The 65,131-nt window shown below is 33.6% G+C and overlaps 5 protein-coding genes across 7 annotated transcripts; 4 read left to right on the top strand and 1 right to left on the bottom strand.

Moving 5' to 3' along the window:
• Nucleotides 1-28,384: 28,384 nt before the first annotated feature.
• LOC109789366 (protein trichome birefringence-like 34) lies at nucleotides 28,385-36,676 on the top strand. Of its 2 annotated transcripts, none has more exons than XM_029269429.2 (5): nucleotides 28,385-28,783; nucleotides 29,648-29,873; nucleotides 30,386-30,582; nucleotides 30,949-31,107; nucleotides 36,123-36,676. In XM_029269429.2, the coding sequence occupies exons 1-5, from the start codon at nucleotides 28,449-28,451 to the stop codon at nucleotides 36,469-36,471; spliced, it is 1,266 nt and encodes a 421-aa protein (XP_029125262.1). In that variant the 5' UTR covers nucleotides 28,385-28,448; the 3' UTR covers nucleotides 36,472-36,676. The 2 variants fall into 2 exon arrangements, with proteins under 2 accessions (XP_029125262.1, XP_020203884.1); XM_020348295.3 differs by having other exon boundaries at nucleotides 28,387-28,783; nucleotides 29,696-29,873.
• Nucleotides 36,677-37,009: 333 nt separating this feature from the next.
• LOC109789365 (proteasome subunit alpha type-4) lies at nucleotides 37,010-40,967 on the bottom strand. Of its 2 annotated transcripts, none has more exons than XM_020348293.3 (2): nucleotides 40,809-40,967; nucleotides 37,010-37,983 (listed from the first exon to the last, which is right to left on the bottom strand). In XM_020348293.3, exon 2 carries the CDS (start codon nucleotides 37,966-37,968, stop codon nucleotides 37,216-37,218), a length of 753 nt encoding a protein of 250 aa, XP_020203882.1. In that variant the 5' UTR covers nucleotides 37,969-37,983; nucleotides 40,809-40,967; the 3' UTR covers nucleotides 37,010-37,215. The 2 variants fall into 2 exon arrangements, with proteins under 2 accessions (XP_020203882.1, XP_020203883.1); XM_020348294.3 differs by having other exon boundaries at nucleotides 37,010-37,988; nucleotides 40,809-40,940.
• Nucleotides 40,968-42,401: 1,434 nt separating this feature from the next.
• Nucleotides 42,402-52,756, top strand: TBL35 (TRICHOME BIREFRINGENCE-LIKE 35). Its single transcript, XM_020348292.3, has 7 exons — nucleotides 42,402-42,560; nucleotides 42,660-42,939; nucleotides 43,088-43,367; nucleotides 44,197-44,368; nucleotides 44,583-44,779; nucleotides 44,871-45,023; nucleotides 52,164-52,756. The coding sequence occupies exons 2-7, from the start codon at nucleotides 42,729-42,731 to the stop codon at nucleotides 52,492-52,494; spliced, it is 1,344 nt and encodes a 447-aa protein (XP_020203881.1). The 5' UTR covers nucleotides 42,402-42,560; nucleotides 42,660-42,728; the 3' UTR covers nucleotides 52,495-52,756.
• Nucleotides 52,757-54,944: 2,188 nt separating this feature from the next.
• LOC145956026 (uncharacterized) lies at nucleotides 54,945-55,679 on the top strand. The gene has a single exon (XM_083071581.1). The coding sequence runs from the start codon at nucleotides 54,945-54,947 to the stop codon at nucleotides 55,677-55,679; it is 735 nt and encodes a 244-aa protein (XP_082927707.1).
• Nucleotides 55,680-57,851: 2,172 nt separating this feature from the next.
• LOC145956025 (uncharacterized) lies at nucleotides 57,852-58,499 on the top strand. Its single transcript, XM_083071579.1, has one exon. The coding sequence runs from the start codon at nucleotides 57,852-57,854 to the stop codon at nucleotides 58,497-58,499; it is 648 nt and encodes a 215-aa protein (XP_082927705.1).
• The last annotated feature ends 6,632 nt before the right edge of the window (nucleotides 58,500-65,131 follow it).

Raw genomic sequence — 65,131 nt, 5'->3', positions numbered from 1 at the left:
TTTGTAGTGTAACAACCTATGATTAACAATCTATGATTACTTATGATTACTAACAACCTATGATTACTCTTTATAGTTTTGGATCACTACACACATGTATAGTTTCATAGTATTTTGTTGATGATGCAACCTTTATTGCATGTATGTACATATTTATTGTGATTCCAAGATTTACTTATGTGTTAATCTTAGATATTAGTTATTGATTCCATTAAATATAGAAACCATAGTGGATTGTTACATGGTGGATACCTTATTTTATCATTTTTGTTCTCATGTTGATGGCCTCTCACGTCTCTCAGCCTCTTTTACTTTCAATGTCATGTCTTTGCCATTGCAAGTTACATAATTGATACTCCTTCTCATCTTCTAGAGGAATTCAGATGTTGCACTTGCCCCACCAAGTTCTTCAAATTTAATTGTGTTATTCGTTTATGTTTTTTTTAGATATGTTTGTTTTGTTTTCTTTATTTGTTTTTTAGATCCATTAAGTGTAAAAGCTAGTAGATCTGTAGGATGGTGGTTATGGTGTTTGAGAGAGGGAGAGGTGCAATGAGTTTAGGGTGGGATAAGGTTCTTAGGGGAGGGAGGGGCGTGCAAGGTTGGGTGAGAGGTGGCATAATAGTGGTGCAAGGAAACAAAAACGGGGAGGAAACGAAGCAACATCAGGGAAGGAAACAAGGCAATGGTGGGTGGGGGAGGAGAAAAGCAAGCACGTGATTTTATATATATATATATATATATATATATATATATATATATATATATATATATATATATATATATATATATATATATATATATGTATGTATGTATATAGGTTGAAATTTAACCAACATAAAAAATCAAATCTTTTTTTACATTGTTTTCATTTACGTCGGCTCAATAATAGACGACTTAATATTCTATTTTTTTACTAGTAAAATCTTTGTGAAAGAACCTAATTGGTCACTTTTAATTTGTAGATTATCTCTCTCGATTATTACATTTTATCTATCTACAAAACTCAAATTTAATGCCTTATTTAAAGAGGTCAAATCTAGTTTTAACTCATACTAATGACTTAATTGCTTAATAATAATAGTTGAACATTAAATATTTGGACAAGAATAGTATTATTCAAGGAGTGTTATATTTTTTAAAACATTTTTTTGAAAACTACTTTTCTTTTATTAATTAAAATTTATTAAAAATTATAAAATTATGAATGAAATTCAATCAATAATGAATGAATCGTCCAATTTTTTAATAATTAATAAATTATAACCAATAATAAAGTGTATTAGAAAATGAAATTTTAAAACATGTTATGAACATTATTTTTTTTTATACTTTACTAATAAAAAGACAAATAAAGAATGCATAATAAATTAAATAGGTAAATGATAGAAAAATAATAAAACATAAATTATGAAAATTAAGAGGAAATAACGTTTTTTCGTCAACATAAGGGATCACATATTATTTTTTTAATTAAAATATTTAAAGTTTAAATTTTGATTTTAAATATGAAATAAATTATGTAAAAAATACTTTTTAAAATTTATTTTAAAAATATTAAAAAAATAACACTCCAAAATAAAATAAAGTTATAACTTTTAAGATCGATCACTAAAGAACTGATCTTAAAAGTGACGTAGTGACATTTTTGTAAATAAGATTACAACTTTTAAAATCGGTTGCATTTTAGCCGATCATAAATGTATTTTTAAGATCGGTTAAAATGTAACCAATCTTAAAAATTGTAATCTTATTTACAAAAATACCACCGCGTCACTTTTAAAATCGACTCTTTAATAACCGATTTTAAAAATTGTAAATTTATTTACAAAAATATAATTGCTTCACTTTTAAGATCGACTCATTAATAACCAAACTTAAAATCTCGATCTTAAAATTAATTTTTGTACAACGGGCTCTCTTCAAGTTTTTATTTCTTTCTCACTTCCTCTCCCTCTTTCAATGTTCGGTTTTTAAGCCTCATGACATGATTGATTACTTAGCTAAGTGTTATTCTCAATTTGATCATACATCACACATTCACAGTATATAACTGACCGTTTTGGATCACTGGCTGTCACTGTATGATTATACAAGCACAATTACAAAATCCAAGTATTAACACCGGTTAAGGCTCATCCATATATATTTCTCCCCAACCCATTTTATGTTAATTAAATTTTATTCATTGATAAATAATATAATTATGAAAAGAATGATTAAATTGTCATAAATGAGTGGTTGGATGGGACTGGTAGTTAACTTTTATCACATAAATTAAACAAAATTGATAAGTATTTCACATAAAACAACATAGTTATAAATAAAAATAAAAATTGACATAAATGAAATTTTAAGTCTCCAAATAAAAAACATATTCAACAATGGTCAAATGCGAGAAACAAATTTGAAATAAATTAAAATAAATAGCCTAAACAGCTTTTTTTAAAAAAAAATCAAACAACATATCTATATTATATAAACTTATTAATAATTAGTGTAATAATTAACTTTTTTACAGTTAAGATTATAATCTTCAATTTTTTATACTATTTTATGTTTTAATTTAATATTTATTTTATATAAATACATGTCAATAGTTATGCATATAAATATCTTTAAAGGAAATATTAATGTGTATTCAAATATATATCAATTAATTAAATGTATGTTTAAAAAGTATTATCTTTATATATATATATATATATATATATATATATATAATGATATGGGGTACTTTGGTGTACACGTAGTGCACCTCACTACTACAAAATGACCTTTGAGCGCAATGATAATAATGTAATTGTTGATATTTTAATTTTAAATCACATAATTTTATGGCTAATCACATAATTTTTAATGGTCAGTAAAAAAAATTAATCTTTAATTGTGATATTTACATCGACTTATTTGATAATTTAATTCTTTTAATGTTATAATTTGATAATTTTTTTAAGAGGAGAAAGTAAAAAAAATTTCACACTCGTTCACGCTTTTTTGTTGTGTTCATCATCAATCTCGAGCTCTCAAGCTCTCTCATTCTCTCTTCAACCTTAAGTTGTTTCTCCTGCCTGTGTTCATCTCTCTTGAGCTCTCTCTTTTTTTCACTCACTGTACTTCTTTAATCATTCTAGTGTTTTTGTCATGATTCTACATTTTCGTGAACAATTATGGTTGAATTTGTGTGTGTCTATATATATATATATGTTTGTTCTTGTTTAGGTTGTGACAATTGATTCCTAGTCTTCTTTGTCTCTTTTTGTTGAGTTTTGATGATTTTGAGTGATTGAATATTGTGTGATTGAATGGTTTCTTGTTAGGTTTTGAATTTTGGTTTAAGTGCATATCGTTAGAGTTTATAAGCTATAATTTAGAATTTTTACTATTATGAATGTAACAAGTTTTGGAGTTATAGGGTTGTTACATGAGAACTTAGGAGTCACTTTTATATGCATGTGTGAATTTCAGATGTTGAATGCAGGAAAAAATAAGCTTAAAACTATTGAACCAATCATGTCACTTGCTAGCCTCCGAGCACTTATTTTGAATGGTGAGACTTCTCATGATCACCTGCTAATTTCATCTATTTTGAAGGTTGAAATTAGAACAATGTGAAAAGAATGGAAACTGATTCTATTAAATATTTTTATTTATTCATATCTTTCTTTTTTCTGCAATCTTACTTTTCTTTTTGGTTTTGATAGAAAATGTGATTTCCTCTACTTACAAACTTGATCATCTGAAAGACTTGAACACACTTGGTATGACTAATTATACTTTGTAATTTTCTTATGAAGTTAAAAGTTTTGTTGCTTTATGTCCCTACCTAGTATAGGATAAAACTTTGTTGTTGTCTATCATTTTTAGTGACTAATGACTTGGATGTTGTGCTTCCATCATAGATGCAAAATAGGCTATGCTTTATTTTTTATTAGTTTCATAATTATTATCTACTTTCTTAAAGTAAAATTTACGTGAAAGCAAATGTATAGCCTACAAGCAATCAGGATGAAACAATTTACGAATCGGAAACTATTTTCTTGATAGATACTAATACCTTGGTTTTTGAGGGGTTTAGTAGCACAAGTTTCAGGTTGAAAAATGGTTCACAACTGCAATTGTGGCTATATCAGTCACAATTTTCTACAATTTCAACAATAACTATAACTTAAATCTATATATCTATATCTATTGCTTGATCAAAATTAGTTCATTTGTCACAATTTCTGTCATGTATATATTATTCTACTTCCTGTTGTGCTGTATGTTCTTTGTATGTTAGAAATTCATAATTATTTTTTCAAATAATATCTCATGATATATGTTTGAACTTGAATATGTATGGAATAAGTGTACCGAAAGCCTTGAGTAATCTTCAAATATCTCTAAATTTTGTTGTTCATCAAAAAATCCTATCAGTAAAATTGGTGAGTCTCTCATGAAGGTGAAATCTGTCACAAAGGTAAAAGGTGCCCCAATATGTCATGCTCCTTTGGTGCTTATTTAATTACTTTATTCCTATTGCTCATGATATCTCTCTTAGTTCTAACTTTTTGTCAGATTAAAAAAAAAGTCTATAGAATTAAAAGACGATCTTGAATCCTTTAAATAATTATAAGTTTTTATGATAAAAAATAAATTTTTTCAAGAGATTATCTCTGATGAAGTAAATGTCATATTTCGTCTCTAAGCCAAAGTGTACTAGACAAAGTACATTATCTGGATTAATATCACATTTATTTCTCGTTAAAATAACAAAATAATCTTTAAGGAACATTAATTTTTTATTCCTTAATAGATCAAATAATAAGAGCTTCCTTGAAGATAACAAAAGCTTTTCAAAAAGAAATATCAAATCATTGTGTCAAGAAAGAAAGAGAAAAACTTGAATTTCATGGAAAAAGACATTACAAAGACTGTTCTATACCAGCCTCAACTGTTTTGCCCTAACACTACTCTACTACACTCAAAATAGAAGAAAATGATGATAAGTAACTGTCTGGATCAGATAAGAGATACACGTTTCATTCGTAAGCATTTAATGCTCCCATTAAATGTATCAACGGTATGAAGCAACTTGTGAAGAAATTTGAACGTTTAAATCTAACGTTGTTGTAACGACTATCTTCTTAAAAAGCTATTATATAAGAGTCAAGCCTTCAAACATAAAAATAAAAAAATAAAAAAATAAAAGAGAAGAGGAGTAGAGAGAAAGGCATTACAAAGAAAAAAAAAGCATTGTAAATAGAAAAATTATCACTGAGAAACATACAAAATTTACAAAGTTAAAATATTACAAAGAAGCTCTTCATTGAAATTCTTGTGAATATTTCTTTGTAGACTATCTGTGCTTAAACTTAATAACATCACATCTAGAAGAGATGAAGCTATCATTGTAACTCTTGTCAAATTTATTTGTAAGGATTTGAGCCTGAAGAGGCTTATGCAAAAGAATACTTAGTGTTGAGGTTGAAGATGTTTGTTGAAGAAATACTTAAGTTTGAGCTTGAAGAGGCTTGTTACAAGAATACTTGAATTTGAGCCTAGAGAGACTTGTTGAAAAAATACTTGGGTTCAAGTCTAGAGAGACTTTTTGAAAGAATACTTGGTATTTGAGTCGAAAGTGGCTTGTGAAAGAATACTTGTATCTTTTACAAGATAGTGAAACTCAATATTATTGGATTGAGAACTAAACATAATCTCTGTGTTTGAGACAAACTATTATAAAACATTTGTACCACTTTGTCTATTGATTTCAAGTACATCGTCTATCAAAATTTTTACTACTTCACTGCAAAAGCGCAAGTTGTTTTTATATACACTATTTAACTGCCTTCTAGTATGTATCTTTTTCTCCAACACTTTCCCTCATACTGCCAACTTCAAGGTATTGGCATTCTTATTTCACTCAAGTCATGTGTTGAGTTGAGTGAGCTCTGCCTCGCTCACAATGAGATTAAGGTGTGCTTTAATATGTCACTACAAGGAAAATGATCAATTGCGACGGAAAAACTGCAACAATTATCCTGAAATTGATGTCGCTTTGATATTGTGACCTTTCATACGATGGTTTCTTCCAAACGTCGCAAAATTTTCCAACATTGCGACGGAGTCAAATAACTGTCGCAAAATTTATCTATATTGAGGCAATTTGTAGTAAACCGTCGCAATCTACAAGACAAAAATTGAATTAAAAATTCACACAAAGTCATGCACACTCCAAAATTATATAATTTTACTTTCAATAAAAAATAGAAGAATAAATGACATGTAATTACATTTAGAAATGTTAAAAAGGAAAAAATACTTTAATATACTATATTAATTTTATTTATCTATCTTTTAAGTTATTTTAGAATAAAAAAGTTTTATGTTAATCCTAGGAAGCTAAAAATTTAAAAAAAAAAATAAGTTACATTTTTTTATGTGTTAGTGAAATTAATAATACATCTTAATTATGGATTAAATCGAGAATATTGAACAACTAATAAATAATTTATGAAATTTATTATTTTAATGATTAATTAAATATGAGATATTTGATAAATTAAATTATCTTTTCACAAATATTAACTTAAAAATCACTTCTAGGTTTGAATATAATACACATATATATAACCCCTATTTAATTAGAATTTAAAAGTTATTTTTAGTACAAACTAAATATTATTTTGTTCAAAAATTACGGTGAAATTTGATAAAGTTTAGGATTAAAAACACATTTAATAGTAGACTAGACCAAAAGTAATATTTTTCTTTTGGAAGTATTATATTATGTTAATAAAATTATATTTTATTAACAATTTTATATATATTTTGTTTAATATGAGATACACAATTATCATCAAAAAAAATTATATATATATATATATATATATATATATATAGAGAGAGAGAGAGAGAGGAAGAATCAAATGACTCACAAAGTAACTCTTAATAAAGTTACTCCGCTCAATAACTCATGGTATAAGTTGAATTTTATCGATCTAATTATTAAATTAAAAGTTATTAAATTTTACTAATAATTAATATAGAAAAAATTGATTATAAAATAAAACAAGGATAAATACATTTTTTTGAATTTTATATCTTAGATTTAAGATGAATAAATAAATTAAGTTAATTAATAATTTATTTAAAATGTTAAAATTTATTATAAAAATAATATTTTAAAAGAGAAAGGTTATAATAACACCAGTGTAACTTTTACTAAGTATTACACCACTCAATAACTTTATATTAAATGTGAATTTTATAAATTCAACCATTAGATTGAAAGTTTTTTACTCTTAATTACGTCATATATACAAAATTTTATATTAATTCAAGATGATTTGATACTTCATTCTTGTAAAACAAAATTGACGTGATATATATATTTCAAAATATACTAAAATATGAACACTTTGATTACCTTCAAATTGTTCAATTTTAACAAAATTTGATATAAACATATAAAGTGATATGAACTTTCAATCCAACAGTTGAATTTACAAAATTCACATATAATATAAAATTATTAAGCAGTGTAATACTTAGTAAAAGTTACATCGGTGTTATTATAAGCTTTCTCATTTTAAAATATATAAATTATTATTTAAATTTTTAAATTTATAATAAATAATTTAAAATGTATCATAATATTAATTTTAAATAGAAATAAGTAGATTGTTAATTATAAAAGTAAGTATATATATAAATAAAGATTAACTAAATATAATATTATTATTAGTAATATAATTATTATATATTTATAACAGTTCGGACACACCGAAATAAGAGAGATCCAAAGTAGTATAAGTATGAGATTATATAATTGAGAATGACTTAAATGAATTAATTTTTATTACTTATACTAACAACATGTATCTATTTTTCTGTAGCTTATCTCATCAGAACTTCACAGTTAAGTGTGTTTGACTTGGGGTAATATAGGGATAGGTGACCTTCTTGGAAATTTCCCAGAAACTATGTAAGTAAGGACAAAACATGCTAATAGGTGAAGTATTGTGAAATAGAATCCTTAAGAAGAATAGCGACAGAATTTGAGATGTCTATAAAATTTAATAAAATAAAAAATAAATATTTAGCGACTAATTTAGAGGTAGTTAGTGCGACGGGTGTTGTCAGGGTCGCAATTCTAATTTTGAGACGGTTCCAGTACACTACTAGAAAAATTAAAATTAGAGAGGGAACAAATCCGTCACTAATTTTGATAAAATCCGTCACAAATCAATTAGTGACGGAATTTGTGACAATAGCTAACAGGGGATTTTCTGCACCTGGTCATTCCCTTCCCCTTGATCGGATTGATTGTCCTTGGGATATCTTCCTATTATCCTTACTTTTCCTTTTCTCATGTCCGTTGGTGAAACGTGAGAAATGTCATTTAGTAGAAATTTAGGTGTCCTCCCTTCGGTGTATTATTAATATAGGTAATGTATATAATTAAAAGTTAAGAAGTTAACATTAAATACTACCTTTTCTCTCATTCTTTATACAATAGCTAACATTGCATTTTCTGCACCAGCTCATTCCCTTCCCCTTGATCGAATTAACTATTTGTGGGATATCTTCCTATTATCCTTCCTTTGCCTTTTCTCATGTGCGCTTGTGAAACGTAAGAAACGTCATTTGGTAGATATTTAGGTGTCCTTCCTTTGGTGTATTATTAATAAAGGTAACGTATATAATTAAAAGTAAAAAGTTAACATTAAATACTACCTATTGTATCCTTCCTTCAACAATAGCTATCAGGGCATTTTCTGCACCAACTCATTCGTTTCCCCTTGATTGGATTAATTGTCCGTGGGATATCTTCCTATTATCCTTCCTTTGACTTTTCTCATGTGCGCTTGTGAAATGTAAGAAATGTCATTTGGTAAAGATTTCGGTGTCATTCCTTAGGTGTATTATTACTAAAGATAATGTATATAATTAAAATTAAAAAAGTTAACATTAAATACTACATTTTGTTTCCTTCCATATACAATAGTTAACAGGGCGTTTTCAGCACCAGCTCATTCCCTTCCCCTTGATTGGATTAACTGTCCGTGGGATATCCTCCTATAATCCTTTCTTTGTCTTTTCTCATGTTCGCTGGTAAAACGAAAGAAATGTCATTTGGTAGATACTTAGGTGTCCTTCCATAGGTGTATTATTAATAAAAGTGACATATATAATTAAAAGTAAAAAGTTAACATTAAATATTACCTGTTGTATCCTTCATTATATAATAACAGAGCATTTTCTGCACTAGCTCATTCCCTTCCCCTTGATTGGATTAACTGTCTGTGGGATATCTTCCTATTATATTTCCTTTGCCTTTTCTCATGTCAGCTGGTGAAACGTAAGAAATGTCATTTGGTAGATATTTAGGTGTCTTTCCTTAGTTGTAGTATTAATAAAGGCATTGTATATAATTATAAGTAAAAAGTTAACATTAAATACTACCTATTGTCTCCTTCCTTATATACTAACAGGGCATTTTCTGCACCAGCTCATACCCTTTCCCTTGATCGGATTAACTGTCCGTGGGATATCTTCCTATTATCCTTCCTTTGCCTTTTCTCATGTGCGCTGGTGAAACGTAAGAAATGTATATTGGTAGAGATTTAGGTATCCTTCGTTAAGTGTATTATTAATAAAGGTAATGTATATAATTAAAAGAAAAAAGTTAACATTAAATACTTCCTTTTGTGTCCTTCCTTATACAATAACAGGGCATTTTCTGCACCAGCTCATTCCCTTCCCCTTGATCGGATTAACTGTCCGTAGGATATCTTCCAATTATTCTTCCTTTTCCTTTTCTCATGTCCGCTGGTGAAACGTAAGAAATGTCATTTGATAGATATTTAGGTGTCCTTCCTTAGGTGTAGTATTAATAAAGATAATGTATATAATTAAAATTAAAAAATTAACATTAAATACTACCTTTTGTGTCCTTCTTTATACAATAACAAGGCATTTTCTGCGCCAGCTCATACACTTCCCTTTAATTGGATTAACTGTCCGTGGGATATCTTCCTATTAGCCTTCCTTTACTTTTTCTCATGTGCACTGGTGAAACGTAAGAAATATCATTTATTAGAGATTTAGGTGTCCTTCCTTAGGTGTATTATTAATAAAGGTAATGTATATAATTAAAAGTAAAAAGTTAACATTAAATACTACCTTTTGTGTCCTTCCTTATACAATAGCTAAAAGGGCATTTTCTTCTGCAGATCATTCCCTTCTCCTTGATCGGATTAACTGTCCGTGGGATATCTTTCTATTATCCTTACTTTGCCTTTTTTCATGTCCGCTGGTGAAACGTGAGAAATGTCATTTAGTAGAGATTTAGGTGTCCTCCCTTAGGGTGTATTATTAATAAAGGTAATGTATATAAAAGTTAACATTAAATACTACCTTTTGTGTCCTTCCTTATACAATAGCTAACAAGGCATTTTCTGCAGCGTCTCATTCCCTTCCCCTTGATCGCATTAACTGTCTGTGGGATATCTTCCTATTATCCTTCATTTGCTATTTCTCATGTGCGGTGGTGAAACTTAAGAAATGCCATTTGGTTGAGATTTAGGTGTCCTTCCTTAGGTTTATTATTAATAAAGGTTATGTGTATAATTAAAAGTAAAAAGTTAACATTAAATACTACCTTTTGTGTCCTTCCTTATATAATAGCTAACAGGGCATTTTTTGCTCCAGATCATTCCCTTCCACTTAATCAGATTAACTATCCGTGGGATATCTTCCTATTATCCTTCCTTTGCCTTTTCTCATGTACGCTTGTGAAATGTAAGAAATGTCATTTGGTAGAGGTGTCCTTCCTTAGGTGTATTATTAATAACGGTAATGTATATAATTAAAAGTAAAAAGTTAACATTAAATACTACCTTTTGTGTTCTTCTTTATACAATAGCTCACAAGGCATTTTCTACACTAGCTCATTCCCTTCCCTTTGATCGGATTAACTGTCCGTGGGATATCTTCATATTATCCTTCCTTTGCCTTTTCTCATGTACGCTGGTGAAACGTAAGAAATGCCATTTGGTAGAGATTTAGGTGTCCTTCCTTAAGTGTATTATTAATAAAGGTAATGTATATAATTAAAAGTAAAAAGTTAGCATTAAATACTACTTTTTGTGTCCTTCCTTATACAATAACAGGACATTTTCTGCACCAGCTCATTCCCTTCCCCTTGATCGGATTAACTGTCTGTGGGATATCTTCCAATTATCCTTCCTTTGTCGTTTCTCATATGCGCTGGTGAAACGTAAGAAATGCCAGTTGGTAGAAATTTTTCCTTAGGTGTATTATTAATAAAGGTAATGTATATAATTAAAAGTAAAAAGTTAACATTAAATACTACCTTTTGTGTCCTTCCTTATACAATAGCTAACAGGGCATTTTCTGCTCCAGATCATTCCCTTCTCCTTGATCAGATTAACTGTCCGTGGGATATCTTCTTATTATCCTTCCTTTGTCTTTTCTCATGGGCGCTGGTGAAACGTAAGAAATGTCATTTAGTAGAGATTTAGGTGTCCTTCCTTAGGTGTATTATTAATAAAGGTAATGTATATAATTAAAAGTAAAAGAGTTAACATTAAATACTACCTTTTGTGTCCTTCCTTATGCAATTAGCTAACAGGGCATTTTCTGTACCAGCTCATTCCCTTCCCCTTGATCTAATTAATTGTCCGTGGGATATCTTCCTATTATCCTTCCTTTGCCTTTTCTCTTGTGCGTTAGTAAAATGTAAGAAATGTCATTTGGTAGAGATTTAGGTGTCCTTCCTTAGGTGTATTATTAATAAAGGTAATGTATATAATTAAAAGAAAAGTAAACATTAAATACTACCTTTTGTGTCCTTCCTTATGCAATAGCTAACAGGGCATTTTCTGCATCAGCTCATTCCCTTCCCCTTGATCGGATTAACTGTCCGTGGGATATCTTCCTATTATCCTTCCTTTGCCTTTTCTCATGTCCGCTGGTGAAACGTATGACATGCTAGATGAGCTTCATGGAGCCATCATATTTTCTAAGGTTGATCTTAAAAGTGGTTATAATCAAATAAGAATTAAAGAATGAGATGAATGGAAAACCGCTTTCAAGACCAAATTTGGGCTATATGAATGGCTAGTGATGCCCTTTGGGCTCACAATGCTCCTAGTACATTCATGCATCTCATGAATCATGTCTTTAGGGATTATATAGGTAAATTTGTTGTAGTTTATTTTGATGACATTCTTATATATAGTAGGTGCCTAAGTGATCATATAGGACAGTTAAGGCAAGTCTTTAATATTCTTAGGAAAAATCATATTTTTGGTAATCTAGAGAAATGTACCTTTTGTGTAGATAGTGTTCTCTTCTTAGGTTTTATTATTAGTAAAGAGGAGTTCATGTAGACCCCGAGAAAATCAAGGCCATCCAAGAATGGCCCACTCCTAAAAGTGTTGGAGATATTAGGAGCTTCCATGGTTTGGCAAGCTTCTATAGGAGGTTTGTTCCTAATTTCTCCACACTTGCCTCCCCATTAAATGAATTAGTAAAGAAAAATTTGGAGTTTATATGGAGAGAAAAACAAGATAAAGCCTTCCTAGCCTTAAAGGATAAGCTCACCCATGCACATTTTCTAGCTCTTCCCGATTTTTCAAGAACTTTTGAGCTAGAATGTGATGCATCTGGTGTTGGCATAGGAGCGATTTTGTTACAGGGTGGCCACCCAATTGCTTATTTTAGTGAAAAACTTAAAGGTGTCTCCCTTAACTACCCTACCTATGACAAAGAGCTCTATGCTTTGGTTAGGGCCTGATGGGGTTATTTTATGATATTTGTCTGAGAGGATATTTTATGAAATATTTTTATAAGATTATTACACAAACATACTCCACAATGATGAGATATTGTCCGCTTTGGGCCTTAGCCCTCACAGTTTTGCTTTTGGTCATCACCCAAAAAGCCTCTCAATCATTGAAGTATGTTTGTATTATATAAGTTGTTAATTTTTATGATATTTTATCGATGTGGGACTTGTTTGTATCCCAACAATCCTCCTCTCAAACAAGGGACCTAACCTTTCATGCAGCGGAATCTGTCTTTATATAGCACATTATATTTTATGAGTTATGAGGGGTTATGGGGTTATTGGTTGTCACTGAATCCAACCTGCGGCTCTGATACCACTGATGGGGGTTATTTATGGTATTTGTCTTAGAGGATATTTTATGAATTATTTTTATAAGGTTATTTCACAAACATACTCAACAATGATGAGATATTGTCCGCTTTGGGCCTTAGCCCTCACGGTTTTGCTTTTGGTCATCACCCAAAAGGCCTCTCAATCATTGAAGTATGTTTGTATTATATAAGTTGTTATTTGTTGTATTATTTTATCGATGTGGGACTTGTTTGAATCCCAACAATCCTCCTCTCAAACAAGGGACCTAACCTTTCATGCAGCGGAACCTGTTTTACATAGCACATTATATTTTATGAGTTATGAGGGGTTATAGGGTTATTGGTTGTCACCGAATCCAACATGCGGCTCTGATACCACTGATGGGGTTATTTTATGATATTTGTCTGAGAGGATATTTTATGAAATATTTTTATAAGGTTATTACACATCTCAATCATTGAAGTATGTTTGTATTATATAAGTTGTTATTTGTTGTATTATTTTATCGATGTGGGACTTGTTTGAATCCCAACAGGGCCCTTCAAACTTGGGAACATTACCTCATTCCCAAGGAATTTGTCATTCATAGTGACCATGAGTCACTTAAGTACTTGAGGGGCCAAGGAAAATTAAATAAAAGGCACGCTAAATGGGTAGAGTTCTTGGAACAATTCCCATATGTGATCAAATACAAGAAAGGGAAAAATAATGTTATGGCTGATGCCCTTTCTAGGAGACACATTTTGCTAGTCTCCCTTGGATATCAAATCTTGGGATTTGATCACATTAAGGAATTGTATTCCAATGATCTTGAGTTTAATGAATATTATACCCAATGTTTGGCAAAGCCTCAAGGAGGTTTCTATATTTCTGAGGGGTACTTGTATAAAGAAAGTAGAATATGTATACCCCAAGGATCTATTAGAAAACTCCTTGTTAAGGAAAGTCATGAGGGTGGTCTTATGGGGCACTTTGGAGTTGAAAATACTCTAAGTTTTTTAAAGGAAAAATTCTTTTGGCCCCATATGAGAAGGGATGTTGAGAGGTTTTGCTCTGAATGTATAGCTTGTTTACAAGCAAAGTCTAAAGTAATGCCTCATGACTCCTATACACCCTTGCTAGTTGCTAACTCTCCTCGGGTTGATATAAGTATGGATTTTATTTTGGGCTTGCCCAAGACCCAGAGAGGCATGGATTCTATTTTTGTGATAGTGGACAGATTTAGCAAAATGGCTCATTTTATACCCTGTCACAAAATAGATGATGCAAGCAACATAGTAAGACTCTTCTTCAAGGAAGTGGTTAAACTTCATGGTCTACCCAAGACAATTGTTTCAGATAGGGAAACCAAGTTCCTTAGCCATTTTTGGAAAACTCTTTGGAGTAGGCTAGGAACTAAACTACTTTTCTCAACTACTTGTCATCCCCAAACTGATGGGAAAACAGAAGTAGTTAATAGATCCCTATCTACAATGTTAAGGGCAGTCCTTAAAGGTAATCATAGGTCTTGGGATGAGTACTTGCCCCATATTGAATTTGCTTATAATAGGGTAGTCCATAAGACTACCAAAATCTCACCTTTTGAGGTTGTTTATGGTTTTAACCCTCTCACTCCTTTGGACCTAATACCCCTACCAGATTCTTCTCATTATTTTCATAAAGAATGGGTATCTAGGGCTGATTTTGTAAAGAAATTACATGAGAAGGTTAAAACACATATACAACAACAAAATGAGAGAACTGCTATAGAAAGAAGCAAAGGTAAGAAAAACCTCATATTTGAGGAAGGAGATTGGGTTTAGCTTCACTTGAGAAAGGAAAGATTTCCTTTCTCAAAGGAAGTCTAAACTCAATCCAAGAGGAGATGGTCCCCTTCAGGTCCTCCAAAGAATCAATGATAATGCTTATAGGTTAGATCTTCCCAGTGATTATGGAGTAAGTAACACTTTTAATGTTAGTGATCTTATTCCCTTTGCAAGTTATGATGAGGAAGATGACCCTACAGATTTGAGGACAAATCCTTCTCAAGAGGGAGGGGATGATAGATCATGGGCCAAGGGCCCAATCACTAGAGCTATGGCTAGAAGAATACAAGAAGAGTTGGACCTCTTGAAGACTAGTGGGCTTCTCAAGCCCAAGGTATTCTTCACTTGGACTACTCTATCATGAAGAGAAGGCCTAAGCTTTACTTGTGAATAGTTTGTACATAGTCTCTTGTATAAGTCTATTTTTGCCTTTGTATTTGTGAGGTACTTTACTTGCTTTTATTAGTTAGTGAATAATTATTTTACGGTGGGTTACTTGGAGAGTTTAACTTCATTTAACCTCCTTTGTTGATACATTCATTTTATATTTTTCAGTAGAGAAAAAGGAGTGACATTTAACAATGCTTGAGGGTGTAACTAGTAATTAGGCCAGAATTGGGCCTAGGTAAAATTTTACATATTAGACTCATTTTTCTCCTCATTTTTCATAGATTTGATTTAGCTAGGTTTCATCATCATAGGATGAACCTAACTAAACCAAATCAACATTTTTGAAATAAATTAAGTGAGAAAAATGGAGTCATGGCCGCCTAGCTCCTTCATTCATTCTTGGCCGAATTTGTGAGTCATTCTCTTCAATCTTAGAAGCTTTCTCTCCAAGTTTCTAAACCTTGGATGGTTAGGCCGACCTTAACATGGTTCCTAGTGAACCATGGTTAAGGTTAGCTTGCTCTCCAAGTTTTAGAAACCATGGACGGTTAAGCTAAACCTTACCATGGTTCCTAGTGAACCATGGTTAAGGTTAGCTTGCTCCTTAAGCTACCTACCTCTATATATTTGTATCTCCTTCATTGTAAATCACTTTTTACATTTATGAGATTAAGAATTTAGAATTCTCTCTCATTTTCAAGAGTCCAAAACCATGAGAACATTTCTCTTAGTTCTCTCTCAAGGTTCTTCACTTTGAAGCTTGGTTCCTCAAGGTTCTTCACTTTGAAGCTTGGTTCCTCAAGCTTCTTCACCTTCTCCAAGAGGTGACCGAACCACCTTGGTGTTCTCCTCCATTGAAGGTTGCTTCAAGGAGCTTCAAACAACGTGTTCAAGAACTCCTCAAGAGTAGAACGGTCTTGGAAGTGGAGCAACTTGAAGATTCACCAACAATATTCAAGCTAGTTCCATCAGTAATGATATATATGAATGTTTAAATATGATATGACATGAGTATATGTTCATATGAGTATGATTATTGATCATGATGGTGGGTAGACCATGTATGATGTATAATGCATTATTGCATGTGATGTCTTATGGCATGAGTATGATTATTGATCATGATGGTGGGTAGACCATGTATGATGTGTTATGCATTGTTGCATGTGATGCCTTGTGGCATGAGTCTAGCCTAGGACTTGAGGAGAGGGAAAATATTTTCGAACTGGAAGAGCTCACATAAGGTCTCTTGAGAGAGGTGCTTGGATAGGCCACTGATATATGAGAGTGGTGCTCAGGTAGGCCACTGGATTTGGGTGAGAGTGGTGCTCAGGTAGGCCACTAGGATGGGTGAGTCTCCTCTAAGTCCTTAGCTACTGTTGGAGCAGAGTATGAGGTCGAGGGTTATTCCCTTAACCAAGTACTGGAGAAGGTGTGTGGATCCTTGCATATAGTTAGTGGGCGAACTCTATAAGTGAATTGGTAATTGCATGCCAAGTTCGTGGTAAGCCTAATACCTAGCTGTGCTATACTTGACGGTGGATCCAGAATTCCAATTGTTTAAGTGATATGATCCGAGTAAACTCGAGGGAGGATTTATATCTTGTTTAGCTGTGACCGAGCAGGTGCATTTGGCGTGAAAACGGTTGGGGTGGTTTCGGTAGGATTGGGATATGACTTACACTGCTCTATTGTTAGGGAGATCTCCTAGGTGTATGTATGACGATGCATTAGATGAATGATATGTATTGATATCTGTCATGAGTTGCATGTACTACAAGATTGTTAAGATGATGAAGTGTTTGGTGTTTGACTTCATGATTGTTGTGTTGCATTTTATGCATGAGTAGTATTGGATAGAGTGTATGGTGTGGCTCTATGAACATGATTGATAGTTGGATGATTGTGTAGTATAGATTATTGTTCTATACTTGTATGACTGATTTCTTTTGAACTCTAGCTTACCCTTTTGTTTCCATGTGGTTGAACTGTGATGATTATACTTGGTATGAGAGCAGGTCAAGGCTAGCTTGAAGTTAAGGTGATCCGCTGCGAGTTGGGGAGTTTTGTCCTAGTGTCAGAGCTACCTTTTTAGGTAGCTGTTGGTTGTGCTTGACCAGCACTAGGGTGATATTATTTTGGATGACTGTACATATATGATGTTATATTTTTTTGGCACATAGAATTTAGTTATTTTATTCTTACATATATATGTCGGTATGTATAAGTCGTCCAATGTTAATATTTCTCTTAGTTCATTAGTAGTAGTTCGATTCCATTAAGTGTAGAGACCATGGCAGGTCGTTACACTTTTATGGTATCAAAGCCGATTGAGTCTTTTGGATACCCTGTGGGAAGTGATCCTTTTAGGTTTCTGTTGTGTCATATATTTGATATGTGTTAATTTTGGTGGTTTGTAGTGGTGAAGTGTTATTAAAACGATGTTTTGGATTCTTTCAGTATGGTGAGGCCTCAGTATGATCAGATCGCTAGGGATATGGAGATGATGGCCATGGCAATGCAGCAGCAGAGTGCTCACTTTTCTCAGATGGAGGCGGTAGAGCTGCGGCTAAGGCAGCTAGACCGGTGGTCTCTTAGGATGGGAGAGATTTAGCAAAGTTCAAGAGATGTCAAACTCCTTAATTCAAGGGGGATTCAGATCCTGATGTGGCAGATAAGTGGTTGAGTGAGATGGAGAAGATCTTCAGTGTCTTGGGGTCTTCTAAGGAGAGTAAGTTGGCCCATGCAGTATACATGCTGGCAGGCGAGGCTGAGTACTAGTGGAGAGGCACCAGGAAGATGATGGAGAGCAGGGGTGTACCTGTTGATTGGGATTGCTTTAAATGGGTATTTTTGGAGAAGTATTTCCCAGATAGCGTTAGATACGCTAAGGAGGCATAGTTCATGAGACTGCAGCAGGGGAGCGTGTCTGTTTCTAAGTATGCTATGAGGTTTGAGCATCTAGCTCGTTTCTACTCTCAGGCCATATTTGAGGCTTGGAGATGTAGGAAGTTTGTAGAGGGGTTGAGGCATGAGTTGAAGAGGGCCATAGTCCCTATGTCTATAGTGGAGTTTCCTGCCTTGGTTGAGAAGGCAAAGACTAATGAGAGACTGGGGGGTGGTGGTAGCAACGGCAAGGCTGCTAGAGTTCAAGAAGGATCATTCAGGTCTAGGAGGGGAGGCCAACAAAGGGGACCCTATGACATGCTTGTTTAGTCTCAGAGGGGTGCTATTAGTAGGGGACCTCGTCCTGCTACTCCTCAAGGTGGAGCACAGCTAGTGAAGTGTTATAGATGTGGAGGAGCCCACATGGTTAGAGATCGTTCCCATCCAGGGAATGTTTGCTTCAGATGTGGCAGGTCAGGCCACCTTTCTAGGGATTGCCAGGTGCCACCGACACCATCTACAAGTGCCCTGAGGCCACCTAGGCCTACAGTTGCGGGGAGAGTGTTTGCATTGTCAGGTGCAGAGGCTTCCACTTTATCAGACTTGGTGAAGGGGAAAGGGAAGGTAGCAGGTGAGGATGTTTTGTTCTTGTTTGATTCTGGTGCCACACATTCTTTTATATCTGGTGATTGCATGAGGAGATTGGGTTTGTCGGTATCTACATTGCATGTTGATTTGTCTGTGTCTACTCCGACTTTAGTTTCTATGATGACGTCGAAGATGTGTGTGAGATGCCCGATAGAGGTGTTTGGTAGGAGGTTTTGAGTAAACCTGATTGTGTTGCCCATTGTGGATATCGACATAATCTTAGGGATGGATTGGTTATCTGCCCATCACATCCTTATAGATTGTGCTCGGAGAGAGTTGATATTTCCTCAGTTGAAGGATGAGGTGTTGGTGTCAGCGGGTTAGGCTGAGCAGTTGATGAGGGATGAAGTTGAGTGCTTCATGTTGTTTGCTGCTTTGATATTGGGACATAGAAGGCTATTACTAAGATTGAGATTATTAGTAAGTTTCCTGAGGTGTTCCCAGATGATGTGTCAGGATTCCCACCTATGCGTGATGTTGAGTTTAGCATTAATCTGGTACCATGTGTAGGACCGGTATCAATGACTCCTTATAGGATAGCTCCAGCTGAGTTGGTAGAGCTGAAGAAATAGATTGAGGAATTGTTGGAGAAATAGATGGTGAGACCCAGTGTTTCTCCTTGGGGTGCTCCGGTACTGTTAGTAAAGAAGAAGGATGGTGGGGCCGTTTGTGTGTTGATTATCGGCAACTGAATAAGTTGACGATAAAGAATAAGTATCGCTTCCAAGGATCAGTTGAGGGGAGCTTCTGTGTTTTCGAAGATTGATTTGAGATCCGAATACCATCAAATTAGGGTGAAGGAGAGTGACATACCAAAGACTGCTTTCAGGACTAGGCATGGTCACTATTAGTATGTAGTGATGCTTTTCGGTGTCACTAATGTTCTGGAAGTGTTCATGGATTACATGAACAGGATTTTCAGGTCATTCTTGGACAAGTTTGTGGTGGTCTTCATTGATGATATATTGGTGTATTCTAGATCTTTGGAAGATCACTGTGAGGATTTGAGGTTGGTTTTGGAGGTGTTGAGGGAGAGGCAGTTGTATGCCAAGTTGTCCAAGTGTGAGTTTTGGTTGTCCGAGGTGAGGTTTTTGGGGCATGTGATATCGACAGAGGGGATTGTAGTGGATCCAACCAAGGTGGAGGCTGTGATTCAGTGGGAGTGTCCGAGGACTGCTACGGAGATTAGGAGTTTTGTTGGGTTAGAAGGTTAATATCATAGATTCATAGAGGGTTTCTCTCGAATAGTAATGCCTTTGACTCAATTGACTCAGAAGGATCAACCTTTCATTTGGACGGACGCTTGTGAGCTGAGTTTTCAGGAGTTGAAGAGACGGTTGACTACTTCTCCAGTTTTGGTGTTACTTGACACTGGTAAGCATTTTGATGTGTTCTATGATGCCTCTCACCCGGGGTTGGGTTATGTGTTGATGCAGGGAGGGAGAGTAGTGGCATATGCTTCGAGGCAACTTAAGACCCATGAGAACAACTATCCCACTCATGATTTGGAGCTTGCAGTTGTGGTGTTTGCCTCGAAGTCATGGAGGCACTATCATAAAAGTTTGAAATATCTGTTTGATTAGAAGGAGTTGAATATGAGGCAAAGGAGGTGGATGGAATTCCTAAAGGACTTCGATTTCCAGTTGATGTATAATCCTGGGAAGGCGAATGTGGTAGCAAATGCATTGAGTAGGAAATTCATTCACATGTTGGCTATGATGATTAGGGAGTTAGAGTTGATTGAGCAGTTTCGAGATTTGAGACTAGAGGTGGAGGTTGTTTAAGATCACATTAGTTGTGGTATGATCACTATAACTAATGAGTTCTTGAAACAGGTGGGAACTAAACAGTTACAAGACCCATAGTTGTTGAAGATTTTGGGATTGTTTGGTACTGAGAGGGCAGCTGGTTTCGAGCTTGGTACTGATGGGATTCTGAGGTTTAGAGGTCAGATTTGTCTACCTCATGATTCATAGTTGAGGAGAGCTGTTATGGAGTAGGGGCACATGAGTCACCTTAGCATACATCCCGGTATGACTAAGATGTATCAGGACATCAAGAAAAGTTTTTGGTGGCCTGGTATGAAGAGGGGGATAGCAAAGTTTGTGGTAGCTTGTCTAACTTGTCAAAAAGCGAAGATTGAGCATCAAAGGCCCGGAGGGGTTTTGCAGTTGATGGAGATTCTCAAGTGGAAGTGGGATAGTGTCATTATGGACTTTGTGGTTGGGTTGCCTAGATCAGCTAGGAATAGTGACGTTATCTGGGTGATTGTTGAAAGGTTGACGAAGTGTGTGCACTTTCTTCCTGTCAACAAGAGGTGGTCCTTGGAGAGGCTTGCACAGTTGTATATCAGAGAGATAGTATGGTTGCATGGAGTGCCTTCTAGTATTATGTCTGACAAAGATCCAAGGTTTACTTCTAGGTTTTGGCAAACTCTCCATCAGGCGTTGGGGATGAGGTTGAGGTTAAGCTCTGCTTATCATCCACAGACAGATGGTCAATCAGAGAAGACAATTCAGTCACTTGAGGATCTCTTGAGAGCTTGTGTGTTGGATCATCTAGGTAGCTGGGAAGAGGTGTTACCACTAGTGAAGTTTACCTACAATAACATTTATCATTCTAGTATTGGCATGGCGCCTTTTGAGGCTTTGTATGGCAGGAGATGTAGGACTCCATTATGTTGGTTTCAGAAGGGTGAGTCAGTAGTGGTTGGTGCAGAGTTAGTTCTTCATACTACTGAGATGGTGAGACAGATACAAGAGAGGTTGAGAGTTACCCAGAGCCGACAGAAGTCCTATGCTGATAAGAGGAGGAGACCTCTAGAGTTTGAGGAAGGAGAACACGTGTTTCTCAAGGTGACACCCACTATTAGAGTGGGAAGGGAAGTAAGGGCCAGGAAGCTCACACCAAGATTCATTGGTCCTTACCAGATCCTTCGTCGTGTAGGTCATGTGACTTATCAATTGGCGTTACCTCCGGTTCTTTCCAACCTACATGACGTGTTTCACGTTTTACAGTTGAAGAAGTACATCAGAGACCCGAGTCACGTTGTGGAGATGGATGAGGTGCAAGTTAGAGAGAACTTGATCTATGCGAAGAGACTAGTAGTTGTGGTTGATCGCAAGTTGAAGGAGCTTAGGGGCAAATCCATCAGCTTGGTGAAAGTCCTTTGGGATACAGCTACTGGTGAGTCGACTTGGGAGGTGGAGAGTCAGTTCAAGGAACGATATCCATCTCTGTTTTTAGGTAAGCCTATTTTCGGGGACAAAAATTCTTGTTTGTTGAGGGGTATTGTAACGTAGACAGTAGATTGAAACGGGCCGTTCCAAACTACTAAAACAAGGGTGATTTAGTAGCCTAGAATGGGCCATTCCAAACTACTAAATAGGCTTATAAACCCTAGTTGAGAACGGGTCGTTCCAAACATAACCATTATGGGTTAAAATGCAACCCCAGAACGGGTTATTCTAGTTTGAGAATGGGTCATTCTAGATGTAAATTTTACACATGACGTTTGAGTTCAGAATGGGTCGTTCCGGATTTGAAACGGGCTGTTCTGGCCTTTCTTGAACTTCTATAAATAGGCCATAAGGTGTAGATGGGGAGAAGAGAAATAAGGAAACTTAGAGAGAGGTTTTAGAGAGAAGGACTCTGGGTTTGTGAGCTCTTTTCTCTCCCAAATTTCTCTGTATGATTCTTCTTCTCCTCTAGATCACTAATGTCTTCTGTCTTTTTTTGAAATTCAGACTAGAAAGCTTGCTTTGGGTGGATTGAAGTTTCCGGGTTGAGCTTCGAGAGGGAATTTTTCTTTTTCTCAGTTCTTGGCTATTCTAAGCCAATTTTCAAGTAAGGGAAGCTAGGATGTTTGTTGTTTTGTTGCATGTGAGTTTAGAAACTCAACTGGTTCATGAATGTTGGGAATCCATAGTTGGATTGGAGAAATTGTTCATTTTGGGGTTTTGGAGAAAATTGAAGTTTTGATGATTTTGATGCATCGAATGAGTGCATGTTGATTTTGAACTAGTTTTTATGGAGCCTGTGCATTATGTTTTTGTGTTTGCATGTGGCTGGATTTGTTGTTTGGATGAGTTTTTGAACTCTCCAACTAGGATTAGGCCGGGCGTAGGTTGAGCGTGTCGAGCATGGAAGAGCTTAGGGCTCTCAGGTTGGATGTTAGGCCAAGCGTGATTTGGTTGCGCTGGGCGTGAGTGGGTTTGATGTTTTTGGATTAAAATTGATGCTTAAGCATGTTTAAAGTTGAAGTTTTAGATCATGTATGTATGATATGATGTATGGTGAGGTGTGATTCATAGGTATGCTTGGTAATGATATATATGAATGTTTAAATATGATATGGCATGAGTATATGTTCATATGAGTATGATTATTGATCATGATGGTGGGTAGACCATGTATGATGTATGATGCATTATTGCATGTGATGTCTTATGGCATGAGTATGATTATTGATCATGATGGTGGGTAAACCATGTATGATGTGTGATGCATTGTTGCATGTGATGCCTTATGGCATGAGTCTAGCCTAGGACTTGAGGAGAGAGAAAATATTTTCGAACTAGAAGAGCTCACATAGAGTTTCTTGAGAGTGGTGATTGGATAGGTCACTGATATATGAGAGTGGTGCTCAGGTAGGCCACTAGGTTGGGTGAGTCTCCTCTAAGTCCTTAGCTAATGTTGGAGCGGAGTGTGAGGTCGAGGGTTATTCCCTTAACCAAGTACTGGGGAAGGTGCGTGGATCCTTGCGGATAATCAGTGGGCGAACTCCACAGGTGAATTGGTAATTGCATGCCAAGGTCGTGGTAAGCCTAATACTCAGCTGTGCTATACCTGACGGTGGATCCGGACTTCCAATTGTGTAAGTGATATCATCCGAGTAAACCCGAGGGAGGATTTATATCCTGTTTAACTGTGACTGAGCAGGCGCATTTGGCGTGAAAACGGTTGGGGTGATTTCAGTAGGATTGGAATATCACTTACACTGCTCTACTGTTAGGGAGATCTCCTAGGTGTATGCGTGACGACGCATTAGATGATTGATTTGCATTGATATCTATCATGAGTTGCATGTATTGCATGATTGTTAATATGATGAAGTGTTTGGTGTTTGACTACATGATTGTTGTGTTGCATTTTATGCATAAGTAGTATTAGATAGAGTGTATGGTGTGACTCTATGAACATGATTGATAGTTGGATGATTGTGTAGTATAGATTATTGTTTTATACTTGTATGATTGATTTCTTTTTGAACTCTAGCTTACCCTTCTGTTTTCATGTGATGGAATTGCGATGATCATACTTGGTATGGGAGCAAGTCAAGGCTAGCTTGAAGTTGAGGTGATTCGCTGCGAGTTGGGGAGTTTTGTCCTAGTGTCAGAGCTACCTTTTTAGGTAGCTGTTGGTTGTGCTTGACCGGCACTAAGGTGATATTATTTTGGATGACTGTACATATATGATGTTATATTTTTTTGGCACATAGAACTTAGTTATTTTATTCTTACATATATATGTTGGTATGTATGAGTTGTCCAATGTTAATATTTCTCTTAGTTCATTAGTAGTAGTTCGATTCCACTAAGTGTAGAGACCATGGCGGGTCGTTACAAGTATGAGATTATATAGTTGAGAATGACTTAAAATTCCATAACACATGTCAGAACTACCATTTAACTATTATGTTTTATATTAAGGTTCTTAGTTTCATTATTTTCATAATTCTTTGACATAGTAATATTGCAAATATTAAGAATTTATCTTAGTAATGGTTTAAGAAACTTATTTAGAGACTTTTTACTATATATTTAATTAAGTAGTGACTTAAGCTTTGTTGGATCAAAAAAAAAAAAAAAAAAGTTTACACCTATAATTGGATTGAATTGCTAATTTTAGTTATTGCTTTATAAATTCTATGTCATGGGGTTAAATATTGGAAACATCTTTGTATTCAAATTAATTAATTAAGGCAACATATAGTTATCATCTTATGTGCATTGGACTTTTTTTTTGTTTTTTTTTTTCTTTTTTCCCCCTTTGTAATTTGAGTTATCATCTATTTGGAGTTGCTAACTCTATTTTTGCAATGTGCATTAATCTAGTTGCATGATTCTCCTAAATATTATACTGCATGTGAACATGTATGTGACACCTATAAATCATTATCAGTATAATTAATGAATATGGTGATATTTTTTGTGTAGATTACCATGATTATATGGATAAAAAAGGAGCTTAATAATGAATAAATAAGGTGAAGGCATTTAAGTCCACATGAGAAATGTAAAAAGTAGACTTTAAATGACCACTCTTTCTGTCTTTTATTCCTATAAAATCAAAGAATAATCATTGGCATGAGAGAGCTAGATTGGAGAATTTTGAATTTTATTCTTTTTAGTTTTGATGCAGGATCCGATAATGTTTATACATCAGAAAAATTAATGGTTTCTTTTTGTGTTTGCATGTATACACTACCCTATGTTAAATATAGGCTATGACTTGAGAAAAACTTTAGTTTGCGCAAAAAGATGTAGAGAAGCCAATGACAGAAAGTTGACAAAGGCTATTGTGTGACAATGTAAATGTTATTAGATCAATGCAATAATTCCTAAGAGGTGAGAAAAGACTTTTAGCTGTTCTCCCTCTTAATATTTGTATTTTCTTCCCTTTCCTCCTATGATGGAAATTTTCAAGATCAATAAGAATGATAAATCCAATTATTCAGTCAAACGTTTAAAGAAGCGTGTTTGCTAATAAAAAAATCGTGTTCTCTTTATTCCTTGTTAATTCGGAGTGTAGTGTATTTTTTTTTTTGATGAGTAGGAAAAATAAAATTAAAGAGAAACAAAAAAAAAATTATTGCCTTATATGGATGATCTCTTAAACATCAGATAAATAAATATTGAACAAAGCTACAAGGCAAGAGTTATCAATCTGGTAGTATATATAATAAATAAAAAAAGGACAATGAATCTTTTTTTAATTTGTCTACATGTTTAGAGGTCATTGAAATTGCTATTAGTACTGCTTTTAAAAGGACTTAATTTTTCCTAGCCCTTAAAAGGGATTTTACTAGCATTCATTATAATGGTTGCTAAAACTTTTACCAACTCTTAAAATACTGATCTTAATTTAATTGCTGGTAAACATTATAGTGACTATTTATATTGTCACTAAAAGGTAAAATAATTGTTATTAAATATGACTTTTGGTGTAGCACCTAAAGCAACATAAGTTCAAAGTACACGAATGTCTAATCCTTTAATTTAGAGATTTTTCTCTAAGACATATATCGTTACCATGAACCACATTGTTTTGCTTCAACAAGGGCAGTTAGAAGCCTGTGCTTGGTTCACCTTCCAAAGTTTTTGCGATAGTTAATAATTTGGTTAAAATGCATGTAGTAGTTTGAGGGTTCCTATCGTCGCTATCAAGCTCAATGACCAAATTAACAATTGGTAGACTTTTGTCTCCAAAGGCCTAGTCTCAAGGAATTAGCAACCAAATTTGTATTTGTCGCTAGGCAAATATTATTAATTGTTATAGCATTGATTACTTCCTCTCATGTCTTCATGAGTCTAATTTTGTCACGACAAAAAATTGGTCACAACTTTGATTGCCATAAAATTTTATTTTAAAAATATTCTTTATTTCAATTGGATGCCTCATTTAGTCAACATTTTCGTTCCTAAATAGAAAAATAATTTTAATTCTTTTCCGTAGTCGTATCAGTAGTCACTAATTCAGTTGAAAAATAGACTATTGGAATATTGCGACTAAGTATTTGGATCGCTATTTTTATTTCAACATTCTACTTTTGTCTTTTTTCTTTTTTAGTCATTTTAATCTTTTTTCTATAGAGGAATAACGGGGAAAGAAACTGGAAAGGACAATATAGACCTCGTCCTTTCTTCAAGCAACATTCTTGGTTGTGAAAACGTCAACAACACAACCTAATTTCGTATATCGTTTAATTGGTCTACATATTATGTCAAACTAAAATTTGAAACAAACAATATCGAATGTGAACTGTGAAGTAGTGCTGGTAAAGTGCAAATGCAGCGAAAAGCATTCTCTAACTAACGTTTCAAATTAATTTGTGACATAAATTACATACATAAATGTAGATGTACTACCACTAAATGCAATACCTCAAGTTGGGAAACTGAAGGAAGTAATAGCAAAGTTCACATTTAATTTTCAGCTTGATACATGTTAATTTCATTAAAAAGTGAAATCCATCATATTGATATATTTTCTTAATATAATTTCTCTTTAAACTAATTATACTTTTTATTAATAAAAGTTATACGAAATCGGTATCATAAAAACGTATACAACGTACAACGAGTCACTAATATGGTCTTCGTTCTATTCTAATGTGTATGAAGAGTACATGTTAAAAAGAAAGAAAAAAAAAAAGAATAAATAAAACATGTTCATTATAAAAATATCATTCAATATTTTTTAAAGTAAGTTGAAACATCTCATATTCCTTCAAAAATAAATATTAGAAACATTTCATATAATACATTTGATTAATGCTTCTTAACATGTGTGTTTCTGAATACACATCAAAAAACCTGTCACTAATATAATACAAAGATAAATTTGACAAACCTAATCTTTACATTGGCTGTTCTAAGTTATGAGTGTTTAATTTTGTTTATATATATAGAAAAAATAACAGTTTTCAAACTATGGATGACAAAATTAATAATGAAATTAGTTGTAATCACTGTATAATTTATTAAACATGTATATTTAGTAATCAAAAATTTTCAAAAACTATGGATATGAATACAAAAAAAAAAAAAAATCTACTATGGATATGAATACAAAAATAATCTATTATGGATAGATATCTTTTTTTTTTCAAATTTTTTTTCTCCATATAGAATCCAAAGAAATCATTAATTGAAAATAATAGTCTAAAATATAATCTAAGTTTGTATTTGTCATGATCTGAATTTGACACTCTTATGATCATTAAAATCTTACTTTAATAGACATATTTATTTAGAAAAATTTCTTTACATCAAAAGTAAAATTCTTCTTATGAATTTTTACTAGTCCTTAATTTAATAAGTAAAATTCTAAGTTAAATTGTATATTATTGAAATTTAACTAATCACTAATTAAGTAAATAATAATATGTCTGATCTTAAGATCTCAAACATGTCATTAATTCCATAGTTAATAGTCATGGAGTTATTATCTCTTATCTACCATTCTTGAAAAATAAAATCAAAGATTTTAATTTCTAAGATTGGAATAAGTTTAATTTTCATTTAAACTTTTTATTTAAAAAAAACATATTAATCAACTCAAATTCAAAAGTGGGTGATAAATTTGAGTCTTATCTTTGGAAAATATATTTCAACATCATGAGCTTCTAAATGCATCATGCTCTACCTACTACTTACAACTTAGCTAGAGATGAAAAGTATCTTCAATCTCACCAACCGGTTTCAAGAAGCTTCATAAGGGAGGAAGTGTGGCAGTGAGAAACAAAGAAAGTGAATTAAATGGCAAAGGCACATCAAATAGTGGAAGGGAGCACTTGGGGAATCAGAAACATTTTTCAATCTCTTGTGGCGATCTTAACCACTACTCTAGTTGTCACTGCCATTTATCTAACACAGGAAGGAGAAGAATGGTCTCATGAAGGGAACAAGTTACGTTCACTATCAAAATGTGATTTGTTTTCTGGTAAGTGGATTTATGATAATGAATCATATCCACTCTATAAGGAGAAGCAGTGCACGTACATGTCTGATCAATTGGCTTGTGAGAAGTTTGGAAGGAAGGACCTGAGCTACCAGAACTGGAGGTGGAAGCCCCACCAATGTGACTTGCCCAGGTTTCTCTCTCTACCTTGTCACATTTTTTAAGGATGTGTTTGGAAGTGGGATCTTGAGGAGAAGGAAAGGGATGACACTTTATTTTAAATTATGAGAATTATATAATGTTTAGAAGAAAAATTAAAATATTAAGTCTATTTGATTAAACTTAAAAAGAAAAAGTGTTTGTAAATAAGCATTTTAAAAACAAAAACAATTCTTTAAGAAGTAGTAGAAGTTTTTTTTTTTTTAAATTGCTTATTTAAAAAAATTGATAAGCACATCAAAAAATAAAAAGAACTTATTTTATTTTTTAAAAAAATACTTTTATAAGAAAATTTTTTAAAACAAACAGACCCATTAAGTTTATGCTAATCTATCAATTTATTTCTTTGATTTTTTAAAAAATTAAAAAACATTTATTTAAATGAACAGTTTGTCCATTCTTTATTTTTCCTTTCAAAACCTAACTTCCAAATGCTCCCTTAACAATTTTTGCTAACAATTATCATAAGGGTACCTGGTTAGAAAATTAATAAAGAAAAATTATATTAGAAATCACAGTAGAAATATATTAATAATATTTTTATAAAAAATTTAAATTTTTGATGTTTTAACCAATATGTGATTTTGTTAGCAATTTTTCTTTTTGTTAATACTACTAATAACACACTCTAAAACATAATCTCTTACCGACTAAAATTTGTTGAAAAAAAAATTGAGTCTTTGTTACTATATATAATACTGAATCTCTTATTCATAATTTTGTAACCAAAATGGGTTACAAATAATGGGTTGAAGAGTGTGTTGTGTAGCACCTCTCTTTATTTTTAATACCTCATTCTTTGTGCTATATGTATGATATGCTTCAATATTAAGTTTAGGTATGTGTTTGAGCTTTTGTGGAATGTGGCTCCTTCTTTGTTAATAAGGTTCAATGCCACAGCGTTGCTTGAAAGGCTAAGGAACAAGAGGATGGTGTTTGTGGGGGATTCACTCAACAGAGGCCAATGGGTTTCAATGGTTTGCCTTGTCGAATCTTCTGTGCCCCCAACTCTCAAATCCATGCGCACTATTGCAAATGGCTCACTCAACATTTTCAAGGCCGAAGTAAGTCTATTTATAGGAGTAGAAAAAGTAACCTTATTAAGTTCAAAACTATTCCATGTTCCTCTATTTCAAAACTATTTTTATTTAGTTATATCAAGTTATTACTATACATTATGACACAAAAAATAAAAAGGTTTATTTTGAGTCCTGAAGTCCGCCCTGATTCTATAAGTACCTTTGTATAAGTGTTTTTTGAGCTTTAAAACTTGTTGGAGTATGTGGAGTCATGCATGCCCTAATCTTGTTAGTAATTGTAAGAGTTTTTTAAGTCTTAGGTCTGCAAAACATTTTTAATACTTTGAAGCTTATTTTAATTTTATAAGTACTTTTGTAAGTGTTTTTTGAGTCTTAAAGTTTGTCACTAACTTTGTAAGTATCTCTGTAAACGTACTTTGGACTTTAAGGCCTTTGAAGCATTTTTTGAGCCTTGAAACCTAGCTGATGATGTAAGTAGCTAATAATATATACATGCATGAAGCTAACTGGTTGCTGAATTGACACGTTAAATGAAGGAATACAATGCAACCATCGAGTTCTATTGGGCCCCATTGTTGGTAGAATCGAACTCGGATGATCCTGTGAACCATAGAGTAGCAGAACGGACTGTGAGAGTCCAAGCCATTGAGAAGCATGCTAGGTACTGGACTGATGCAGACATTTTGGTGTTCAACACTTTCCTTTGGTGGAGAAGGCGCGCAATGAATGTTTTGTAAGTACAACATCACTTTATTTCATCAACTTGCCTTTCAACAACTCCTATTACAACCACCATGTACATGTGATTGTGTTGTCAGATGTTTTCACCATAAATGATTCTCTCCTACCACCACTTTGGTTTGTAGAACAATTCTATTTAAAAATAACAAACTTAGTATAAGAGCTAGCTAGGCCTAGGTATATATGTTTCATTTTCTTGTCACCTTTTTTGTTTTAAAAACTGATTTTAAACCAATTCTCTCCAATACTCAACAATCAATTTTTCATCCAAAATTAGCAAGATATATATATCTTAAGTAAGAAGATATAACAGATTAGTCTTGATATTCTTGTGTTTTGGTGAATGTTTTGTGAGCAGGTGGGGTTCATTTGGAGACCCAAATGGGGTATTGAAAAAGGTAGGAATGGTGAGAGTGTATGAAATGGCCTTGAGGACATGGTCAGATTGGTTGGAAGTTCATATTAATCGTAACAACACCAACTTGTTCTTCGTTTCTATGTCACCAACCCACCAAAAGTAAGTGCCACAATTCCACGTTTCACATCATTATAATTAGACTTACCACCAATTAACCTTCAAAATATTAATTAATTATTATACTGCCATTTGTGTTTATTATTTATATTATTTTAAGATATAGAATTACATAGAGCGAGTGTAAATAAATTTATGTACAAAAAATAAGTTCTTTAAAAAAAAAATACGTACAGAACTAATTTGTAACTTGTAAGTGGTGTTTCCGAACCGTATGTGGGATAATTCTACACGATTCGCTGAATTAGGCCAAAAATTTTTTATTATTAGCTGAATATACAACTAAAAAAATTAAACAGGCTAAAGACTAAGCCTCAAAAATTATTTCAAAGCCCAAAAAAAATCACAATTGGCCCAATTGAACTTGAGGGAGATGTTCAAGAATAAAAATATCACACCAATTACAAAAACAAATAAAGAAAATATCTCTTTTTAATTTCTATTTATGCTCAGACATTTTTATCCTTCGAAATCTCCTTTTGAGGTTATGGGTTAAAGGATAAAATGAAAAAAAAAATTGTATACTCTAAGAATGTTATGAATGCAACTACGCACTTTCTTTCGATTCAAAATAATGTTTTAGGTAACTATAAACAAAACATGTCACATTTTTCTCCTTTTTTCTTCTTTTTTAAGGTTTTCAAATCTCAATTATATTTTAATTAAAATTTATAATAAATAAATATTTTTATCTTATAATTTATAATTAAAATTTATAATAAATAATTTATATTGTGATCTAAACTTATTTTTAACTATGGACATTTTTAAGAAAAAAATTTGATCTAATTTATAAATAAAAATGATATATTAAAATAAAATAAAAGGTTAAAAATATATCTAAAAACACTCTTGTTAAAAAATATTCGTTGAAAAATAATTCTTAAAATGAGTCTCATTCAAAAAGAATTATTACAATATATATATATAGAGAGAGGGAGAGAGATTATAAGTTAGATATACATTTGAATTGTTTTTATTTTGATAGATATAAACTTTTGTTCGATGTCTTTATTACACTTCCCTTGAGTTACTTATTTTCTTAGGTTTGACCATTTTTTTCAAGTCTCGGAGGGCTCACATCTATTTCATTTTATTTATTTACTTTTCAGTTGTTCGGACTTGTATTATTTTTTTTCTTTTAAAAAAATCACATATCGTGGTTATTTTATATTTTACCATATTAGCATTTAAGAGTGGCTCCAATAGAGAGAGTGTACTAATTTGTATATTAAGTTAGAGTTTTCATATTATCCAAAATGCCTAGACTATTTGGACTCAAGCACTCTAACTTGTATACATTTGAGTTGTTTTCATTTTGCACTTGGACTTTTATCCTCCAAAAACTCATACATAGATGGAGCTGAATTTTATGACTAAAATGAATTAATATGCTAGTCAGATAGCATTATAAAAATTATTTTTTGAATTAACTTGTTTTGCACTTTAAATAATTTATAAATTTGGTGAAAAATAAGCGATTTTTTTTTCTTTGTGTGTTCTAATCATGTGACTGAAACTCGTGGAATTTATAACATTGTCACTCGTTTCCTATGTCATTGTTCTTTTAAGTTAAATTAATCATACAATTTGTATTAGGTGTCTGTTTCTTTTTGGTGCTTATGCCTAAATACTTTAGATTTTAGTTTTTAAACGGATAATTTTCTTTTTAGGCTCTGTTAATTTTCTAATAATTTAAAACCGTTAGTCCGCTAGAAAAAAAAAAAGAATATATATATATATATATATATATATATATATATATATATATATATATATATATATATTAAATGGAAAAAAAAATGCAGGTTCAAAAGTAAAACAGCATCATTAATTACTTTTTTTAATCTTTCGTCTAATTTAATGTCCTCACTCCACTCCTTTTGGACTGGATTATAAATAAAATTAATTAATGTGTATACTAATTTAAAAAATTAGTTAATATTATTTAATCTTATTAGTCTCAATTATAAATGATTTTTTATCCTATTACTACTCATTGAATTTGGATGTGGATATTAAGAATGAAAAGGTTATTGAAAATAGAATTTTAATTAAATGAAAATGTAATTTAAAAATGACACCATTAAATGAGATAAAATAAGTTAAGATTCTTTTTATATTTTGGTCCACTATTTATGAGGTTAATTTTTCTTATATTTAAGTCCACCTTTTGTTTTATATATATATATATATATATATATATATATATATATATATATATAGTTTTTATTGTCAACTTTTGAACATGTTAAATTAATTTGATTTTCGATTATCAACTATAAAATATTGTGTGAATTATATTTATATTAAAAAAATTACTATATCATATATTGAAAAGGTGATATTAGAAGGACTTATAAATTTTTAATTAGAGGTTTTGCACATTAACATTGTGTTTGTTGCAATGGATGAGGAGGAGAGAGGAGGGAAATGGAAAAATTAGATGATAAGCGTACTCTTCATATCTATTTAGTAAAGAAGAATAGGATAAAAATGTGTGAATTATTTTGGTGGGTCCCATTTGAAAAATCAACCTCAAAATTAAGAAGATTTGTGCATAAGTGAGGATGAATATTTATTTTCCTCCTTTTAACCCTTGATTAAAAAAATCTGTTACCAAGATACTAAAGTGTAATCAACTATTCTTTGAACATAATTAATTATATCAGTGTATGTGTTCTATTACAATATTTGATATTATACATTCTCTTGATCTAAAAAGGCATATAATCAATTGTGTCATATATAATCGACTATATGCATCATGTTGCTTCTTTCATAAGAAATATCAATTATATGTAAAATATAATTCATTATATACCCTTTAAATTAAAATAAAAATGAATGAAATTAATAATAAGATGAGAGGTACAAATGTAATTGTAAAAAAAAAAAATTAAACCTTTTTTTTTATTTGAAAGAAATGGAAATAAAAATTTATGACTCTTGTGAGTCAGTTAAAAATCTAATTTAACCTTTTTTTAAAACTCTATTTAAATAAATTAAAAGATTATTTTTAAATAAATCATCAAATTTTTTTAATATTTTTTTATTTACCAAAATTACAATAATAATATTAAAATTTGAATTTATGATCACATTCAAAGTATCTTAACCTCTACCACTAGATCAATATCAACATGTGCAACATTTGAGTTAAGCTTTTAAAGCAACTAATTATTTAATGTTAAAATATTATGGTAAATTTAATAACAATAATAATAATAATTTAATTATTATATTATTTATATTTACACACGTATGTAGCTCGTTAAGCTTAAAAAGACTAGGGAGTAGTTTACTTAAACTAAATATATTTTCTTAAAAACCATTCCAACTTATTTTAGTAAATAAATTTAATTTATCCAATGTTATGAGTTAAATCTTTAATTTCTGAAAATACAGACCTAATTATTTTCATCCCTTTTTTATAAATGACCATTTCAATAACGTAATGACGAGCACATAATGTGAAAGAAAAAATGTAAGTATATAAAACGACATAAATATCTTTGAGGTTTAAATAATTTTTTAAATTTTACTTTTTAATTTCTATAATTTAAAATAGTTTATTTACATCTCTATATATATATATAAATAAATTTTATTTTTTTATTCCTTATTTTCGATTAAAAGGAAAAACTTATAAAATTATAAAAATTTAAAAGAAACAAAAATGATATGTACAAAAAAAATAAAAAATGAAATATTTTTAATTATAAGAACTAAAATGTAAAATTTATAAAATTATAGATATTTAAAAAATATTTAAACATATCTCTAATATAAATATACATATATATATATATATATACACACAAAAATAAGAGACAGATTAGCCATTTTATCTCAAAAAAAAAAAAAAATCCCTCTGGCTCCTGTCCAATTTGGATGGATTGAAAAGTCTCTAAAACGACATACTTTTGCATCATTCCTTCTCTCATGAGACCAGACCAAATAATAGAAGGAGCAAATTTTAAGTATTTTTTTCGTGATCCCTTCTTTTTTCTCGCTTTCGGTTTTTCCAAACAGAGCCTTAAGAGCAGTGATTTAAAATCCGGACCGAACCGGCCGGTTGGACCGGTTGAACCGGGAACCGGTGGTCTAGCCGGTCCGAATCTTAAGTTAGACCGGTTATGCAGTCGACCCGTTTTAAACCAGATTGAACCGGTCAATTTTTCGGTTCAACCGGTGAACCGGTGGGTCAAACCGGTTCAACCACTTTTTTTTTTTTATATAAATTTTTTAAGGGACCATAAACCACAAAAATAATAATGAAAATTGAATCTCTTAATAAAAAGCAAGGAGTCTTATTAAATATAACAATGACTACTTGTTCTAATATATTTGTTTGCAATATATACAACTTAAATAACTTTTATAGTATATTATTAATTTTAAATTATATATTTAATAATATAATATCTATGTAAATATTACATATATTATTTTGTGATATTAATTGCAAGCATATTATATATGTAAATATTATTTATATTTTTAATTTGTATTAATATACAGTTTAACATGTAATTTTTATGTATTTTTTTTACAAAATAAAAATAAAAATAATTTTAAATAAGATAGAAAAATTGAAATTTAAAATAAGATATGAATTTATTAAAATTTATAAGTATTAAATATATTTAATATGAATTTTTTTAATAAAAATAAATAAAATTTGAGTCATACGGTTCAACTAGTGACTCACTGGTTCAACCTTTGACCCACTGACCCAGTACCTTAACCGGTTCGATGACCGGTCCGGTTTTTAAAACTATGCTTAAGAGTCATTAGAATGTTATAATTACTTCTGCTTATAAAATATTTTGGCAATAGTTACACGAAGATCAAAATTATTTTCATTCAAAAATATGCTTCATATCATTTTTCAATGAAAGATATGTTGCATGTCTTTTCAGTAATTTCTCTTAGTTACACTATGATCTAATCAACGGACTAATTAGATTTGTGATATTAAAAAAAAAATGCAGGGCTCATGAATGGGGAGGAGCTAGGGGTGACAATTGTTACAAAGAAACAGATCAAATCACAGAAGAAGGGTATTGGGGGAATGGTTCAGTTCCTAGTATGATGAGAGTGGTGGAAAATGTGCTTCATGATTTGAAAGGAAGAGGTTTGAACGTTGAATTGCTTAACATCACACAGCTTTCAGAGTATAGGAAAGAAGGGCACCCATCAATCTATAGAAAGCAATGGGAGCCTCTAACTGAAGAACAGTTATCAAATCCAAAAACTTATGCTGATTGCATACATTGGTGCCTCCCTGGAGTGCCTGATGCGTGGAATGAGCTCCTTTATGCCTATATTTTCCACCGATGACTAACTTTAGACACAAGTTTAATTGGAATGTAGTACTTTGCATGCAAGCCAAGTTGTTTTTCTTTCTGCTTTGTTATCTTATTTTTTCTCTTTTTAGTGTGGTGACTGGTGAGGAGAGTTGAAGTGTAAAGAATGTTGCCTCTCCTAATCTTTGAAAAGTCATACACTCTTTTCCTTTTATTTTATTTTATTTGATTGATGTCCACATTTATCTTGGAAGGATACTTTGAAAAAAGGAGGAGAAAATATTGATGATGTTCAATTCAAATAATAAAAAAAGTAAATGTCACACTTTCTAAATTACATATTCTAATTAATAATATAATATATTTTTAAAAAGTTTGAACTCCAATTTTCTTTCCAAAATGTCTGGATCAACGGGTCTGAGGTTTAACTAGCTATTCTCGTGTCTGACATTTGACGTTCGAACTCATTTATATACGAGTATGTGCGGACTAAACCAAACAGGTACTTAGAAAAAAACTCACAAGCAGATATGTTGATCCTATAGCCTTAATTCAAAATAACAAGTATCAAATCATGGAAATATGGTGTTTAACCATATAGGACCCAAACACCATAGGTCTGCCTTGAAAATCTAATGTGTCAAACACAAAGCCATTTGCATTACCAACATGAAAAATGTTTCAACTTGTAATATGTTTGAGCCAATATCTGATCCCAAAAGCACCACAAATGAATAAGAAACACATAATTAAACTGCACCAAGCATGGATTAGCAAACTAGGCAGTGTCTGTTGCAGGTTGGGTTACACCAAACTTCACCAACAGCTTAGTGAGGGACTCTGGGGAGCAAACTTCATACTTGACTTTTCCAGAGGGTGACAGGAAAACCTCTGCAAGCTCGAGCTTTTCTGAGGTCAGACTTGTGCTGTCCATGGTTTTGCTCAAAACCTTCAATGCAAGTTGCACTGCCTCTTCTCTTGTGATATCATCCTTGTAGTCCTGTTTTAGTATTGATTGTGCTGCCTGGTTATTTGCACCGATGGCTCCAGCTTTCCAGCCACCATAGTTTCCACTAGGGTCACTCATGTAAAGCTGAAAGCCGAAATTCTTGTCCCATCCTGCAAACAGGAATGAGACCCCAAATGGCCTAAGGCCACCAAATTGGGTGTAACCTTGCTTGGTATCACAGAGAGACTGAACTAACTGCTCAACTGGCATGGGCTCTTGATAGGCATATGTGTAGCGTTGCGCTTGGACCCTGGCGGTATTGATTAGGATGTTGGCATCAGACATTATCCCAGCCACGGCGCAGGCAACATGATCATCAATCTTGTACATTTTCTCGGTGGAAGTTGAGGTTTGGAGCAGCTTGGATGTGACCTTCTTTTCGCCGACCAGCACAACCCCATCTTTTGATAAGATCCCTATTGCAGTACCAGCATTCCCGATAGCCTCCATTGCATATTCCACTTGGTAAAGACGTCCTTCAGGGGAGAAGATTGTTGTACGGCTGTCATATCTACGAGACATTTTGATCTCTGACTACTGATCTAAGCAAAGTAGCAAATATGGGAAATGAAAGGAGTTAAACAGGTATTTCCTAGTTTGATGAAAAATGAAAAGGAAAGAAATAATATTCTAATACTCTTTGTACCAACATGATCAGCAGAACTTATTAAAAAAAAAAAAAACAATGGAATGATCTAAATTTTTTGGAACTACCCCAACACAGTGGCTCTGTCAGCAAAAATAATTCTCACCACCCTAAAATTTACTAAAAACATCTCTAACAAGCATAGATTTTCATAAAAATAAAATACTATTAGATTGACAATATAGGCTTCACTGTACTAAAGTTCCTTCTCTGCATGAGCAAGACAGATATAAGTGCCACTAAGAAAGAATAAGAGACAATTCCATTTATGGCCAAAATATAGAGATTCCAGATGCAAATTAGAAAAGCTGAAAGGACGTAAAAGACAACCATCAAGATAATATTTCAAATTCCATACATAAAAAGGAGTCCTTGTTGCACACCATACACACAAAATAAAACAAATCTGCTCTTGAACCATTCATAGTAGAGAACATATGTCGAATTGATGGCACAAAAAGTAAAATGGCTTTATCTCTTTCTTTTAGAAAGAGAAGCTTTTATCTCTAAAAACAACAAATTTGAAAAATAACAAGCACTAGATAACTCCATCTTAAAAACACAACTGTATTTCCCAATCTTAGCTACAAAATGTGGTATCTAGTACCTCCAGGACTACATGAAGTAGTCATTTACAGGAAGATATAGAATGGATAAAAGGACAAAAGGAAGTAAAAAGTTCTGCTGACAAGTAACAAGACAGACTGAGAAGGAACTGTATGTGATTATTTGTTGAAGCTTACAAGGAAGAAGCCATGCTGGTTTGGTGCTCTTCTCTGTGAGCCCCTGTGAAGGTTTCCTTTGGGCAAGTTGACAATCAAATAGGAAGTTTACCTACTACAGAGGCCTGTTTACCATATAATTATCTTCCCCTGTTTTAAAATGCTTAGGAAACTTCTGATAATACTACCGATGTCTGTTGAAATAATTTTATATGAAAATCATAGCAGTATTCTCCGAGATATCTTCTATACTCCTAGCTAGGAAATTGTAAATTGCTCAACTATAATATAGAGGTTGATGATCCTATCGGAAATATTACATGATCAAGCTAAATACATTTAAACTTATTTAACCCCAATTCCAGAATCCTTCCATAAATAATAAGCTCTCACTACTTTCTGGAAGGTTGAAGGTTCAAGGTCATGGCTTTTGTCGGGAAGTGATACTATATTATATATCTGATAGAAATGATATATATCTCTGAATGTTAATGTTGCACATTACAATAGTTCATAGTACACTACTCATCATTTTTGCACTGAGTTTGGTAGACACTCAGGGTTACAAGAATGAAGGATCAGGATCTACCCTTCTAGTTCTTGATACTCACCAAATAAGAGGGTGCTACAGGGACACCTCAGCTACAAAACAAGCCAACCCTCTACACAATATGGACAAGCATCAACTTGAGGATAGAGACATGTTTACAGGGGGCGTACAGAACAGCATGCAACTTCCAACATTAATATTACTGTGTATAAATTTCCCGTAGATATATAATGAACAACCCAGGAAACCCAATTAATGGACAACCCTGGAAACTTGTTTAATTTCTGTTGAATATCTAATCAACTAAAGAAACTACAAACAGATCAAGTTTCCTATTCAGTCGACTTCATGATATTGTTGAATATGTCCTCTATAAAAAGGGAAATCCAAGAGCAGTGAGAACCTTGAAAATGGATATCCAAGATTAACTAGAAGCTTCAACATGGAAACACAACAACAATAAGAACCATGAAAATAATGGCCAAGTTCTAGAAGTTAAAGATATGGTGAAGGCAAGAAAACAAATCAAAATAAGGAACATTTCCCACCCTAACATGCCCCAAAACCTGTTGCACAAACACAAATCAGCACCAAGACTAATGAACTAAGAGCCGCATATCCCAAGGAGATAAACTTCCAAAGACCAGCATCAGTGGAATCGGTTTTGGCTGTTGAGTTGGTATCCCACACATAATGATTTAAAGTAAATTTATTATGAATTATTTGCTAATCATAAATATGAAGTTCCTAAAGAAATGCCCACGGCAATTTAGCCATACCAAATAATAATAATAATAATAATAATAATAATAATAACCCTAATAATCTTCCCATCGAACTTCCATTCAGGATCAAAATTAAGACCCAGATGTAACACCACATAGAAAACAAGGGCAAAATGGACAGTGTGAAATTGTGAATAACCAGTATCGTTTGAACTAAACCATCGTATAAAGGTTTAGCATTGCAACTAACCAACAACACATCACAACATTCAACTTTTAGAACACCTCATCCACTGAAATATCAGTGCAAATGTGTATCTCTGAGAAAGACACACAAAAAAGAGAAGGGTAAAAAAATTAGGAAAAGTAAATGATAGTTTGATTTGAATACTTAACATAAGGGTTTGATTTGGGCGGAAAAAACTCTTTCGACCCAAAGCAATTTTGTGTGAAGTTGATCTGTTTAGCCCTAGTCCTACTTTTAGAAGAAAAATTTACAGTAATTTATATCAACAATAGCTAATAAAATGAACTGGTTCAGAAAATCATACAAGTCAATCTAACATGCGAAAAAAGGTACATGTGAGTATGTAACTATCTCCATAAATCGCAAAGATGAAATTTTTAAACCACCCACAAGCAAATGTAAAGGAAAAAGGGAGAGAAATAGAAATTGAAAGGGAAATCGGAACTGAAAAGAAAAGAAAATAAAAACTCACACGAAATGGGAGTGAGCAAAACAGCGACGGAAACGAAGTGAGGAGTGGAAGGTTGGAAGGGGCTATTCAAGACTTCAATTGCCCTTTCGACACGAAAACTTATTCGGAATTACCTTTTTCTTCTTTTATCATTCACTATCGGAAAAAGTGTTTTTAAAAATAACTTAAAGATATTTTTTAAAAATAAATAGAAAAATTATGGAATGGATAGATTTAAGGAATGCAAGTGGTTTGAATGAAAAAAAATGCATTGGAGGAGAAAAAGTGATTAAATTTTTAAATAAAATTAAAATAAAATAGTCCATATAAAAATAAAAATTAAAGAAAATATTTATTTATATAAAAATATAAATTTATGATAATTATTTATTTAAGATTACACTTTTGAGTGGATGTTTGAAAGGTGAATTTTTTTTTTTTGCTTAAAATAAATAAAATGGTATGAGTATTTTCATTTATGTGTATTTGATTTGAGATTTTTCTTTAGGATTTTGGAATTTGACACTCTCTTCTTAATGATATTAATTAATATAAATAAATTGAATTTGTGAAATAAAAAAATATGTGCAGTTTGCAATTTTTTCTCAAATGTAAAGTAAAAAAAACTAAGGGAGTTAATAGATCGAATTTTTGAAAAATCCAAATTGAATCGATTCATTCTATAAAAATAGATAGGCAAATCAATCTCTTCTTTATAAAGTGGGTCGGTCCAATTTTTTTTTTAAATATGAATCATTTTTTTTAAATTAGATCGATTCAATTTAGTGTAGTTATCCAATTTATATACATATAGAATTGATTTTTCTAAGAAAATTGAATTGAACCGAATCGATCGACATTACAAAAATAAATTAGATAACCGAACTCATTTTATAAAATAAATTGATTTAAATTTTTTCTCAAAACATATCAATTTTTTAATACTAATTAATTTGGTTATGTATCAATTCAAATCGATTTAAATTTTTTATCCACTCTTTTTAAAAAAAAAACTCACATTCCAAATTAAAAGGAAGTCACGTTTCAATAAAATGGAAGGGAAAATACTATACAAAACTTTGACACTTTAGAAACCTTTTCAAAACCAAACTAACTAAAATACAAAGAAATATATAAAAATCCAAAACATAAACTAAAATCTATACAGTCTTTCATCTTATCAAGCACAAGGTTTAAACATTTTTCTCTAACATCAATCTCTAGTAAAATAAAATATTTTTATCTAGTAAAACTTTAGCCTCTAATAAAAATTAAATAATAAGGAAGTTATGAAATTTTTTATAGTAAAATTTTTCATCATATAGAATTCAAGTATAAATACAACATAAAAATCCATTTCCAAAATTAGTAACAAGGAAAGTTTTTTATTTTATTTTATTTTATTTTTATCAGCAACATTCTCTATAACAGTCAAAGACTAATTTTTTTAGTGCATAAATTATCAAAATAGATTTTATCCCTTCTAACAGAATCTTACTTTAAGGTAAAAAGAAATTTGACAACAGACTAAACTCAACTAACAACTTCTTAGCAATGCTGGGAGTGGTGTTAAAACTAAAAGCGGTCAAAGGACGATTTTACCTTTACCAACACCAACAATCATTCTAGAGTTTATGTTGACTAAACAATAAAAAAACTGCACCTCCAGTTACGATACAAGTTGCAACTCGCAAATGCAACACTAGCACAGGAAGCATCCACTCCTTGTTTTGTTCAAACATCAAATCGAAGCTTCTGATTCTGTCATTCTGAGTACCGACTAGTTCATGAATCTGAAACTGTTTATTTTTATTTCTTTTCTGTTAAAATGATGCAATTTGTTTTTTTTTTTTTTTTTTTTTCAAATTTCAGGCACAACCAAGATTTGGTTTCCTTGTAGGGGAAAATCAAAAATCAAATCAAAATCAACTACAACCCACCATGCGGAAGTGGAAGTGGAACAGAAAGAAACCCCCCATTTTCCCTTTGCTTGTGCTCATCTTACTGTTATTCATAGCCTTCTCAATCCTCCACAGTGAACACACCATACAACTAATCCATGAAAACCCAGATCATGGTCGTAGCCACCAAGAAATTTCTCCAAGTACCCTTGTCAAACCCAACCTTTCAGGTCACTTCAAGCGAGCTCCAGGTATGACCTTTATGTTCATAACATGCTTCGTGTTTCCTTGGAGACCGAAAACTGAAAGCTTTGAGTGTTCTTTGAGAAAAAATTTCAAGCTTTGTGTGTTTGGTATGTGCTTTCTCTGATTTGTTGAAATGGGGTTGTTGGATTTTAGAGGTTTTGGATAGATTCAGTAGATGCAACTCCACTGTAGAGTATAGTGGCCGGAAAATTGCTTGGCTTGGCGATTCTCGGCAGTCCGGTGGCCGGAGTGTGAGGCCGGAAAGTTGTGATGTTTTTTCAGGCAAATGGGTGTTTGATAATGTATCACATCCACTGTACAATGAGTCAGATTGCCCTTACATGTCTGACCAATTGGCTTGTCACAAGCATGGGAGGTCTGATTTGGGGTACCAGTATTGGAGATGGCAACCTCATAACTGCAACTTGAAGAGGTGGTTCTCTCTCTGAGCTTTGAGTTTTTCCCTGTGAACATGGTCAGGTTATGGTTTTGGTGGTGGCATGAGTTGGAACGATCCAATTCAATGGTTTTAAGGTTATTAGTATTTTGGATATGTTTGGATAAACTTATCTAGAAACACTGATAGAAAAATAAATAGGAAGAAAAATTAAAATAAGTTTTTCTGTAAGTTAAAACTAACTTATGAATTAGTTATAAATAAAATTTTGGAAGAACTTCTACAAATAAGCTTATGCATAAGTAATTTTAGCTTACAAAAAACTTATTTAATTTTTTTCTTTCAATTTTTCTTCCTATTTGGGAGATGTTTACCTAAATAAGCCATTTGTGAAGTTTATTTATGGCCATGATTGAGTTTTTGTAAAGGTCCAAGTAGGATAGCATTTGTTCAGTTATTCCCGTGGGAATTAGAGTTGATTTTTTTGTGTGCCTAAATGTAGCATCAGATATGGGTTGTAGAAGTGGTAGTTTAACTATTGGGTTAAATATGTTTTCAAATCCTAAAACTTAGGAAATCTTTGATTTTAATCCCAAAAAATAATCATTTCCTTTTGCTCTCCCAATCGTGGAAATGTGTCGTGTGTAGTCAGTCTGTTAATAAAACCGTTAACTGAAGTGGAAGCAAATGACATGAACCACACCAAACACTTTTCCATAAATGAGGGATCAGAAGGAAATAATATTTTTAGGGACTACAAGTAAATATTTCTTTATTTATAGGACTAAAAACATATTTAACTCATTATTTATGTGACAGATTAGGTTCTTTCTGCTAAGATGCACTCATTTCTTGTATAAAACAGATGGAATTTGAAAGAAATGTGGGAGAAGTTGAGGGGTAAAAGGCTAATGTTTGTTGGAGATTCACTAAATAGAGGGCAATGGATATCTATGGTATGCTTATTACAATCAGTAATTCCTGCTGACAAGAGATCAATGTCACCAAATGCCCATCTCACTATTTTTAGAGCAGAGGTAAGAACCGTATATTGGAAACATTTTTATGATGTTTTGAACGCTGTTCCCTATACTATATATATGTGCCTTCTTTTGTTATTCCACTGAAGTTCTTTATAGACAGTGTATGTTCTAGGACATTGAGTCGATGTCTTGATGGGGTTTGGTTCACAAGTAGCATTCTCTTAAAGTCTCATTTCCTGCACACTTCTATCTTTGTGCCAATTTTCAGGAGTATAATGCAACTGTGGAATTTCTCTGGGCTCCCCTTCTTGCTGAATCTAATTCTGATGATCCAGTAAATCACAGACTAGATGAACGGATAATTCGTCCTGATTCAGTTCTTAGGCATTCATCACTGTGGGAACATGCTGATATACTTGTTTTTAACACATACTTGTGGTGGAGACAAGGCCCAGTCAAGCTATTGTCTGTATCAGTTCATCAATATAAAAATGGATTTTTAAGGAAAGTTTGTCTTCTCTATTCTGATGGATCTTTTTCTGTTTTTCTTTTGCAGATGGACTGATGAAAAAAATGGAGCCTGTGAAAAATTGGATGGGCGAGGAGCCATGGAGTTGGCCATGGGATCCTGGGCAGATTGGGTATCTTCTAATGTTGATCCCATCAAGAAGCGTGTATTTTTTGTGACCATGTCACCAACTCATCTCTGGTGAGCACCCAATCTATGTTTTGTATGGTCCTTGCTAGAAGAAAACATTTATAATATGCATTCTTGGTATAGATTATTTTTGTTGTGCATTCCTAGGACTTGTGGCATAATCTGATAAATATAAGATGTAAAAATTGCAGTTAGTGAGAGCACAATAATTAGTTGGTTATTACTAATTAGTAATAAGCCCATTTACCAGCTATATAAGGCTTTGTATTCCTTTTTTTTCTTTGTTCAATGAGAATAGATTCAATTTTCTGTTTGGACTATTCAGTTTCACTCTCTCGATTACGTTTCAACAAATCTTTTATAATCGTTTGTGTTAAGGATTATCATCTTAACTGTGTTTCCATTTGGATAATCCAATGCAAACACTATGCCAATTGCCTGCTATAACTAGAGTTTCAATTCCCTGGCTCCTGCTCCTCCCACATTCTTTAATAGCGTGCTCTTCTGTCAAATTTGACATTGTAAAAGGACTTGCTATTTCTGGTTCGAATTATGACTTTCTTTTGATGTCGACTCATCTGATTCAATTGTGTTAAAGTATATTAGCTTTGGGTTAGTTCAGTTGCTAAAGATCAAAGCAAATAGCCTAGAAGGTTGAGTTTCATTCCTGTTGTTAACAATTTCCTTTGGTAGGTGATATGTAATCACCATTGTAAGCCCTTGCTGAGGATTTTTGCCTTTGGCATGTCCCAGCCAATGGGGTAGCTTCCCCTCCTTGAACTTTTAGCTTTAATCTACTAAAAGGAAGAAAAAAAATCATTAGCTCTGTAAAAATGACACCTAATAGATACCAAACAAAATAACCAACAAACCAGAAATGAATAAGAAAATGGTATTTGATATAATGGTGGATATTGTATTTAAGGAATTCGTAAGAAAGGAAAACTCAGAAGAGGGAAATCTCCTCTGCCAAGAGCCAAGCTCCTAATAGCACAACCAACAAGGTTCTCTATCCACAATAGTAAAAAAATAACCCAATCCCCTGCCCATTAAGTGTGATTCTCTATAAACCACAATATCCTCTCTCTTTCCTCTAACAACCCCGAATAACCATCATGCCTTGTCAGCATTCTTCTTCTTCCTCCGCTCATACACAATCCATGGTTTTGGGCCCCTTTTTTCTTCATGGGCCAGTGGTTCTAGTGAGCCATGATGACCTTGGGCCTTATCATTACTCCCTCCTATAAAATTAGTCTTGTCCTTAAGACTAAGCTCAGGAAACTGACTCCTCAAGGTCAATTCATCTTCCCATGACGCCTCCTCTACTGCTTTATCCCTCCACTTCACCAGCCATTGGTTAGTTCGTTCTCTCCCTTTCAACAAGCTACGTGAAGCCAATACTGTTTCAGGCTCCAATAATTCAGCTCTCTCATCTTCCAGAGCAGAAGGAATATTGGTTTCCAGCTTGTAATCTCCAATTGCCTTTTTTAATAGTGACACATGAAACACAGGGTGAATCCTTGACTCCGGAGGTAATTTTAAACGATAAGCTACTGCCCCAATCCTCTCCAATACCTCAAAAGGTCCATAATAACGAGCACTAAGCTTGGGACTTATTCGGGCTGCTACTGAATGTTGTCTATGCTGTTTGAGCTTCAAAAACACCATGTCACCTTCCTCAAAACTCCTCTCTTGTCTATGCTTATCGGCCTGTGTCTTCATTCGATCTTGGGCCCTGATCAAGTGCTTTTTTAACTGTCTAAGAGCCTCATCACATTCATTGATTTCCCTCTGCACAGATTCCACTCTGATTTCACCTTGAGTCCCTCGCACTAACATTGGAGGAGTACGGCCATACACAGCTTCAAATGGAGTTATTCCCGTAGACACATGATAAGTTGTATTAAACCAATATTCGGCCCAGGGAAGCCATAGAGCCCATCCCTTGGGCTGATCAGTAATAAAACATCTGAGATATGTCTCTAGACAACGGTTTGTTACTTCCGTTTGTCCATCCGTTTGCGGGTGGTATGCCGTACTCATAAGCAGCTTCGTACCTTGCATCTTGAAAAATTCTTTCCTAAAAAGACTCATAAAGAGAGGGTCCCTATCACTAATCACTGAATTGGGCACCCCATGAAGTCTTACCACTTCCTTAACAAATACTTCTGCTATGGTTTTTGTTGTATATGGATGTTTCAAAGCAACAAAATGACTGTATTTGGATAAACGATCCACAACCACCAATATTGCTTCAAAGCCCTTGGACCTTGGCAATCCTGTGATAAAATCGAGAGAAATATCCTCCCAAATCCTCTCTGGAATGACCAACGGTTGTAACAATCCTCCTGGGACAGCAGTAGTATACTTTTGACGTTGGCAGATATCACAAGATTGCACGTACTTCATGATATCAGTCTTCATTCCTTGCCAATATAGATTTGCAGCCACACGTCTATATGTTCTCAAAAATCCGGAGTGGCCTCCTTGAGGGGTTGAGTGAAACTCATCAAGCAATTTGGGAATCCAAGGAGACTTTGTTGGAATCACCATTCTGTTCTTAAAAAATAAAATACCATGCTGATAAGTAAATCCGGGATGAGCCTCTCTAGCTTGCTGCAAGTCTGCAATCACTTTCTTCCATTTTTCATCCTTGTGAACCTCTCCTACAACATTTTGGCAATCGAGCCAGATTGGCATGGACACCATGGTTTTCAACTCACCTTCTTCAAAGCTTCTTGATAAAGCATCCGCCCCTTTGTTTTCCAAGCCAGGTTTATAGATAATCTCAAAGTTATACCCCAATAATTTAGCCAGCCAGTTCTGTTGACTCCCATTGGTGATTCTTTGCTGAAGTAACTGTTTCAAGCTTCTCTGATCTGAATAAACTTTAAATTTGCGTCCGATCAGATATGGTCTCCAATGCTGAATTGATAAAGCCACTGCCATTAACTCCTTTTCGTAAGCAGATTTTGCTAAATTTCGACTACCCAAGGCCTTACTAAAAAAAGCTACGGGCATGCGTTCTTGCATCAGAATGGCCCCAATGCCCACCCCTGACGCGTCACACTCAAGTTCAAACTCCTTATCAAAATTGGGCAGAGCTAAAATTGGAGCTGTTGTAATCTTCTGTTTCAACTCTTCAAATGCTTGTTGTGCCCTTTCATTCCACATAAACCCTTCTTTCTTAGTTAATTCTGTCAGAGGTTTTGCAATTTTCCCGTAATTCCTAATGAACTTACGATAGTACCCCGTAAGTCCTAGGAATCCCCTTACTCCCTTCACGTTCTTTGGAACCGGCCATTCCCTTACACTTTTGACTTTGGCGGGATCAACCTCCACTCCCTGCACGGATATCACATGCCCTAAGTATTCTACACTCTCCTGAGCAAAGCTACATTTCTCCCTGTTTGCATAAAGTTTATGTTGTCTTAAAATTTCCAGAACTGTTCTTACTTGAGCCAAATGTTCCTCCCAACTTGCATTATAAATGAGTATATCATCAAAAAACACCAATACTCCTCTTCTAAGCAGATTGCGAAATACCTCATTCATTAGCGCTTGAAATGTAGATGGGGCGTTCATGACCCCAAAAGGCATTACGAGATATTCGTAATGTCCTTCATGGGTTCTGAATGCTGTCTTAGGGATGTCTTCCTCCTTCATTCGAACTTGATGGTAGCCGGATTTGAGGTCTAGCTTGGAAAAAAACCTTGCTCCATGTAATTCATCCAATAATTCCTCAATTATAGGAATGGGAAATTTATCCGGAATTGTGACTTTATTGAGAGCCCTATAATCCACACACATCCTCCATTTATTATTTTTCTTTTTGACCAAAATCACAGGACTGGAGTAAGCACTATGGCTGTGCCTTATGTGTCCAATCTCCATCAATTCTTGGACTTGTTTTTCTATTTCATTCTTCTGGTGGTAAGGGTAGTGGTATGGCCTGACGTTTATGGGCTCTTGTCCTGGCTCTAGTATTATTTGATGCTCCTTGGAACGTAGTGGCGGCAAACCTCTTGGTTCAGCAAACACATCCTCAAAACTCTTCAATACTACTTCTAACTCCCCACACTGTTTCTCTGATAGTCTTGTGTCTTGCATTTCCACGTTTTCTCCAATCATTCCTTGGAGAGATGCTGCTAATGATTCTTCACAATTCACCCTTTTCAACATTTTAGTCCCCTGATTTGTGGAAATCCTCATCGTTTGCTTCCCCCAATCAACCATCATTTCGCCTAGCGAAGCTAACCATCACCCATCAAATCGAACAGCACTGCATCCACCTTAAATTTTTCCCCATCAACTTCAATTTCGATCCCATGACAAACTCCTTGAGTTTCAGTCGTATAACCATCACCCATCAAAATACGCATGCTCTTGGTGGACTGCCAATCCCATCCCATAGCCTCCACCAAACGTTTCGAGATAAAATTGTGAGTTGCCCCACTATCCACAAGTAAGAAGAGAGGCAGTTCGTTGACTCTCCCTTTCAACTTGAGTGTTCGTGGGGGTTGCTATCTATCCAGGCTCAAATCAAAGAGACTAATAACACTGCACTCCCCCTCGCCTCCTTCCTCCTCATCCTCGTAAGCTCCTTCAGCCACGCATTTTTCTTCCTCACACTCCACAAGTAATTCATTGTCCATCATGATGACCCTTAATTGTTTAATAGGGCATTGATGCATTGGGCCATAAGTGCCCCCACACTTGAAACAAAGGCCCTTTTGCCTTCTGTCTAATAGCTCCTGATAGGCCATGTGTTTGGCCCCTCTATCACGAGGCCCATGTCTATTTTTATCTCCTGGGTCATTTCTATAATTTGGGCCTGGTCCGTTTACTCCTCCACTGGTTCCTTGCTGCTTTGCGGTGACCCGATTCGAAATAATAGGGTAATTTTTGAATCCTGTTTGACCTATCCCTACCTCACGCGTCTCCTCTTTTTTCTGCCACCCGCTGTTTCTCATTCCAATCTCTGACTCTACTGCTCTGGCAGCATTCATCAGTTTTCCCCTTGTCAATGGAACCACCACGTGCAAGCTCCTGAGGCGGGCTCGAGTTTCTTCGCGCAACCCATGGGTGAAATAGGAAAAATATTGGTCATCATGTAATCTGGGTACCTGTGCTACCAACCTCTCAAAAGTCTGGATGTACTCCTCAATGGTTCCGGTCTGTTTCAGCGACGTGAGTTGATCGAACACACTGCCTTCATCCAAACCCCCATATCTATCCAATAACTCCTTCTTCAAATCATCCCATGTAAGCTCCTTGTAATCATTCAGTAATGTATTGAAAAAATGGATCGTTCCACCCTCCATGCACAACTGAGCGAGATTCACACGCACCACTTCACTAGTTTCTTGTACCTTGAAATAAATCTCTGCCCGAGATATCCACCCAGCTGGATCTTCCCCGTTAAATGAAGGAAGTTCTATCTTCTTCACTGACTGACGAAATTCATCAAGAGCTTCTCCCTCCAAAGGTTTCATTCCGGCACTCACTCCCGATTTCTTTCCCCCACTAGATGATCCTTCCTTTGTTACCAAACCCTCTACCTCATCATCGGAATGCTTGTCGAAATGATGAGTCAAAAGCTCAATGAGCTTCGACTGTGTTTCCTTCGCTTCACGTCTCATCGTCTCCTGAAGTTCCTCCAAAGACACTCGCATCCGAGCCATTTCACTCTCCATCAGTCCCATTCGCGCTTCCATATCTTCTTCAGTCGCTGGTTCCTCCAATTTCGATTGGTTTCCTTTCTTCTTCGGTGGCATTCAAAGTCCCCACGATGAATCCGGCATGTCGGACCAATTAATAGATACCAAACAAAATAACCAACAAACCAGAAATGAATAAGAAAATGGTATTTGATATAATGGTGGATATTGTATTTAAGGAATTTGTAAGAAAGGAAAACTCAGAAGAGGGAAATCTCCTCTGCCAAGAGCCAAGCTCCTAATAGCACAACCAACAAGGTTCTCTATCCACAATAGTAAAAAAATAACCCAATCCCCTGCCCATTAAGTGTGATTCTCTATAAACCACAATATTCTCTCTTTCCTCTAACAACCCCGAATAACCATCATGCCTTGTCAGCATTCTTCTTCTTCCTCCGCTCATACACAATCCATGGTTTTGGGCCCCTTTTTTCTTCATGGGCTAGTGGTTCTAGTGAGCCATGATGATCTTGGGCCTTATCAACACCTCAGCAAAAACAAATCTCTTTTGAATGGAAACATTTTCTCTCTTAATTGTTAGTATTTTTTGTTGAGGTGACACTATATAATCTGAGGGACGACGGACGAGAAAAGGAACAGGGAAAAATGGACAAATGAATTGATTCCATTCAACATTCCCCTTTTCTCTAGTTAAGTTCCTATATGGGGCCTCCCACAGTCCCTGGAAAAGAAAAAAAAGAGTTTTAGACTTTTGCTGAAGTAATGCGTTTAAGAAAATTGGATATGAAATGGAAATATTTTCGTTTGTTATTAATAGTGTATAATCTTGTTATGAGAAATGTTACTTGTATAACAAATTGTACAACTAAGAGAAAGAAATTTAAAATGTAATTAAATATGTGATGAACAGAGTTAGACATGAAAAATGTTGTTGTAAAAATTGTTATATGAATTGTATGTGGATCATCACTAAATCGTTATATATAGTTCCCAAATACGTCTCACCCAAATGAGAAGATATATCTTCTCGTATCATGATTGCTATTGTTAGAATTGTGGATTAAGCCTAACTCAACCCTACAAAACCGGCTTGTAAGGTGAGGGTTGCTTTCCACTTATATACTATTCAATTGTCTAATCTCTAGTCGGTGTGGGACTTGGGTTTTTCCCAATACACCCCGTCACGTCCAGTGCTTGGTACGTGGATAAATGGTGGGTGACCCTTTTTAATAATCTAGGATTGGCGGGACTTAGATTTTTCCCAATACACCCCCTCATGCCTATGAGGCATGCATCAATGGTGGGTGGCCCATTTTTAAAGTGGATCTAAATGGCTCTGATACCATGTTAGAATAGTGGATTAAGCCTAACTCAACCCTACAAAACCGGCTTGTAAGGTGAGGGTTGCTACAATGCTACACCTTTATGTATCATCATATCATTAATATATGAAATGCAAACATCTCATGCTCTATATTTTCTTGCTAAATTGAACACTATTTTCATTCAGGAGCCGAGAGTGGAAACCAGGAAGTGAGGGAAACTGTTATGGGGAGAAGGACCCCATTGATTTTGAGGGCTATTGGGGAAGTGGTTCTGATTTACCTACTATGAGCACTGTGGAGAAGATCCTAAGCAATTTGGGTTCAAAAGTTTCTGTCATCAACATTACTCAACTATCAGAATATAGAAAGGATGGTCATCCTTCAATTTTTCGTAAATTTTGGGAACCCCTTCGGCCTGAACAATTGTCAAATCCCCCATCTTACTCTGATTGCATACATTGGTGCTTGCCTGGGGTACCTGATGTATGGAATGAGTTACTATTCCATTTTTTGTAGTAGTTACAATATTTAATTTTCTTCATTGGTATTGCAGCCAATCTCATTGTCTGCATTTTGAAGAGTAGCAAAAGCTGCTGCTTCCATTAGTTGTTTACACACAATGCGCCACTTTAAAACTTGGCTTCACGTAGAAAAAGGAAGGGACAAAAAACTAAGGTAGTTTGTTTGTTTTGATTTCTTTTTGAATGTGATTTATTCCACTCTCTATTTCACCTCCTTTGCACATTCTTATGAAATGATTTTTAAGTTGTTTGACCAAGAGTGTTTGGGACAATTGTAAAAGTTTGATTATTTCAATAATCTATTTTATGTACAATCGATCATTGTATAATTGATTATAATTAGAATGAGTTTTTGTTTTGGTAAATTTGTTGAAAAATGATTTTAAGATATTTAATTTTGTTTTAATATAACAAAAAATAGAATCAGCTGTTACATGGTATGAAAGTACGTATGAAGGTGAAAGGGAAAAAAGTTGTTAAATAATAAGTTTTAAGGTTTTTATGTACGAAAACAGTTTATTTTTCAGAAAAATAAATAAATTTCATCTATTTCTCCAAACATACTAATTATTTTCTAAACAATTCCGCCCCTTCAAACAGCTGTAATTGTGAAGAAAAAAAAAAAAGTTGTCTGCAAGATGCTCTTAACTCTGTTATGCTCATGTTTATACACTGTATGCTTATGTTGTCTCATAAAACATCATGGTTCATCTTTAGCTGCATCTTTCACATCTCTCTTAACTAAGAAATATATGCTTGTCTATATAGCTATATTACTGCAGTTAAAAAGCATTTCTGAGGTGGAAGAAGTTACACAGATTTCTGAAGGGAACAAAACACTAACCGAAACATAAATAATAGGTTACATTTTTAATAAACTATACCGACCAGATAATGGACCTGTTTAAGTTTAAAAAGAAATGTTTTTAAATAAGTCTTTGTTTTTTAAAAACAATTATTTAAGAAGCAGATATGAATTATTTCTAAAAAAAGGTAGACAGGTTCTTATTTTTAAAAAAACAAATTTAGACAAACATATAAAAAAGTACATTTTATTTAAGAAAGTGCTTTTATAAGAAAAAAAATGTTTAAACAATCACACCCAATGTTTAAATAATGAGGTTATAGGAGTCAATGTTTTTTCAGATTTGATTTATTTTTGGGTGAAATTGATTTTGAAGTATTGAATGTGATTACGTTGTATTTAAACTAATCTTAGTGACAAATTTGACATTAAAAGTTGTATACAGTGCAATAAATTGATTCTAATGTGAACCAAACATAGCTTTTAGAAGTAGTGCGTTTTCATTATTCCTATGGAAAGGTAAAATAGAATATTTGCTTTTTGTGAAAGATTTTCAATCTATCAGTTTATATTTACTATTGAGAAACTCAAGGACAAAACAAATAAGGAATGAATTTAATTCCACACTAATAGTATGTTGGTACATTAGCTAATGAGTTAATGACAAGATGTTAAACAACATTAATCAAGATGTAATTATGCAGAGGTTGACCTTGAAATATATCAAGATGGACTTTTATTGACAGACTGTTCGAATACCTTCCAAGAAATCATGAATCAGCTTTTTACTATATATGGTATCAAGTTTGATGAGGAGATTTAGTGTTTATTTACTTTTTAGTACTTTGCTAAAGTTATGGAAAACATGCAAAATATCTCTATACAAGGACCACTAAATGACAATCTGGAAAATATTTTTCTACTATGTCTAATATATTAATTTTCATTTTGAGCATTAAGTTAGCTAGGACCACTGATGATCATCAAGCAGAACATACATTAAATGAAGTTTCTAAATCCGAAGGACATATTTATGGACCATCCAGAGAGTAAAATATTACAGAACATACATGAAGATAGCACTAAAGTTAAATGAAAGATTACAAAGCTATTCCTAGAATATAACAAAATAATATAATTTGACCATGTAGAACACAAGTGACGAAAAATTATTATTTATGATAAATATGTACTTCAATGGTTCTTCTAGATTGGGACAACAAGATCAAAATCTAGAATTTAGAACCAGTACCGTGAGAAAAAAAAAAAAGCAAGGAACATATAAGATAACCAATAATAATATAAGATTTGGAAATTATATAATATTTTTTTTATAAAAATCTAAATTAATGTATAAAATATTTTTATAATTCAAATATTCGTGGTCAAGTGGTAGACTCACATCCGCAGGCTATCACTATCCAATTGTCATCAAATGGATTGACATGGTGTTGCACCGGGGTGTATGGTCACCTTGTACCGAGGGTGCGTGACAATCTCTGGATGCACTTACAGGCATTAAGGAACATTATTTCAGTACCTTGGCTACTGTTGGGTGACTTCAATGACATATTGGCATCGTCAGAGTAGAGAGGGGGGTCCTTATAGGTCGCACGTGCTTCTGTGTTTGCCCAGTACATATGGACACTTGTGGGTTTATGAATATACCTTTGTTTGGAAGAAAATACACTTGGCATAGGATGCATCATGGATTCGCCTCATTGCATAAACAACTAGATAGAGCCATTAGCAACGTGCATTGGACTGGGGCCTTTCCAGAGGCAGTGGTGGAGGTTCTTCCCCGAGCTCATTCAGATCATCATCCCCTTATTCTTCGTAGTAGTGGGGGGTATATGGTCGCGCAAAAAAGACCCTTCCAGTTTGAAGCAGCATGGTGTTCACATCAAGGTTATGAAGATGTGGTCTTGAATGCTTGGCGACAGTCTTCGGGGAATATTTTGGAATCACTAAAGCACGTGCGGGAAGCCTCACTAGTCTTTAATAAGGAAGTGTTTGGGAACATTGGTCTCCGTAAGAAAATTTTGGGAGCTCGATTGAGAGGGCTTGAAAGATACTTAGAAAAGGTTGATTCACGACGCCATGCTCTACTATATCAGGAGTTATTTCAGGAGTATGAGCTGGTTCTTCAACAGGAAGAAACCCTTTGGTATCAGAAGTCAAGGGAAAAGTGGATAAAATTGGGTAATAAAAATATTGCATTCTTTCACACTCAAACAGTTGTGAGACGGAAGCGAAATAAAATATTAGGATTGCACTTGCCTTCGGGAGCTTGGTGTACGGATGGGAATCTGTTGAAGCAGGAAGCATTGGCATATTTCAAGAGTTTACTAGGTGCTTCGGAGGCTACGTCGTAGGTGCTACCACCTTGCCCTATATCTTTATCACTGGAGGAGTAGGTTAGCTTGGAGGCTCCGATCTCTAAGGCGGAGGTGTTTGCTGCTCTACGAGGTATGAAATCCTTTAAGGCCCTAGGTCCTGATGGATTCCAACCAATTTTCTATAAACAGTACTAGCACAGGATAGGGGATGATGTATGGCGGTTTGTGGCTTCGGCGTTTGAGAATGGGAGAATTGATGCTCATGCTTCTAAACTCTGTTGGTTCTGATTGCTAAAGGGGATCATCCTCGTACGTTCAAAGATTTTCTGCCCATTAGCTTGTGCAACGTGGTGTACAAGTTAGTATCTAAGGTGTTAGTTAATCGGCTACGGCCATTCCTTATGAGGATAGTCAGTCATTTCCAGAGTAGCTTTATTCCAAGAAGGGGCACTATGGATAATGCGATCATTCTCCAGGAGATCGTCCACACTCTGTCCAAATCTAAGAAGAAGAAAGGTGATGTTGTCTTCAAACTAGATCTCGAGAAGGCCTATGATAGAGTGGATTGGCGTTTCCTTCAGGAGGTATTAGAAAACTTTGGGTACCTAGTAGGCTGGTTAATTTGATACTTTTTGGAGTTATGTCAGCCAAGTTATCTTTGTTATGGAATGGTGAATGCCTAAAGGGTTTTAGACCTAAGAGAGGGCTTCCACAAGGTGATCCTTTATCACCTTACTTATTTGTCTTATGTATGGAGCGATTGAGCCATATAATTCAAGAGCAAGTCTCTATTGAGGTTTGGACTCCCCTTAAGCTGGGTCCAGATGGCCCCCCTTTATCCCACCTATTTTTTGCAGATGATGTTCTGTTGTTTTCAAAAGCGAAACCATCGCACGTTAGAATGGTGATTGAGAGTCTACAGAGGTTCTATAATGCATCTGGCGTGAAGGTGAATCTAACCAAGTCTCGGATGATGGCTTCTAAAGGAGTTTCGCGAAGCAGGAAAAACTCATTAACACAAATTACAAATATTACTTTCACGAATGATTTGGGCAAGTATCTAGGTTTTCAGATGTTATGTGGTAGGGTTACGATTCGATAGTTTGGTGAGATTATGACTAAGGTGCAAGGTCGCTTGGCTGCTTGGAAGGGGAGACTTTTGTCTCGGGTAGGGCGGGTTGCCTTAGTCAATTTTGTGCTAAGCGTTATCCCGGCATACATTATGCATACTCAATGGCTAACTTCCGGAACGTGTGACCAATTGGATGCACTCAGTAGGAGGTTTATTTGGAGTGGAGAAGGTGTGCGAAAACTTCATTTGGTGAAGTGGGAGACCCTAACTCGACCAAGGAAGGAAGGAGGTTTGGGTGTGTGTTTGGGGCGTAATAAAAATATTTCGTTGTTGGGTAAGTTGATTTGGAATTTGTTTCATCATACGGGCAAATTATAGGTAAAAGTGGTCATGGCAAAATATAGAGACAAAGATGTTGCTAGTTTATTGCAAAAGTCAGGTTCTTATGTTCTGACTTCCTTGCGGAGAGCTTTTGAGGAGCTGCGATCGGGGTTTCGATTCCATTTGGGTGATGGTGAAGCCAGCTTCTGGTTTGATAATTGGTTTCATGAAGGGCCACTTGCCAATGAGGTACCCTTTGTTCATTTACATGATTTAACTTTACGTGTGCGGGATGTGTGGCAGGATGGAAGGTGGCATTTAGAACAACTCCACTCCTAGCTGTCTACAGAACTCAAGGCTAGAATCCTTAGCATGCAAATTTGGTTGCATCCCTCCGCATCAGATGGAATTGTTTGGGAGGCCTCTACAAACGGAGAATACCTAGCTTGGACAGGGTATCGGTGGTGTGTGATAGGGATGTGGTCCCTTCCGGTGGGTGGCAATGGATTTGGAGGCTTCCATTGTCGGAGTCAATTCGATTTTTCTTATGGCAGGTTGGCCATGAAGCTCTTCCCACTAGTGCCTTGTTGGTGCAACGACATGTAATTCACGATAGGCTTTGTTCGAGGTGTAGAAATGAGGTAGAAAGTGTTGCGCATGTGTTTTTTCGTTGTGAACATTCGGCCAGATTGTGGCGTTTATTACATTTGGAGGAGGCGGTCTGTTGGTGGTTGGGATCTTGGCAACAATGGCTTAAATTATGCTTGCATAGGTGCCATATCCTTCCACTAATTGTTTGCTGGGTTCTATGGAAGATGCGTAATGAACGAATTTTTAATGGGGGTGACTTTTCTATGTGGGAGGCCTTACGACAGGTCCATGCTTTGCATGCTACCATGGTACGGGCTTTTGCGGTAGCTGATGATAACATACCACATGATATGGGGCTTACGTGGGTCTCTTGTATCTTTGCTGAGGGGCTACAAACTAGTCTCCATGTTGACGCCAGCTTCAATACAACATCAAGTTATGCAGGCATTGGTGGTCTTGCAAGAGACTCCAATGGTAGGTGGCTGTGGGGGTTCTATGGGGCGATTGAGGCTGTCGACGCACTTCAGGTGGAATTACTTACCATTCTCCACGGGTTGCGAACTGCTTGGAACATACGCGCACAATCTGTGTTATGCATTTCAGACTCAACTGTAGCGGTAGAGCTTGTTATGCATGATATCCTAAGTACTAACAGATTTGCAACTACCCTTTACTCAATTCAAGAGCTGGTGCATAGGCCTTGGACGATTCATTATGAACATTCCTTCCGAGAAGGGAATATGTGTGCTGATTTATTAGCTAGACTAGGGCAAACACGAGGTCTAGAGGTGGAGGAGCTTGTTTCCCCTCCACCTGAGGTGGAGTCTCAAGTGTTAGCGGACATAGCTGGAGGTCCAATCGTCAGATTGTAATTTTGTTGTTTTGCTTTTTTGACAGTACTTTACCCACAAAAAAAAACTTGATCTTTATATTAACAAATTTTAATTTAATGACTGAAGATCGTTAAAATTTGATGTAGAATATAAATTATTAAATAAAGTAAGTTAACTAAAAATTAATTACTTTTAAAGTAAGTTTATAATTTTTTTTAAAATAAGTGAATTTCTCCTTCATAGTTACCACTACAAAAAATATGCAATTTAGCGACCACCAAAATCGGTCGCTAAATTGCAAAAATCGGTCGCTATTTACCTTAGTGACCGAAATTTTCGGTCGCTAATTCAGTCGCTAAATGGTTGAAATGAAGTATATGGGACCAAATTAGTGACCGAATAAATCGGTCGCTAAATATTTATTTTTTATTTTATTAAATTTTATAGACGTCGCAAATTTAGTCTCTATGAACCACTCATATTTAGCCTCTTAAGGATTTTATTTCACAATATTTAAGTTTGTAGCATGTTATGTCCTTAATTACACAATTTTTGGAAACTTCCCAGAAGGTCACCCATCCCTACATTACTCCAAGTCAAGCACGCTTAACTGTGAAGTTCTTATGAGATAAGCTACCGAAAAGCTAATGCATGTTGTTAGTATAAGTAGTACAAATTAATTTATTTAAGTCATCCTCAACTATCCAATCTCATACTTATATTATTTTTGGATCCTTATCATTTTGGTATATTCGGACCGTTATAAATATATAATAATATATATAATAATTATATTACTAATAATAATAATTATCTTATATTTAATTAATCTTTATTTATATATATACTTACTTTATAATTAACAATCTACTTATTTTTATTTAAAATTAATTTTATGATACAATTTAAATTATTTAATATAAATTTAAAAGTTTAAGTAATAATTTATATATTTTAAAATGAGAAGGGTTATAATAACACTAGTATAACTTTTATACTAAGTATTACACCGCTCAATAAATTTATATTAAATGTGAATTTTGTAAATCCAACTGATAGATTGAAAGTTCATATCACTTTATATGTTTAACTATTATTTAGCGACCGAATTAAATTTCGTTGCTAAAAAAATAAAAATTTACGAGTTAGCGACCGAAATAGCGACCGAATTCAATTTTGTCGCTAAATTTAACTATTATTTAGCGACCGAATTCAATTCCGTCGCTAATTTTAACTAATATTTAGTGATCGAATTCAATTCCGTCGCTAAAAAAGTTCAAAATTTATAATTTAGCGACCGAAATAGCGACCGAATTTAATTCTGTCGCTAAAAAATTCAAAATTTATAATTTAGCGACCGAAATAGCGACCGAATTTAATTCCGTCGCTAAATTTAACTACTATTTAGCGATCGAATTTAATTCCGTCGCTAATTTTAACTAATATTTAGCGACCGAATTAAATTCGGTCGCTAAAAAAGTTTAAAATTTATAATTTAGCGACCGAAATAGCGATCGAATTTAATTCCGTCGCTAAAAATTCAAACTTTATAATTTAGCGACCGAAATAGCGACCGAATTTAATTCCGTCGCTAAAGACCGAATTCAATTCTTCTCTAATTTTAACTATTATTTAGCGACCGAATTATATTCCGTCGCTAAAAAAGTTCAAAATTTATAATTTAGCGACCGAAATAGCGATCGAATTTAATTCTGTCGCTAAAAAAATTCAAAATTTATAATTTAGCGACCGAAATAGCGACCGAATTTAATTCTGTCGCTAAATTTAACTACTAGCGACCGTATTCAATTCTGTCGCTAATTTTAACTATTATTTAGCGACCGAATTAAATTCCGTCGCTAAAAAAGTTCAAAATTTATAATTTAGCGACCGAAATAGTGACCGAATTTAATTCCGTCGCTAAAAAAATTCAAACTTTATAATTTAGCGACCGAATTTAATTCCGTCGCTAAATTTAACTACTATTTAGCGATTGAATTCAATTCTGTCGCTAATTTTAACTATTATTTAGCGACCGAATTAAATTCCGTCGCTAAAAAAGTTCAAAATTTATAATTTAACGACCGAAATAGCGACCGAATTTAATTTTGTCGCTAAAAAAATTCAAAATTTTATAATTTAGCGACCGAAATAGCGACCGAATTTAATTCTGTCGCTAAAAAATTAAAATTTCTTATTTAGCGACCGATTTTCTAGCGACGAGTTATTTTGGTCGCTAAATCGGTCGCTATTTTGATTTTTCATAATCGGTCGCTAAATCAGTCGCTAAATCAGTCGCTAAATAACGACTGATAAATTTCGGTCACTAATTTCGGTCGCTATTTTGCGAATTTCTAGTAATGTACTATAATTATTTGTATTATAAGTGTGTTTGAAATATGAATTCAAGAATATGTAACTTATAAGACTTTGCACCAAGTGTATATCAGTGTAATGTTTGGTTGGAATATTTTTGTTGGATAAAATTTGTTTTGTGATTTATTTGTACACAATTATCAATTTTTTTAATGTAAAACAATTATTAACAAGTAATGATCGATAAAGAAGAAAAAAAGTCAGAATTATTTAATTTTTAAAATTTTTTTTAAAGGTAATTATAAATTTTGAGATTTTTTTAATCTTTAATATGTGAGATAGCTCTTTTAACTAGTGTTACACTTGACCTATCAAATTTATAGATCAATACCAATGAGATTATAAAGGTATATTTGAAGTAATCTTTGTAAAAAAAATTATAAAATAAAAATAAAAATAAATTTTTTTAAATAAGTTAAAATTAATTTAAACATAAGTTAATTTCTACAAATTATCTCTTATTAACTTTTCTAGAATATTATTTTTAACTTATATAAGTTAATTTTTATTATAAAAAATTTTATTTTATTTATTATTATTATTTTCTTAAAAAATGCTTTTGGATAAGTTATCCAATATATCCTAACATGCATATTCAACTCTAACTTCTACGTCTCTTATTTTTTCCATTATTCATTATCTAATAAGTGGGATAGTTCTATGTCAAAAAACAAACAAAAAGTGGGATATTTAGGGAACAAGTTTTTTCAAAATGTTTTCGTAATTTCGTTCCATTACATCACTTATTACGTATCATATATAGAACTTTTCACTCTTATCTTTATTTTTTTATTTTATCCCAATATACCCAAAATCGGATGCACTTTTACATTTTTCCAACTAAAAAATACATGGATCACTCGTGTCGTGGACAAAGATTGTGGCTGCTACTAAATGAACGTGGGATTCTACAAACAACACAGGCCTCGAGAAGAAGACAATGGGAAAAAAACGAACAGCGTTGAAAGAATATTATAATAAAAATAATTCTAAACTTTCCTCTAAAAATAATTCTATAAATTAATCATCCTACATACTTAAACACTGTATATTTTTTTTCATTATTGTTATTTTATTAATGATCATCTGTTTTGGTGTTTGAAGATGTGTTGTTGAGGAACCCTGAAAGTTAAAAAACTTCCAAAGAGTCTTATAATATTTAAGAGGATTTATCTGAACAAATGTCCAATTTGATTTTGAAAGGAAAGATATAAGATTTCTTTTGAGAATTAAACTTAAGTTCAACCTCAAGATTTCTAGAGTGATAAATTAAAGAAAGGATCTTTGAAATTCTAAAATTCTTCTTCTTTCTAGTCTTTCCAAGCTAGTGTTGTAGCAGATCACACGTGAACAACTAAGTAGAGATTCAAACTTGGAAAGTTTGGAATCAAGTCTCGTGGTGTAGGTGTGGAGTTTTCAGGGATAACTCATAATTGTTTCCTTTTTTCTCTTTCCTCATTTTTGGACTAATCTTGAGGTAAGGAAAGTTAGATCGACTTAGTCCTTGTTGAGTTGTTGGGTTATTTGTGCCTAGAATTCTTTAAATTCATGGTTATATTGATGATTCTAAGATGGGATTTGGTGCAAATTGAGTTTTAGTGTTTTGAACTTGTGAATGTGAAATTTTTGTGATTCTACCTTAATGGTTGTTGAATGTTGTTCTTTAGGTGCAAATAAGTTGTTGATGATGAGTATATATGAATGGTTGCAATGCATGCCTGGTATTTTTTGATTTTCAAGTGGATTGAGTTATTTTCATGATTATGCATGTGCATAATTTACCATCATATCGAGCACGCCTTCATGATGTTGGGCATGGTTTCAATCAAGGTTACTTTGTCTTTTTCACACTAGGAGCAAGATTGGTGATGTTGAACATGAGGAAAGAAAATTTTCTTAGGTTGAAATGGAGTTGGGCATGGTTTTAATTGCGTCAGGCATGAGGTGAGAGAATCGACTTTGCCTAAATTGACGTCAGGCGCCAAAGGAGTAATGTCAAACACAAGGAGAGAGAATCATATCGGGTTAGATTGAGGCTAAGTGTGGCACTTTACCATGCCAGACATGAAGGCCCAAGGGTCTCTACGTAATCCACATGGGACATGGGATGTATAATGTTGGGCATGGATGAGGTAGAGGGCTCCCTACCTCAATGGCATTAGGCGCATGATGGATATTGTTGAGCGTGAGTTATCTTAATTTTACATGTTGTATGATGATTAACTTATGTTATACGTTGTATATTGATGTATGATGTTGAATCTCTATACATTGATCTATGATGGTGTATGGTTGGTTAAATGGTTGAAAGTTGAGTTAAGTTGCATATTTAGTTGAGTAGTTATGTTGAGAATGCTTTGCCATTAAAGTTATGTTTTCTTGATCAATCCAATACTAGAAGAAAGGTTGTTTATAAGGTTTCATATCTCATAGTGAGGATATTGTATTGTGGTGCTCTAAGAACCCAACTTATTAAAAACCTTTCTCGAAAAATTGATCCTTAAAGTGGATAGTTGTGTCACTTCTATGGCCTTAGTTGATGCAGTATGTTGGTCAAGTCGAGGCATATCGATTATAAGTGACCATTATTGATCTGTATATGGGTAAAGTTGAGACATACATGTATAAAATGACCAAATTAGAGTAAGGTACAAGGTCGGGGATCAAAATCCCTAACTAAGTACTGAAAAGACGTAGTATTTGGAGGGTAATCAATAGGCTAATCCCATAGACAACTTTGTTATGTTAGCTAATGTTGTGGTAGACTCACACTCAATCTGTACTACGTATAGGAATACTAAAGTTCTTAGTTTAAGTGACAACATCTGAAAAATCATGTTGTTAGGGATTGGTATCCCAATTGGATTTATTTAATTGAATTGAAAAGATCAGGCTATTGGTTTGATAGGGTCAAGCCACTTAAATTACTCACTTGTGTTGTAAGAGATCTCCTAGTTGATATGCATGATGAAACATATAGTTGTTGTGTTGTGCATATGATATGTTGATTACATTGAGTTGTTCATATGCTATGTTGAATTGTGATGAATTGTATTGAGGTGTTGTTATTGTGTTGTTCAAGTTGAAAAACATGTCATATTGTGTTGAAAAGTTGTAAGTTGTAAGTTGATACTGTATTGAATTATGTTGAGTTTTTTTATGTTGATAATATAGTTGCTTTTACTTTTATATTAATTATGTTGATTCTTTGAGTAATAGTTTAGTCTTGCATGTTTTTATATGGTTAGACTGCGATGATCATACTTGGTATGGGAGTAAAATAGGGATAAGTTATTGTTGAAGCTTGTTTTGAGGTCATGTTTGACGAAGTTAGTGCAGATCTTTTAAGCTACCCTAGTGTGACTGGTTGTTAGTAGTCTTGCTTAACCAGCAACTGGTATTTAGTTCATACTTTAGTACTAGATTTCTTCCATACATTGTATATGCTTTAGTAGTTGATAAACTTTTAATTGTACACACACACACACCCACACACACACACACACACATATATATATATATATATATATATATATATATATATATATAATCTTTTGTATATTCATGTATTACTAGTATGTTAATCTTAGTCGATTGTAGTTTTATATTCTTTTTTTGTTATAGTAGTTTTGCCGTTAAATGTAGTGACTTGACGGGTCGTTAAAATAAATAACAAAAATATTAAATTATCTTCATATTTCTAAGATATTAAATATAATAAAAATATCATTTAATATTTTTTAAGTATTAGAAAAATGTATAGAAATGTAAGATGATTCTTTAAATTTCTATATCTTCACGGAGACTATTGACTTTTACCATAATAAAAAATCTTTTTGTAACATTGTTTAATTTTGTTTAATTGTTAATTAATTATATGATTAATTGTTACTTTGTTGTAACTGTTGTTGCTTTGGAGCTTTGGGAGTTAAGTGACCTTGAGGGTTAAGTTGTCTCTAAGGTAGTTGAATAAGGTTTTTTTCTAAAGATGTGACTCTCATAAGTTCATGTTTATGATAAACTAGAGAGAAGTTCTCCAAAGTCTAAAAAACTCTTCTTCCTCTTCTTCTACCTAAATTCTTCCTTTAACCTTTCCTAATAGTTGATCCAAAGATTCAATCTCTTTGAGTAGGAATCTCAAAGTTAGAGTTATACAAAGTTCTTATTCTTCTTTACCTTTTCTTAGTTAATCGACTAAAGGTAAGGGGAGTTTATAATTGAGTTATTGTTGATGAATGCTTGTTGTTTCGATATTTGAATTTGTTGTTGCATGATTAATTTGGTAAAAATCAGAG

The sequence above is a fragment of the Cajanus cajan genome, chromosome 3, assembly GCF_000230855.2.
Source record: "Cajanus cajan strain Asha chromosome 3, NIPB_CcT2T_4, whole genome shotgun sequence".
NCBI lineage: Eukaryota > Viridiplantae > Streptophyta > Magnoliopsida > Fabales > Fabaceae > Cajanus > Cajanus cajan.
Note: the sequence above shows the minus strand (reverse complement) of the source record. Positions and strands in the feature narration are given on the sequence as shown.

Coding starts and splice junctions, on each gene's coding strand:
- LOC109789366 (XM_029269429.2), top strand. CDS start 28,449: ATGGCAAAGGCACATCAAATAGTGGAAGGGAGCACTTGGGGAATCAGA. Junction 29,874..30,385: donor TCAACATTTTCAAGGCCGAA/GTAAGTCTATTT, acceptor CGTTAAATGAAG/GAATACAATGCAACCATCGA. Junction 30,583..30,948: donor AGGCGCGCAATGAATGTTTT/GTAAGTACAACA, acceptor TTTTGTGAGCAG/GTGGGGTTCATTTGGAGACC.
- LOC109789365 (XM_020348293.3), bottom strand. CDS start 37,968: ATGTCTCGTAGATATGACAGCCGTACAACAATCTTCTCCCCTGAAGGA.
- TBL35 (XM_020348292.3), top strand. CDS start 42,729: ATGCGGAAGTGGAAGTGGAACAGAAAGAAACCCCCCATTTTCCCTTTG. Junction 42,940..43,087: donor TCACTTCAAGCGAGCTCCAG/GTATGACCTTTA, acceptor GTTGGATTTTAG/AGGTTTTGGATAGATTCAGT. Junction 44,369..44,582: donor TCACTATTTTTAGAGCAGAG/GTAAGAACCGTA, acceptor GCCAATTTTCAG/GAGTATAATGCAACTGTGGA.
- LOC145956026 (XM_083071581.1), top strand. CDS start 54,945: ATGGACACTTGTGGGTTTATGAATATACCTTTGTTTGGAAGAAAATAC.
- LOC145956025 (XM_083071579.1), top strand. CDS start 57,852: ATGCGTAATGAACGAATTTTTAATGGGGGTGACTTTTCTATGTGGGAG.